At 39.4% G+C, this 72,089-nt stretch overlaps 2 pseudogenes across 2 annotated transcripts; one reads left to right on the forward strand and one right to left on the reverse strand.

Moving 5' to 3' along the window:
- Positions 1-14,070: 14,070 nt before the first annotated feature.
- LOC308413684 (NACHT, LRR and PYD domains-containing protein 4A-like) lies at positions 14,071-45,831 on the forward strand (annotated as a pseudogene). Its single transcript has 7 exons — positions 14,071-14,116; positions 22,319-22,576; positions 26,643-27,331; positions 27,612-28,505; positions 40,657-40,827; positions 42,827-42,997; positions 45,708-45,831. The product of its transcript is annotated as an NACHT, LRR and PYD domains-containing protein 4A-like (transcript).
- An 8,926-nt stretch (positions 45,832-54,757) lies between these two features.
- LOC308413346 (vomeronasal type-1 receptor 4-like) lies at positions 54,758-55,676 on the reverse strand (annotated as a pseudogene). Its single transcript has one exon. The product of its transcript is annotated as a vomeronasal type-1 receptor 4-like (transcript).
- Between the last annotated feature and the right edge of the window lie 16,413 nt (positions 55,677-72,089).

The following is a 72,089-nucleotide window of genomic DNA, read 5'->3' on the forward strand; positions in this document are numbered from 1 at the left end:
AACAGCCAACAGATTGGGAAAAATTCTTTTCTAACTCCACATCAAATAGAGGCCTAATGTCCAAGGTATACAAAGAACTCAAGAAGCTAGACACCAGAGAATCAAACAACCCTATTAAAAAATGGGGTACAGAGCTAAACAAAAAGTTCTCAATTAAGGAATATTGAATGCCTGAGAAGCATCTAAGGAAGTGCTCCACATCATTAGCCATCAGGTAAATGCAAATCAAAACAACCCTGAGTTTCCACCTCACCAGTCAGAATGGCTAAGATCAAAAATTCAGATGACAGCAGATGCTGGTGAGGATGTGGAGAAAGAGGAACACTTCTCCATTGTTCGTGGGGTTGTAAACTGATACAACCACTCTGGAAATCAGTCTGGCGAATCCTCAGAAAATTGGACATAGTACTACCTGAAGACCCAGTTATTCCACTTCTGGGCATATAACCCAGAGAAGCTCCAACATACAACAAAGACACATGCACCACAATGTTCATAGCCACCTTATTTATAATAGCCAGAACCTGGAAAGAACCCAGATGTTCTTCAGTGGATGAATGAATACAAAAATTGTGGTACATTTACACAATGGAGTACTATTCAGCTATCAGAAACAATGACTCTGTGAAACTCTTATGAAAATGAATGCAGCTAGTGAATATCATTCTGAGTGAGATAACTCAGTCACAAAAGAACAGACATAATATGCAGTCACTGATATTAGATACTAACCCCAGAAAGCTCAGAACACCCCAGAAACAACTCACAGACTATATGAAGTTCAAGAAAAAACAACGGCCAAAAAAAAAGTAAAGAATATGAAAAACTATTATGCTTAATCTTTACACACCAAGAAAGCTTTGACTAATTCCAGGTTACATTTTGGTTTACATGTACTTTATGCTCATTGTTACTAGTAAGATCTTAATGTATACTATCAAACCTTTAAAAAAACCAAGTACTGACAAAAATGTATCAGTATACTTTTATTTGGAGAGGGGGTGATCAGGGATAGGAAACAGGGCTTCCAGGACAGGAAATGGGTCACAGTACTTAAACTATGTGTGCTCTGGCCGACAAATCTGCAGCAGTATGTTGAGTGACAGCAGAAGTGTCTGCAGTGCCTCTTCCCTGCCTGCCCTCCACCAGCACTGCTCCTACCAGCATCACCACCCTTCCTGTGGGATGGGGATCTCACATCCTGTTCCCTGTGACCTCACTTCCTGTTTTCAGATGATCTTACTCCTAGCTCCTGTCCTCATTTTCTTTCCCCACAATGACCTCACTTCCTGGTTTCCTTCCTACTTCTTATTCCCTGATGGCCTCATTTCCTGTTTCCAGAATGACCTAAATTCCTGTTCACTGATGACATCACTTTCTGGTTTTAAAATTACCTCTTTCTAGTCCCTGATGACCTCACTTCTTGCTCACACAATGAACTCACTTTCGGGACCCTGATGACCTCAGTTCCTGATTTCCTCCTCACCTCCTTCCATGAACCCCATGAGACTTCCCCATGACCGCAGTCACCTCACCTGAAACATCCTGGCCGCTGGCCCTGACAAAGTGACCCTTGTAATTCCTGAATGACTCTCCTTGACCTCTGTGACCTTGAACCTGACCCTACAGTGGCCTCTGGTGACTTTGTGACCCCACCTGGACTTTTTGCTTCCCCAGTCAACACTCCATGACCCTGAGATCCCGCAGGAATCAATATGAACTCCACCTGCGCTCCACCCGACTTCCCATGTCCCTGTGACCTCACTTCCTGTTCCTAGGATGACTTCATTTCCTGATTTTCTTCTTACTTCCTGTTTCCCCAATGACCTCACTTTCTGCTCCTGCTGTCACTTCCTCTTCCCAGATGACTTGACTTTCTGTTTCCACAATGACCTTACTTCCTGTTCTCCTTGTGATCTCACATACTGGTCCCACTGTCACTTCCTGTTTCCCTGATGTCCTGACTTTCTGGTCTTGCTCTTGCTTCCTTTACCTCACAATGACCCCAGTTCCTGTCCCCACGATGATCTTACACTTTCTGTTCCCAGGATGACCTCACTTCCTGTTTACTGATGACCTTACTTTTTGTTTTTGTCTTTACTTCCTGCTCTGACACCCACTCCCGGTTGCCCCCGTGACCCCACGACCTGCGAGCTCACCTGGCAACCCCACCCTTACCTGAATCTTTGAATAGGAGCATACAGTTCCCAGACATAAATGAATGAATAAATAAATAAATAAATAAACAAACAAACACACACACACACACACACACACACATATATGTAAAACAACAGCAGTCACATAATAATGAAGCTCTACTCTGCTCTGCTGACAATTTGGGCCTGGTACAAGTTTCACTGGGGCTGTCCAACATAAAAAGCTGTGTCTGAGTCCTGTAGAATTCTCCAGGGTGGAAGGGGGTAAGGAACTCCTACCTTCTTTTCCGGTGGAGCCTTTGTGCTCTGTGGTGGGAAATGGCTGAGTTCAGACCCTTGGACTGCCTCTTACAAGCTGGAAACTCACAGTGAGTTGCACTGTGCCTCAGAAAGATGTACATTACAGCAGAGTTAAATAAGTCATAGCGGCCATCCAAAGGGTCATTGTGAGGCCCTAGTTGCCTAGTGTTTGTGTTTGGCGGGGAATACACCATGACTGATCAACCCATTGCCTCTGTCTGTTCAAAAACTGTAAAATGACCTTGAGCTTCTGATCCTACGGCCCCCACAGAAATTCTGGGAATATAGGCATGCGCAGCACAGCCACACCTAGTTTTAGGCTCTGGTACTAAGGGATCCATTACGTCGTGCATAAGTAAGCACTTCCAACTCAGCTAGGTTACCCCTCCAGTACTGCCTTGTGACATCACACAGGGCCCTATGTGATCTATGGTGAGATCTCTCTCACATACTGCACTGCTCCTATGTCAGGCTCTGCAGGGAGACCAAGGCTGCATGGCTAACATATCTCAGAGCTGTAGGAGAAAACATACAATTCCAGATTCTAGAAATTCTCAAGCTGGTCTTTAATAGCTCTCCATCCACTTCCTGCATTTCTGTTTCCATAGGACAAAGGAATTCCTGTTTGGATTGGTTTGGTCTTGTTTTTCCTGCAAACCTCACTTCAAGAATGGCCAGGATGCACAGGGGAACTACAATGTCTTCTGCATTTGGGTGGGCCGGTCTAGGGTCTCCTTCTGCCCTAGGGCTTTAAGAAGTGTGGAGCAGTCAGTTCCAGCCCAAACTCTAGCAAGGTTTCAGCAGGATAGACAAGGAGTTCATCGAGAGTACCACGTGTCTCAAGAAGGTGGAGAGACTTTCTCATGTCTTCTGAGCACAGAGGCTTCTTCAGCATGTTCTAGAGCTGTTTGGGTCTATCCTCATGTGCAGCCAAAAATCGAAGGAGGTGAGAAAGGGAGAGAGAGAGTCACTATCCATGGGAAACCCCAGCTTCCCCCTACAATGATCTGCAACCATCTCTGCTAAAAGGGATTGCCACAGGATCAGTCCCATTCCTAGACTTAGGCCACAACTTTCCAGAGAGCCCTTGGCACTGGAACTTGTGTGGAAGCCTCCAGGGCCTATCTCCTAGAGATTATAGGCTGATCTTAGTCAACCACACATTAACACACACAAGCACATATATAAACACATGCCTGCACATGCAGAGTCCCACTGCAGGGGTGAGCATACCTGTGGATTAGCCATGAGAAAAACACGGTTGTCTTTGTCTTTGTTGTCACTGATCTGGGTAGGTTTCTGTTTCTGTGTTTATCTGTCTGAACTGTGGGCCAGCTGCTGCCTCCTGAGGAGCTGGATGTGTGTGTAGAATATATCAGGCTTAGCTCCACATAGCCATGGTATCTCTCCCCATAAAAGGAACCAGCTGGGGTAAGGTTGGTCAGCAACTTTCCCCATGAATTTTCTCATACACCCCACACCAAAGCTGGTATGAACCCATTGTCAGCAAAGCCTGAAGATATCAGCTCCACCTAAACACCTAGATCACTTTCCTAGGGCAGGCTTTATTCCTGAGTCACAGGTCTAACCTCAAGGAGTGGGCCCTTGGGACACTTCCTTCTTGTCTCCACCCACAATCTTCCCCAAAAGAACATGGTTTTACAGGCTAATGTATTTTCAGCAATTTAGATTCATGTTGCATGAGAGCTCACTCCTCTGTGAACAAGCCAGGAGGGCCTAGGAGAGGGAGGTGAGCAGTGTGTCTCCAGAGAGGAGGCACCACAGGGTGACAGCTCTCCAGTGCATTTCAATGACCTGGGGTGCAATCCACATGGACATGGGACTAGAAGTTCCAGGACATCATGCTGGAAAATTAGGTGAAGAATTTCTTCAATCTCTGTCTGGGGCTAGGTGCAGGGAGGCGTTAAATGAGGGTGATGTTGAAGAGAGGAAAGGAATCATGGTAGACTGTCTTCTTTCTATAGTTAGGAGGAAGGAGCAGGTGCTGAGCTTCTTCATGTTAGAACCCATCCTGGGAGGTCTGAGTCTCCTTTCTCCCCAGATATTCTCAACCTTGTATCTTTTGCCCCTTAGGGGATAGCACCTTCCACCTAATTCCTACCTGGAGTTAGGAAGCTGGACTTAACTTTTTAGTTAATTTCAATTATAGTGAAGAGGTAAGAGGAAAAATTATCATGTGTGTTTTGGGTAACACACATGATAGAACCTCCCTTTATGATAATTCAGGGAAGAAACCTGAAAGCAGTCTTAAGGTCACTTTGAACCTAGAACCTTTCCCCTAAAGAAAAGGAAAGGAGAGGCTCCCATTCTGCCCAGACCTGAGGCATGCTATCAAGAGCAAACAATGTTACTGTTCCATATTTTGCTGCTAATGAGTGTCTGCTCAGAAAGGACTGGCATCTAGGATTGGTATTTACCAAACTCAGCCTGAAGAAACTCTATTCCATGACCTTTAACCAGACCCAGGCCACCACAGCCATTCGCTGAGGTTTCCTGAACTGTGAATGGCCACAGAGTGAACTCTATGCAAATGACAAGACAGAAGTATTGTTTTCTAGAAGAAAATTGTCTGTTTTCTGTGTGAGTGAGCATGTTGTGCTTGCAGGTTATGGTACATATATTTACACATACACACATTCTCACACATATACATACATATAGATGTATATGCACAGATACACACAACTACATATATATGTATGTGTATGTATATATGTATAAACATGTAAAGATATCCACATTCACATTCACACACATATATGTATGCATGTACGCCCACACATATATGTACACCTACACATACATGTACATATATACAGACACGTATACATACATGAATATTTATTGAAGCCAGAGGTCAAAGGCTGATATCTTTGATTTCCTTTTACTTCTTTCTTTCTTTCTTTCTTTCTTTCTTTCTTTCTTTCTTTCTTTCTTTCTTTCTTTTCTTTCTTTCTTTCTTTCTTCCTTTCCTCTCTCTCTCTCTCTCTCTCTCTCTCTTTCTCTCTCCCCCTCCATACCTCCCTCTCTCTTCTCTTTGTTTCTTCCTTCCTTCCTTCCTTCCTTCCTTCCTTCCTTTCTTCCTTTCTTTTCTTTCTTTCTTTTCTTTTGAGGTAGGGTCCTTGACTGAATCTAAAACTCACCCAATTCTCCCACAGAGGCTGAGGAGAGAATTTAAGGGATCCTTCAGTCATTAAGTCTCTAGCACTAAGTTGTCAGCTTGTATCACTGCACACAGCATTTTATAAGACTGCAAGAGACCTGAACTTAGGTCTTAATGTTTGAGCAGCAAGTGTTTTATCTACAGAGCCCTTTCACGTGACCTCAAGATTTGCATGAGACCCAAATGGCATCAGGGGCAAAGCCGGAGAGAAGAAATTACCTCTTTGCTTTCTGGAGCATTCAGATACAGAAACTAAACTAGACCCATTGAGAATCAAAGACTGAGACAGGTAAGAAAACCATAATGTAGAAAGAGCCAGAAACAGGGAACCCAGAGAGGAAAGTAGTGAGAATCTGTTGCACAGTAAGACAGGTTTTGGTGAGAGAAGAAGCCACACATTCATATTTTCACATGTGCACATACACACACTTGAACACACACACATACACTTGGACACACTCACTTGAACACATACACACACACTTAAACACATACACACACAAACTTGAACACACACACTTGAGCATACACATATTTGAACACACAAACACACACACACACACACACACACAGACACACATACACACACACACACACCTGTGCAGCTGAGGGCCCAGTATTGTGAGTGAAAAGATTTTATTTCTACCAATACTCAGGGTGGCTGCATGAGCATATGCCTGGTTTGTGTGTGTGTGTGTGTGTGTTGTGTGTGTGTGTGTGTGTGTGTGTGAGAGAGAGAGAGAGAGAGAGAGAGAGAGAGAGAGAGAGAGAGAGAGAGGTGATAGAGATAAACAGACAGACAGACAGAGAAACATATACACAGATATAGTATATAGATATAGACATACACGGATCCTCTAAGGGTTGGAGGCCTCACCAGGCAGAGGGACATTCCCAGATCTAAAGAGACTCTCCAGAACTCCAGGCGCTAGGATGCAGGTCAAGTCCCTCCCAGGCAGAAGCACAGAATTAGAAACCAGCTCACCTAGTGTTCTTAGGTCTTTGATGGCCAGGTGAGTCTGGGAAGACACCAGTTTTTCTCACCCATGTGTGTGAGGAGTTTGTCAGATAAGCTGTCAGGCCTCAGCCTCCTGGCCTTCATTTTGGATTTTTAATGTTTACTATTAGTGTGCATGGTGTTAGGCTGAGACAGAGTTTCCCCGAAGACCACCAGAGACCACCAGGAGTCCACAAGTATGCAAAGACAGTCTTTATTGAAGCTCCAGCTCAGACCCTCCAACCTCTCCAGCACTGGAAGGTGTGGAAGGTCAGGAGCTGGAACAAGCCTGGCGTAATTATCATCATAGTAGGTTACAGGACTTTACAACTTGAAAGTTACATGATTGGTTGACATTTGACTGGCTGCCTGCTATTGGCTTCTGATGATTTCAGTTTGGTATGAATAATGATTGCTAGTTTAATCCACATACTTTAAACATTTGGTGGCTATTTGGTCATGGGAATTATGACTGTCATTAGGGAGACATGGCTCTTGGAATGAGTTAGGGTTTTTTTCAATAGCTGAGTTTATTCAGAGAACAAGTTAATCCTAAAATGGAGTCTGAAAGCAAAATGTAGTTTGCAAGGTGAGTTTTTTATTATATAGAAACAAAATCAAGGATACCTAAAGCAATCCTGAATAATAAAGAACTCCTAAAAATATCTCACTCTCTCTAGTTTTAATTTGTACTATAGAGCTGTAGTAATTTTAAAGAAAGCATGGTACTGACAAAAAATTGGCATATTAATCACGAGAATCAAAATGAAAACCCTGTCATAAATGTACACATCTATGGACTCCCAGATTTTCATTAAAAATAAAACAAAACAGAAATTCACAATGGAAAAAAGGCCGCATCTTCAATAAATTGTACTAGTCATACTTAATGGTTACATGTAGAAGAAAAAAAATTAGATGCATATTTATCACCATGCACAAACTGCAACCCCAAATGGATGCAGGACCTTGATATAAAACCAGATATACTGAATACAGTAGAAGAGAAAGAGGAAGATAGCCTTGAAGGCTTACAGGGATTTTCTTAAAAAAAAAAAAAAAAAAAAAAAAACACACAGTGGCACAGGCACTAAGTTGATAAACAGGACCTCAAACTGAAAAGCTTCTGTACAACAAAAGCTGCTGTCATGGATAAAGCAGCAGCCCACAGACAGAAAAAGATTTGTACGTACTACACATCCATTATTGAACCAATATCCCAAATATATAAAGAATTAAAATATCAAAAAAACAAACAACACAGTTTTTTAAAAAAAAGGGGAGGGGGTATAGACCTAAACACTTTCATCAAAAAGGAATCTCAAATGGCTTAAAAACACTTAAAGTAATGTTCAACATCCTTAGCCATCGGGGAAAGGCAAATCAAAACTACTTTAATATTTCATCTTACACTTGTCAGAATGGCTAGGATTGATAAAATTAGTGACAGATCTTTCTGCCAAGGACGTGGGGAAAGGGAAACATTCACCTGTGCTGGACAGAATGCAAGCTTGTTTAGTCACCCTGGCAATCAGTGTGGCAGTTCCTTAGTAAGATGGAATAGATCTTTCTCAAGATCCAGCAACAGAACCCTTAGGCATATGTGCAAAGGATGCTTCATTCTACCACAGAGACACTTGCTAAACAATGTTCATTGGTGCTCTATTCATAACCTCCAGCAATTGGGAAAAAACTAGACATTTTTTTGACAAAAGAACGGATAAAGAAAACATGGTAAATTTACACAATAAAGTGTTACTTAGCCATTAAAAAAGTGACATCCTGAAAGATGTCCTTGGTCAATGTTGGCATGGACCTTGTGGGTGAGGCCAACCAAAGCTTGGTTTTATTTGAGGCACATACCTCAAGAAGGAGCCTTGAGTGCTTAAATAGCCAGATACTGGAGATTGAATTGCCAAAAATTCTATGATAGACCCAAACACAACAGGCACCAAAACATGGATGAAATGATTTCTAATTCTGTTCTCCTATGATCTTAGATCAGTGTTGTTGACTCATCATCAGAGAGGCTTCTTCAGGCAGCATGTAGATAAAAAAATTAATAAAAGTGTTATCATGAAACTCAGCAGTGAATGGATAGAAAACAAAATTATATGTGGATAACAGTTGCTAAGTCAATAGTTAGATAGTTATTGTTGAAGGAAGACTGGAATGGGAAGATCAGGTTGGGTCCAGGAGGGGAGAGAGCACTTACATTAGGGAGTTTTGAGGGGTAGCCCGGGAACCTGTATAATAGAAGAACTCAAAATATATACATATGTAAATATGATATAAATAAAATTGCCAAATAATGAAAGAGATTAAGACCCAATGGACATCTCTTGTCACCACATGTAGTTACCAGTTCAGGGATTTCGTTACTTTGAACAACTGACTTGTTCAAAGCAGTCCTGTGGGAGTCCCCTAAACCTATGCTGTTGTCAGGATTATAGCTCACTGATGGTAGAGACCATAAAAAAAAAAAAGAACTACACAACTCAGTTCAGTGGACATAAAATAGCCAAACTGGTGCCTATATAGCGCCCCTGAGCCTATATTCTATTGTTTGTCACCCGAGGTTTGATCTCAGCCATTGTGACTGAACTGAGGTGGAATCTCAGGGTTGTTTTCATTTGTATTTCCCTGATGACTAAGGATGACCAGAATGTGGATGCTTCAGTACATCTTAGAAGAGGGAACAAAATACTCATGGGACGAAATACAGGGAAAAAAAGTGGAGCAGAGATCATCCAGAGACTGCCCCACCTGCAGATCCATCTCATATGAAGCCACTAAATCCAGTCCCTTTTCTGATGCCAAGAAGTGCTTGCTGACAGGAGCCTGATATGAATATCTCCTGAGAGGCTTTGCCAGAGCCTTACTGATAGAGATGAGGATGCTTGCAGGTAACCATCTGACTGAGCACCGGGACCCCAGTGGAGGAGCTAGAGAAAGGATGGAAGGAGCTGAAGGGGTTTGCAACCCCATAGGAAAAACAACAATGCCAACCAACCAGGCCGCCCAGATTTCCCAGGGACTAAACCACCAACCAGTGAGTTCATGTGGAGGGACCCATGGCTCCAGCTGCTTATGTTGCAGAGGATGGCATTGTCTGGTGTCAGTAGGAAGAGAAGCCCTTAGTTCCCCCAGTGTAGGGGGAAAGCCAGTGGGAGGCAGGAGAGAGTGAGTGGGAGGGGGATCATCCTCATAGAGCTGCTTGGGGGGAACGTGAGAAGGGGAACTTGGAAAGGAGATAGCATTTGAAATGTAAGCACATAAAATATTCAATAAGAGTGAAGAAAAGACAGAAAGGATAAACAATATCCAACAGCAACAACAAAAAGGCAGCATGTGGCATGGAGAAGGTTGGCGGGAAGAACCTGTGGCAGGGAGGAGAGGAGGGTGGTGTGATGAAAACAGAAAAACAAAGTGTTATGGCAGATGTGTGCAAATTGTCATTGCAAATCCTATTATTCAAATGCTAACTACATTTTTACTTTGAAGGGCTGGAGTGAAGGCTTGGAAGACTCTTGCAGAGTAGTAGTAAAATTTAGCTCTCAAAATCTATCTCAGACCTCTCACAACCATCTGTAACAGAGGCTTCAGAGGATTAAATGCTGTCTCCTAGCCTCTGCAGACATCTCCACGAGAGTTTTTAAACACCCACCACACATACACATACATACATACATACATACATACATATATATACCTACATACATGCATACACATACATACACACATGCACATACATAATACATACATGCACATGCATACAGATATACACATACATATATATACACATACATACACATGCATATATGCACATACATACATACACATACACACATACACATACATACATACATACATATATATACCTACACACATACATACACATACATACACACATACACATGCATAATACATACATGCACATGCATACAGATATACACATACATATATATACACATACATACACATGCATATATGCACATACATACATACACATACACATATACACATACATAATACACATACATACATGCACATACATACATATATGCATACATACACACATATACATACACACATGCACATACATACACAAAATACACACATATGTACATACATACACATGCATAAATACATGCACATACATACAAACATACACATACGTATAAGCACATACATACATATATACATACATACACACACACAAACACACACATATATATATATACATACATACATACACACATACACATACATAATACACATACATACACACATACACATACATAATACACACACATACATGCACATACATATATATATATACATACATACACACATGCAGATACATATACACACACACATATATATATATACATACATACATACACTCAAAATTTTAAAACTTTGGGGACTTCAGTGAGGTAGAAAGATACATGTGTGTCTGTCCTCAAGAGTATTCTACAATGAGCTGTGAGTTGGAAATTGAAGAATGTGGATCCCAGCCATATCTAAATGATACTCCACCAATCAGGATGCTCTTGGGGCTGACCTCTGTGACTGACCTGGATTCCTTGGAGACCACAGTGAACTCAACTTTGATGAATGTGCCAGCCAGCCACATCTCCATGGAGAACTATGTGTGGATGGAGGAAACAGATACTGTTGTGACTGCAGGGCTAGTGGATACACAGGAACACACTGTGATGAGGCTTTGACACCTCATCATTGGTCAAAGCTGTGTCACAATGATACAACAGGGGAAGACACTGTTGAAAGCTAAATGTGTTGCTTCTGGCCTGGATACACAGTCTGCCCTGGATATATAGGGTGCAGAAGCAACCCCTGCCAACAGAGTGTGTGTGTGTGTGTGTGTGTGTGTGTGTGTGTGTGTGTGCACTTGCACATGTGCAGGCGTGCTTGAGTGCTGGGCTGTCTTTAGAGGATCTATAGAATACATTGCAAGCCTTCCTTCATACCTTGTAGCCTCAGGCTTTGCTTGTATCTTGCAGCCTGGAGTCACAGACAGGAGTCTAGCATAACTGTCCTGTGCAGAAGCTCCACCTTACAGCTGACAAAAATGTTGCAGAGACCCAAAGTCAAACATTACAGTGAGCTCAGGATGTCTTATGAAAGAGTTAGGGGAGGTTTGAAAAACCCTGAGTGGAGGGGATGCAAAGTCCACAGAAGAGTCAACTATCCTGTACCCTTAGGGGTTCCCAGAGACTGAACCACCAACCAGAGAGCACACAAGGGCTGGACCAACCCTCCTGCCTCTGCACATATACAGCAGATGTGCAGCCTGGTCTTCATGCAGGTCAACCAACAACTGGAGTGAAATTTACCTTGACTCTGATGCCTGCCTGTGGCTCCTGTTTCTCTAACTGACCGACCTTATCTGGCCTCAGTGTGAGAGGATGTGCCTAGTGCTACAGTGAGCTCAGGGGCCAGAGTGGACTTATATCTAGGAAGTTCCCTTTCTCAGAGGTGAAGGGAATGCTGTGGGAGGACTTGGAGAAGAGAGGGACACTGTGGGTGGGGGCTGTGATTGAGATGTAAAGTGAATAAGTTAATTAATGTAAAAAATAAAAACATCTGGGAGATATAGCTCAGTAATGAAGAACACTTGCTGTTGAAGCATCGAACCAGGATTGAATTCCTAGCTCCCACATGGCAGCTCACAACCATATTTTCCCCCAATCCCATGGGATCAATCAACATTTTCTGATCTCTGCAGTCCCTGCATGCATGTAGTACAGACCGGCAAAACACCCACTCACATAAAAACTTAAAACTCAAAATTTGTAAGAGACAATAAAAAGTTAGGGGAGAAGCAATAAAGGAGAGGGTTGGGCAGTATGGGAGAGAATATGTTTAATGTATTATATGCCTACATGTAATAGAGTAAGTAAAATAAAAAGTGAGACACTGGGGTACAGCGCAGTAGAGTGCTTGCCCAGTATACAAGAGGTCCTGAGTTCAAGTCCCAAGTATTGCATAAACCAGGTTCAGAGGTGAAAGTCATCTGCAGTCCCAGGGATGTTGTAGTTCACCTGCAATCCCAGCACTTAATGGCAGGCAGGGGAATTGATCAAAGTCATGTTCAGCTTTGCAGAGAGCTCAACATCAGCCTGAGCCCCATGAGAGACTTTCTTGAAACAAGGAAATGACATAGAAAATGAGCAAACATAAACCCAAATTATTTTAAAAGGTCAGAGTTATAAACCTAGCTAAACTGAAAAGAAGGGAAAATATCGAAATGGAAAGAAAAGAAATAAAGACAGACATTCCATGGACTCTGGGGCAGAAGCAAAGAGCATGGTTAGAAATTCTATATACATCAAAGAACTAGGGAGCTGGAGAGATGGGTCAGGAATGAAGAGCACTGGAGCTCTTCCAGAAGATCTCGGTTCAGTTCCCAGGACCCACAGGGCAGCTCACAAAGGTCTGTAGCTCCAGTTCTGAGGGAACCAATGCTCTCACAGACATTTATATATGATTAACACCAGTGCACATAAAAAGAACAAATACATCATTTTAAACATGAAAGAATTACGAAGTTAAGGAGTAGAGTTAAATATTCACTGAAGACATAGTGTCACTCTCTACAGCCATAATTTCTTTTGCCAATGTCGTTGGGGAATTTTACACTTTTACTTTCAATGTTTTACCCACTAAAACTAAAAGAAAACAACAAAATTACTTTATTCCTCAAAGTCAGTATCATCTATTTTAGGAACGCTGATCTTTTGTAAATGTCATGTCATTTTCCATATGATGTTCAGTATTTTCCTTTGCGTTTAAACTGTGTTAGCTTGTACAAGTGTTATTTTCATTTTTTTCCTACTCAGGGCTCCTAGTTTGATAATCGTTTGGATAGAATTTTCATATCAGAAAATTTCAGACTAATAGGTTTTCCTCTGTATTCCTTTTAAAATATTTAATTGTGTTTGCATGTGTGTGAGCGAGTGTGTTTCCATGATTTCAGGTGTGTATGTGTTTGTGTGTATGTCAGGTGTTCTACGTTCACAATGTTTTAATAGATCCCATTCACAGCCATCTCTAGATGCAAATGGTTTTCAGGACACAGGCTGAACAAACCTCCAAGGCCACAGTAACTCTTCAAAAACTATATAAGAAAACACTGTCACACCTGTGCATTTCTGAGCAAGACTGGGCAGTTCTGCTCTTTGCATTTCTCACAGCATTTCCTGATTGAAAACTGGTCCACACCTGCTGATAGTGTCAGAACCCTTGGGGCATCAGGCAAGAAACTCACAGCAAGAGATGTGGAGGGCACAGAAGACAAGGAACTTCTCCACACAAATCTCAATTTCATAAGCTAAAGATGTCATAAACTACTTTGGGAAATAAGCTATGTTATCACATGCCAAGGTTCCATGTAAATCTGAGAGATGTCACAAATGCTGGCGGAGGACCAGCGAGATGGCATATGGAAGGGTAAGGACCACTGGTCTAGACCTTTAACACAGGATTCAGCATTACAGAATCACCTGGGCATCTGTAACCATCACTGTGGGCCTGTTTTCACCTGCAGCTATCTGCTGAAATCAGCCAAGTGTTCTGTGTACCTTTGGTGACTGTGATGCACCAGAAATAAAAATGACAGTCCTGTCTCTGTAATTAAAGAAGGAAAACACAAAAGATGTAAATCTCGCTATAATACCAGGTCTTCATAAACTAGAAAAAAAAAAAACCCAAAATAGGTCTAAAACCAAAGAACAATAATTTCATGATGAAAGACTCTTTAATATATTACCTTTGTTTTTTTAAGGGTTCATGTGTTTGTGTGTGTGCATGTGTGTTTCCCCCATGTGTTTGTGTGTGTGTGTATGTGTGTGTGTGTGTTTGTGTGTGTGTGTGTGTGCATGTGTTTCCTCCATGTTTGTGTGTGTGTGTATGTGTGTGTGTGTGAGTGTGTGCGCAGAGGTGAAAGGTAACCTCAGGGGAGTCAGTTCTCTCTTACATAAAATGTGTCCCAAGATAAAACTCAGGTTCCCAGGTTTCAAACAGCTTTGGGGTATGGGGGGATTGGTAGAACAGTGACAACATGGGACCACACAGGACAGGGGACAGTGCAGCTCAAGTTGGGTGGCAGAGCACTTGTCTGATATGCTAAAAACCATGCTTCTGTTCCACAGCTAGCCATGATTACCAAAAAATAAAAAGATATGACAGGTTTGATGAATATAAAGTCAATAGAAAATCCTGACCATCTTCCTATCATATGTGCAAATATTATATATATAAAATGTACATACATACATTAATCACTTCTGTTCAAAGTTGCCCATTGTGTGCAGTGGATGTGGGAAACTAAAACAAGATGATCCCTGTACATTTTTTCATATAGTCACCTGCAGATGGTTATACATAAGGCACAACAAATTACTAATAACATGAACTTATAAGAAAATAAAATAACATGAATAATACTCACTAAAAGTCACTTAGTACTGTATTCTTTATTTCTGGGATCAACCACTTATCTTTCAAGATATTTACTGCATTTATTTATCCCTCTATAAATTGTGCATATGCGAGTAAATAGAGGGAATCTTGCAGAAGTAAATTTCTCCTTGCAGGTCTTACAGGCTTGATGTAAGTCAAGTACAACCAGCTGAGCCTTCTTACTGCTGGACCCTCCCCCACCCTATATTTTCAAACTGCAGTTAAGAATGGTCAGCCTAAGCCAGGAAAAGGAAGAGCCTTGATAATCATTATTAGAACTTGAAATTCAGCTAAAAATGTTGCGCACAACTATAGTACTGGCACTCAGACTGAGACAGGAAGAGCTGGAGTTGTTTCAGCCTGGCCCACACAGTGTGTATGTGGGGGGGGCAGAGACAGAAAGACTGCCTACCCTTATTTATAAGATCCTTTGAAATGCTAGATAGTGATGACGCATATACAATAATAACACACAAAGAAGGTGAAAGGATCTGAACAGCCTGGGGATCCCTTCTCTGGAATCCATCAGGAAGCCTATAACCAGATTCCATGCAATATCAGCAATCTGTAGAGTACCTGAACCTCAGGACTGAGAGTCACACATCCTACCCTCAACATCAATCACATCCTTTCTTTACCAACTTCCTCTCCTCTCCACCAATGAGAGGAGGGCTGCACTGGCCAATCACATGGCACCATGAACAGTTTATACCCAGGTCCTGCTGCCACATATTAAGGGCTGACCTGGAAGTCCTAGGGCATTGAGTCAGAAAATCCTGTCTTCAGCTTTTTTTTTTTTCTTTTGTATGTATTTATTTTCTTTGTTATTTGAGAAGGGGATGTGTACCCTTTATCTTCCCTCCCTGTTGAGGGCCGAAGGCTGCGCCTTACAAGATGGTGCTGGTTTCAGGTGCCATGAAACAGATAAGTGTGGTAAATAACCACTGGGCACATGTGCAAAGAGTGGTGCGAGCCAAGTCACCGCCCATCCCGGGGCGTCACGATCAGACCACTGGCGGGCAGCCAATCACACAGCGACACACCACCCTTGGGGGGTATAAATTAGGGTGCCTTTTCCTGCCCGGTGTCTTCCTCTTCAACATACAATAAAGGTTGTTCGAAGAAGAATCCTGTTGTTGCATGCCTTTTCCTGCCAGCGGGAAGTGGGGCGCGTGACAAGTGGTGCCAAAAGCCAGGAGCAAACACCTCCCTGTTCCCTCCCTCGTGTCTAGACCCACCAGAACCAGTTTGCATCCCGGCCATGGCCATGGTTATTCTTTAGAAAGGCAGCCACGAAAACTTGCTTTCCTTTAACTATTTAACTTTTTGTTTTAAAAGGGAAAATATTATTACTTGTTTGAATCCTCCAACGTTTGCTCCATCCGGATCCTCAGGCAATTCCTCTGACATTTTCTGCCTTTTCCTGACTTCACTGTAAGTAGACAGAACACAAGAGATTGTTAGCTGGGCTGGAGACCTAGGCCTCCTAGATACAAAGAGAAATTTAACAATGCATGTATCACCATGAGGGTTGGATACTTGAGAATGAAGAGGGAGTAGAGATATGCTTGTATATTTACAATTATAGTCATGGGTGTGAGGCCAAGAACCAGGAGAACCCACAGAGAAGCGGGCAGGTATAGACACACCAAGAATTTGGTCTAATCCCTTCACCTGAGTTCACCCTTTAAAGACTCACAGTAATTCCCCCCCCCCCCTACACGAGATATTAAGTAAATACATGTGCAAGTTTGCTTGCATAGCAATAAAATCTGATCTTTACTGTTGGAGAGTTGAGTTGTGGGTCCTGAGATAAATAAATATATCAAAGACCTGACCCCTTAATACCCCAAAAGAAGGTAAAAAGTGGTTGTAGATGTAATCAGTCTTTCTAAGGGTAACTATGTGGAGACCGAACACCAGGAAAATGTAATGTGATAATCAAGGCAGATACTGGAGTTAAGTAGCTGCAAGGAAAAGACAGCAAAGATTTTCAGTAAAGCAGAGGCTCAGAAGGGGCAGCCCAGGGCTTACCTGATGGAGGGAGTATGAAGCTGCTGACCCTTGCCTGGAAGAGTGGGGACAAAACAACTTTAGCGATTTTGATGTTATTGGATTTGGTTGGCTTTGGAGTCAGACTCTCAAGGATCATGGGCAAGCTGAGAAATTACTGAGTAGGAAAAGATGATGGTAAACATCTAATCCACCTGCTTTCACCTCCCAAGTTCTGCTACTGCAGCCACCACACCTGTCTGCTGTGTGGCTAGAGATGGAACTCAGGGTTCTGTCCATTCTAAGCAAGTGTGCTACTGTCAACCACATCCTTAACTGAAAGTTTTGTCATTTTAAACCACTTACTTTATAACAGTTTGTAACAGAGGCTCTCAAATTTACCTGGAATCTTTACCACATATAATTAAGAGATTGTGTTCTGAAAATAAAAATACTATTTTTCAGAACCATGATATAGCTAAGTCAGAAAATTTAGAGCATCAAAATTCATGTATATCCTGGTGGAATGGCTCATGCCCTAGATCCCAGCACCGAACTGAGAAAAAAGGATAAAATAGTAATGAGCAAATGAGAGAATCAGTAGATTCTGTGGTAAGCCCCATAAGGTGTAATTACAAACAAATATACACAGATGGAAACAATTACGAAGGATCCCAGCACTCAGGAGACAGGAGTGGGCTCCAGGACAGCCAGGGCAAGACAAACACAGCCTGTCTCAAACAAGACTCAATGATACAAAGAAAAAGAAGCCTAGGGGTTGTGCAACATGCATTTAAATCTTCGAATGGGAAGTAGGGGATGAGAGACTCTGAGTCTGAAGTCAGCCTGGTCCACAGAGCATGGTATGAACAGCCAAGGATATAGAGAAAATCCCTTTCTAAAAATAAAAATCCATTCAATGTATATAGAGTATTGTTTTTTTGTTTTTTTAGTTGAAGAATTTTATTTTAAAAAACAAAGTTAAATGTACAAATTTTAAGCATTTGTGCATAAAAGTATACGAATACATTTTAGTCATTGCTTGGCTTTTTTTTGGCATTGTGAATAATTTTTTTAAAACAACTTTATTTTACAAAACAAAGATAAATGTACAGATTTTAAACATTTTTTGCTTAAAATTATACATTTTTGTCAGTACATTTTTCAGATTTTAACATAATTTTTACATAAAACTATATGAATATATTTTTTAGTCAGTACTTGATTTTTTTCAAGGTTTGATAGTATGCCTTGAAAACTTAATAGTTACAATGAGCTAAAGTACATGTAAAACAAAATGTAACATAGAAATAGTTAAAGTTTTCTAGTTTTGTAAATATTTTTTTTGTTTTGTTTTGTTTTCTTTATTTCTTGGACTTCCTACAGTCTGTGAGTTGTTTCTGGGGGAGTGCAAGCCTCTGGGGTTAGCATCCCACTATCAGTGACTGCATATTATGTCTGTTCTTTTCTGACTGGGTTATCTCACTCAGGATGATATTCTCTAGATGCAGCCATTTTCTTAAGAGTGTGGTTAAGCTTTTGTTTCTGGTGGCTGAGTAGTATTCCATTGTGTATATATACCACAATTTTTGTATCCATTCATCTTCTGAAGGACATCTGGGTTCCTTCCAGCTTCTGGCTATTATAAATAGAGCCCCTATGAACATTGTGGTGCATATATCTTTGTTGTGTATTAAAGTGTCTCTGGGGTATATGCCCAGAAGTGGAATAGCTGGGTCTTCAGGTAGTACTATATCCAATTTTCTTAGGTATCGCCAGACAGATTTCCAGAGTGGTTGTATTAGCTTGCAACCCCACCAACAGTGGAGAAGTGTTCCTGTTTCTCTGCAGCCTCGCCAGTATCTGCTGTCATCTGAGTTTTGGATCTTGGCCAATCTGACTGGTGTTAGGTGGAATCTCAGGGTTGTTTTGATTTGCATTTCCCTGATGGCTAAGGATGTCCAGCACTTCCTCAGATGTTTCTCGGCCATTCGGTGTTCCTCAACTGAAAACGTTTTGTTTAGCTCTGTACCCCATTTTTTAATAGGGTTATTTGATTCTCTGGTGTCTAGCTTTTTGAGTTCCTTGTATACCTTGGATTTTAGGCCTCTATCTGATGTGGTGTTGGTAAAGATCTTTTCCCATTCTGTTGGTTGCCATTTTGTTTTCTTGACGATGTCCTTAGCCTTACAGAAACTTTGCAATCTCATTAAATCCCATTTGTTAATCTTTGACCTTAGAGCTTGAGCCATTGGTGTTTTGTTCAGGAAATTTTCTCCTGTGCCTATGTGTTCTAAGGTTTTCCCTAGTTTCTCATCTAATAATTTCAGTGTATCTGGTTTAATGTGGAGATCTTTGATCCACTTAGACTTGAGCTTTGTACAAGGAGATAAGAAAGGGTCTATTTTCATTCTTTTGCATGCTGAGTGTCAGTTGGACCAGCACCATTTGTTGAATAGGCTGTCCTTTTTCCATTGAATGTTTACTGCTCCTTTGTCAAAAATCAGGTGACAATATACATGAGGGCTCATTTCTGGATCTTCTATTTCATTCCATTGATCCACATGCCTATTTCTGTACCAGTACCATGCAGTTTTCAGCACAATTGCCTTGTAATATAGCTTGAGTTCAGGGATAGTGATTCCCGAAGATGTTTTTTGTTGTTGAGGATGGATTTCGCTATTCTAGGTCTTTTGTTATTCCATATGAAATTGCAATTCCATGAAGAACTGGGTTGGAATTTTGATGGGGATTGCATTGAATCTGTAGATTGCTTTTGGTAGGATGGCCATTTTTAAGATGTTGATTTTTTCCAATCCATGAGCATGGGAGATCTTTCCATTTGCTGATTTCCTCCTCAATTTCTTTCTTTAGAGGTTTGAAGTTCTTGTCATACAGGTCCTTCACTTGCTTAGAGTCACACCAAGGTATTTCATAGTTTTTGTGACGATTGTGAAGGGTACCTTTTCCCTAATTTCTTTCTCCACATGTTTGTCCTTTGAGTATAGGAAGGCTACTGATTTGTTTGAGTTAATTTTGTATCCAGCCACTTTGCTGAACTTGTTTATCAGCTGTAGGAGTTCTCTGGTGGAATTTTTGGGGTCACTCAAGTACATTATCATGTCATCGGCAAAGAGTGTTGTTTTTATCTCTTTTTTTCCCGATTTGTATCCCCTAGATCTCCTTTTGCTGTCTAATTTTTCCAGCCAGGACTTCCAGTACTATGTTGAATAGGTAGGGGGAGAGTGGGCAGCCTTGTCGAGTCCCTGATTTTATTGGGATTGCTTCAAGTTTCTCGCCATTGAGTTTGATGTTGGCTGTTGGTTTGCTGTATATTGCTTTTATTATGCTGAAGTATGGACCTTGGATTCCTGTTCTTTCCAGGACTTTTAACATGAATGGGTGTTGGATTTAGTCGAATGCTTTCTCAGCGTCTAGTGAGATGACCATGTGATTTTGATCTTTGATTTTGTTTATATGGTGGATTACGTTGTTGGATTTTTTATGTTAAACCATCCCTGCATCCCAGGGATGAAGCCTACTTAGTTATGATCAATGATCATTTTGATGTGTTCTTGGATTCGGTTTGCAAGGATTTTGTTGAATATTTTTGCATCAATGTTCATAAGTGAGATTGGTCTGAATTTCTCTTTCCTTGTAGGGTCTTTGTGTGGTTTAGGTACAAGGGTTATTGTAGCCTCAAAAAATGAGTTGGGTAATATTCCATCTGATTCTATCTTTTGGAATAGTTTGGAGAGTATTGGTGTTATATCCCCAATAAATGTCTGATAAAATTCTGCACTGAACCCGTCTGGACCTAGGGTTTTTTTTGGTTGGGAGACATTTGATGACTTCTTCTATTTCTTTAGGTGTTATAGCGTTATTTAGATGGTTTACTTGGTCCTGGTTTAACTTTGTGATCTTGTATGTGTCTAGGAATTCGTCCATTTCCTCCAGATTTTCCAATTTTGTGGATTATACGTTTTTGTAGTAGGATCTTATGATTTCTTGAATTTGCTCTGCTTAAGTTGTTATGTCGCCACTTTCCTTTCTGATTTTGTTAATTTGGATACTCTCTCTTTGCTCTCTAGTAAGTCTGGCTAGGAGTTTATCAATCTTGTTGATTTTTCTCAAAGAACCAACTCTTTGTTTTGTTGATTTTTTTCAATGGTCCTTTTTGTTTCTATTTGGTCTATTTCTGCCCTAATTTTGATTATTTCCTGCCTTCTACTCTTTTTGGGTATATCTGCTTCCTTTTGTTCTAGGGCTTATAGCGGTGCTGTCAGGTTGCTGATGTGAGCTCTCTCCAGTTTCTTTTTGGAAGCACTTAGGGCTATGAGTTTTCCTCTCAATACTGCTTTCATTCTATCCCATAGGTTTGGGTATGTTGTGTTTTCATTTTCGTTGAATTCTAGAAAATCCTTAATTTCTTTCTTTATTTCTTCTTTGACCCTGCTATCCTTTAACACAGAGCATTGTTTAGTTTCCATGTGTATATGGGCTTTTTTTTTTGTCTTTGTTGTTGTTAAAGACCAGCTGTAGACCATGGTGATCTGAGAAGATGCATGGCAGTATTTCAATCTTCTTATATTGATGGAGGCTCGTTCTGTGTCCAATTATGTGGTCAATTTTCGAGAAGGTGCCATGGGGTGGTGAGTAGGTGTATTCTTTTACTTTAGGATAATATGTTCTGTATATATCTATTAATTCTAGTTGGTTCAAAATCTCTGCTAGTTTTGCAGTGTCCTTGTTCAGTTTCTGTTTCCATGATCTGTCCATTGGTGAGAGTGGGTTATTAAAGTCTCCCACTATTATTGTGTGGGGTGAAATGTATTTTTTGAGCTTTAGTAAGGTTTCTTTTATGAATGTGGGTGCTTTTTTATTTGGAGCATATATGTTAAGGATTGAGAGTTCCTCCTGACAGTTTTCTCTGGTAATGAGTAAAAAGTGTCCTTCCTTATCTTTTTTGATAACTTTTGGTTGGAAATTTACTTTATTCGATATTAGAATAGCCACTCCAGCTTGCTTCTTGGAGCTGTTTGCTTGGACTTTTTTTCCACCCTTTTACTCTGAGATAGTGTCTGTCTTTGTTTCTGAGATTAGTTTCTTGTATGCAACAAGTGGCAGGGTTTTGTTTATGTATCCAGTCTGATAGCCTATGTCTTTTTATTGTGCAATAACGTCCAATTATGTTAACAGATATCAAGGAACAGTGGTACTTTGAAAAACTAAAGAAGAAGGAATTCATGAAGTTTAAGGAGTTCCTCAAAGAGGAGACTTTGCAACTGGGGCTGACACAGGTTTCTTGGACAGAATTAAAGAAGGCATCTCGGGAAGACCTTGCCAACTTACTGTTGAAACATTGTGAAGAATGGCAAGCCTGGGATGTGACCTTCAACATTTTCCAGAAGCTCAATAGAAAGGATCTCATAGAGAGGGCAAGAAGAGAGATTTGTGGTAAGTTGATAAAAGCTTTTTTACAGTGAATGTCATAGTTTTGATAATTGTTCTTCATGCTTACCATAGTGTCAGCAGGCATCATTTTCTTCTTGACAGAGACGTGAGGTCTATTCTGTGTGGTCAAATGTATGAGTTTTCCATGTTCTAACCTAGTTGGTTAAACTTCTCCCAAGGATGTTACTAATATTTCCTCTAATCTAAACTCGAGTCTTAACTCTACAGTGAAATGGTAGCACTACGGGTTTAGGTAAGCAGCAACAGAAAACACCTGCAATAGGTCATATTTGTGACCTCTAGAAAAGTAGCTGAGTCTGCAAGATATGTTTCGTATAAATGTGTTGATCTGACTTTCTATCTCAGCAACCACATAAAAGTCAGGCATGGTCACTCATTGGTCAGTCTACTTGGCACTGTCTAACCCAGCTAAAAAAAGTGGCTCAAGTGAGATGGAGGGCCTGGAGAGATGACTCAGTGGTTCAGAACACAAACTCTTAAGGGGACCTCAGCTCCATTTCCAGAAACTACAAGGTGCTTTAAATTTTCTGTAACTCCAAATTTCAGGGTTCTGATGCCATTTTCTCTCCTCTAATGGCACTGCATACCTTTGGTACACATACATGCATACAGACAAAAACACTTATTCATCCAAATTAAAAACAAATGAAATTTTTAAAGCAGAGATCAGTTGAGGAACACAGAAAATGTCAATCCCTTGCCTCCTATATTTATTGCATCCCCCTTCCATATACATATCCTATATGCATTTGAAATATATAGAAAGGCCATGTTTCATAAACACTGTAACCTTAAGAGTCATATTTGTTTTTATGCTAGTATAAGATATCAAAGATATTTTAAGGTTTAATTCCTTTCTTTGTCTTTGATGTTCCAGTGTCTTTCAATGATAAGCCTAGATGTATGTTTTGTTTTCCAAGCTCATTCTGCCTGAGGTTCATTGATAGTTTTAGATCTTTGGCTATAAAATATTCTTTATTCCAGCCTTTATTTGTTTAAAAGTCGTCTCTGTGCTGCTCTTCCTCCCCCTATTTTAAAAGTCACTTTAAATCCAAATATCATCACCCCTTTCTTCCCAATACCTCTTCGCATAAATCCACCCTCATTCTCCTCTCTCCCCTTTTTCTCAGAAGAGAGAGACCCCTGTGCATGACTACCCTCCATGTTGATACATCAAGTCACTGAGGCCAGACGAGGCAGACTCATTGGCAGACCTACAGGGAGGCCACAGATTCAGAGAGAGCCTTCATTCCAGTTGCTGGGGAATCTACATGAAGGCCAAGCTGCATATCTGCTACATATGCGCTGGGGGGAATGGAGCTATGTGTAGGACATGCTCTCTATTAGTTAGGTGGTTCAGTCTTTGGAACCCCCATGAGTCCAGATTAGTTGACACTTTTGGTTTCCCTGTGGAGTCCCTGCTGTCTTCAGGTACCAGAATCCTTCTCCCAACTCTTCCACAAGACCCTCCAAACTCCATTTAATGTTTGGTTGGGAGTATCTGGTTGGGAGTCCATTGGTTTCTGGGTGGAACCTCTCAGAGGACAGTCATGCTCAGCTCCCGGCTGAAAACATAACAGAATATCATTAATAGTGTCTCAGTTGATTCTTGCCCTTAGGATGAGTCTCAATCTGGGGCAGTCATTTTTTGGCCAGCCCCTCAGTCTGTGCTCTATCATTTTTCCAGAATATCTTCTAGGTAGTCAGGGCACACACTGGGTTGACAGTTTGTGGGTGGGTTGTTGTCTATATCCCTCCACTGGGAGTCCTTCCTAGCTACAGGAAGTAGACTCTTCAGGATCCATAGTCCCAAGTATAAGGAATCTCAGCTAGACTCACTCCCATGGACTCCCTGGGGTTTTTGCCCACCTGAGGGAGGTCTGTGGCATGTTTTAGAGATGCTCTCCACTGATTTTTGTTTTTTCTCCTCCACTCCTCTCATCTGATACCCCAATCCCATTCCCTCTCACCCGGTTTCCATGCTCCTCCATTTCTGAAATCTATTTTTATTTCTAAGAAATATTCAACCATCCTCCTTTGGGCCGTCCTTGTTGTAAGGCTTCTTTAGGTCTGTGGGTTGTACTTTGATAATCCTTTATGGTTAACATCCACTTATAAGTGAGTACATAGCATGCATGTTCTTTTTATTAAAAATGTTTAAAAATTGCCCCTGTGCTGTTCTTTTCTGCCTGCTTGAAATCAAGTTGCACATAAAAATCTTAATTTATGATTAAATCCATATGGTCAGTTAGAAACTATATCATGTGTATGTGAGAGTGACCACATGTTTGTATGTGCACTGTTTATGAACAGTGCCCTTGGAGGTCAGAAGTGCACATGAGATCTGGTTCTTCAGCACCTGGATGGTACCATGTGTATGTTTGTAACTAAGCCTAGGTCTTCTGGTTGATTTTATCCACTGAGCAGTTTCTTGAGCTCCACCTGTTAAATCTTCACACAATGTCTTATATCTTTTTATTTTTCCTCTGTGCTCTATGCTGGCTTTTGCTTCTAGCTATTCTCTGGCCCTTTGTTCCCTGTTTAGCTGTTTCTCACCAATTACAAAATCTACTTGTTGGTTTCTTTTGACTTTTGGTACATGTATTTGTGTGTGCACATAGGCACTTGCAAAGCATGGCAGAAAGATCAGAGACAACTTCTGAGAGTTAGTTCTGTTTCTGTCATTTGGGTCTCAGGAATCAAATTTTGATCCTCGGTCTTGATGATAAATGCCTCTAAGATGTCTCAACCACCCCTATTTATTGATTCTTAATTTTAGAAAACATCTTTTGTGCATACCTTACTTTTCCTCAGATTCCACTGATTGCCCAACCTGAATTGTATTTCCATTGAGCACCTCTTAAAAATTAAGTATACTTGGCATACAGAGTGTTTCAGTGTAAATGTGTGTATTACTGTGCATTGCTCAGATTTCTTTCTCACTATGACTCTTCCTTCTCTCTTTCCCATGAGTGCCCTCTATCCCCTGAAACTGTACCCTTTTTGCTTTCAAGCCATATATGGAGAGAGGGGGAGAGGGAGGGAGAGGAAGAGGGAGAGAGGGAGAGAGAAACAAAACATGAAATTGGGCCAATAGAAGTTGACTGGGGAAGCATCTTAGTGACATCTAACTGGAGTTCCCATTAAGAGCAGAGGATATCCTCTCAAATAATCTTTCTAATTGCAAAAACAAATAATTGTAGAAGGGGTACATTGCCAAATCAGGCTCTTATAACATCAAGCTGTGCTCTCACAACATGCAGCAGAAACCAGATTAAAAAGTTGGAGTGAGTTGGAGCTTCCAATGGACCTTTCTCTCCATGGCTGTTTCCCATTTCTAGGGCTGGAATCTTTTCCCACTGCAGGTACCTTTATATCATGGGGTAAACAGTCATAAAAACTTCAAGAAATGATTCACAATTTAGCCGATGTGAAGGTCATGATGCTTTTACTCTAGAGCTCTTTTATTTTCTTGCCTTTCTGTTCCAGAATTGTGGGTAAGCCAATTTGCAGTTAAGAACCCAAGAAGGCACTGTACTAAAACATGCTTGACTCTGAAATGGGGAAAAGGGACAACCACACTTCAACTGCCAGCTTCTAAAACAGCATGTGACAGTTCAACAGTATAGCATTCACAACCCACACAAAAATGTAAATGTGATCCAAGGCCAGTGAAAATCTTCTCACATTAACTAGACTTGTTCTGGGCCCATAGCTTACAAACTTGTAAAATTATACATCATAAGGTGGGTTAAGATATGATTCAGTGGCTAGGAGCTTGTTTTATTCCTGAAATGTACCTGACTTCAATTCCTAGCAACTATGTGGGGCTACTCATAAACAGCTATAAATCCAGCTAAGGTTGGAGGTGGGATTTAACACCTCTGACCTCTACAGAAACACACTAACACACACATTATTAAAAATAAATATATTAAATGATTCATTCTGATAATTAAAATGTTATAATCAGATTATGTATTGAAAGTTAAGTGAATGCTTAACTTTGGTATGTTGTGAATGTTTTTCCTTTTGCTCCCTGACACAGAATACCCAAAGGTATATCAAGCTCATTTGAAGATGAAGCTAGCCCATGACAGTTCCAGAACATTCAACATTAATACTCAGGATTTATTAAATGAGAAATTCACCAAGGATGACTGTGACTGTCTTGAAAACCTTTTCCCATCATGTAGAACTGAGATGCAGCCACACATAGTAATCTTAAAAGGTGTGGCTGGAATTGGCAAGACACTAATTTTGAAAAGGTTAATACTTACCTGGTTGAAAGGCCTAGTGTTTCAAAAAAATTCTCCTACATCTTCTACTTCTGCTGTCAAGATCTGAAGCAGATGAAGACAACTAGCCTGGCTGAACTGATCTGCAGAGAGTGGCCCAGTCCCTCAGCTCCCATAGAGGAGATAGTATCTGAACCTGAGAAAATCTTATTTATCATTGACAACATGGAAACGATGGAATGTGATTTGTCCAAACATGAATCTGAGCTGTGTGATAACTTCTTGGAGAAGCAGCCTGTGAATGTACTGATGAGCAGTTTGCTCAGGAGGACGATGCTCCCTGAATCCTCTATCCTTATCTCTGCTACCCCAGAGACATTTGAGAAAATGGCTGAGAGGATTGAGTACACAAATGTGACAACAATATCAGGATTCAATGAGAACCATATTAAGATACATTTTCACAGCTTGTTCCAAACAGGAGCCTTTTTCAATTCATGTAAAAGGCCAAAGATGATACAACTGATGTTTTATTTTCTGGAACAACTGGTGGCCAAAAAATTCTTCTAGTTTTTTTTTTTCCAATTCATGTAAAAGGTTGAAGATGAAACAGCCTAAAAAGATCCACCGTACTGAGACTTTCTTTAGAAATGTAAAGATGAGTGTACCTATACATTTGACATACTGACAAGGGTGGTCTTCATGGCTCCTTACCAGATAAAAGAATGCATCACAGAACACCTGGACAGATGGGTGGAGGAATATGTAAGAATTTTCAGAGCCCAGAGCCCAGGAGGCCTTCAGTTTGGTGAGAGAAAATGGGCAGCTTTTTGCTGTATGTCACGTCCCTCTGCTTTGTGGGATGGTGGCTACTTGTCTAAAAAATGAGATAGAGAAGGGAAGAGACCTGGTCTCCATCTGCCGACGTACCACCTCCGTGTATACCACACACATCCTCAATTTGTTCACTCCCCAAAATACCCAATATCCAAGTGTGAAAAGCCAAGAGCAACTGCAGGGCTTGTGTTCTCTGGCTGCTGAGGGCATGTGGACTGACACCTTTGTGTTTAGTGAGGAGGCTCTCAGGAGAAATGGGATCATGGACTCTGACATTACCACACTGCTGGACATTGGAATACTTGGAAAGATCAGCGAATCTGAAAATTCTTACATATTCCTCCACTTATCTGTCCAGGAGTTCTGTGCTGCCCTCTTTTATCTGGTAAGGAGCCATGAGGACCACCCTTGTCAGGATGTGAAATGTATAGGTACACTCACAAGTTTCTAAAGAAAGTCAAAGTATGGTGGATCTTTTTAGGCTGTTTCATCTTCGGCCTTTTACACAAATTGGAAAAAAAAAAAACTAGAAGCATTTTTTGGCCACCAGCTGTTCCAGGAAATAAAACATCAGTTGTATCAGTGCCTGGTCACCATACATGGCAATAAAGAGCTTCAAGAGCAGATGGCATGAAGCTGTTTTCCTGTCTGTTTGAGATGGAGGATGAAGCCTTCCTAGAAACAGCAGTAAACTGTGTGCAGCACGTTAACTTTGTGGCTACTGATTGTTCTGATATCATTGTTGCTGGCTACTGCTTAAAACGCTGTTCTACCCTGAAGAAACTATCCTTTTCAACCCAAAATGTTCTCAATGAAAAACGGGAATGCAAGTCTATGTGAGTCTATTTAATATCTTTCTTCTCTGTCCCATATTCAGAATCTGTCCCTGTGTGTTGATGATTTATATAGACAGAGTCAAAACTCAACCTTACTGGTTGTCCAATGGTCATTGTAGAAACCACATATATAACCACAAACAACAAAAACAGCATTAACAGTATGGCTGTGCATATATGTATATGTATGTATATATGTAAGTAGATATACACATGAATACATATGTTTATATATATGTATATATGTATACATATGTATCTGTATATATGTGTATATATGCACACAATCATGTATATACATGTATAGCTGTCAGCTTGAGAGTTGGTGGTACATAATACAGACAGGAGGGAGAAAGTGATGGTATAGAATTTCAATTAAATGGTTTAAAAGTATTTACAACATAGAGTTTATTTTAAGAAAAAGAGATTCACATGGTTTGACAAGAGCTTTTAATAAGATTCATTTTTCATTTATGTGTATGTGACTGCATGTTAGTATGCACATATGTGGAGATGTCCTCAGTGGCCAGAAGTCTGTGTCACATACTTTCTGGTCTTATGCTAAACCCCAGTTCTGGGTTCTGGGATACACATTCTTATTCTCTGAAGAAAAGTAAACACACTTAAATTAAACACTGAAATGTCCAACAGGCTCTGTTCTGAACCCAATGTGGACTCCTTAAAAGATAACATTATTTGATCTTATTAATATTTATTTTTGGTAATTGTTCTGAGACAGGATCTCACTGTGTTGCTGAGGCAGGCCTACAGGTAAGATGAAGTTTCTGTCTCCAGAGTACTGGAACTAAAGCTATGTGCTGATAGCTAATGCATGGCTGTTTTTGTTAATTATTAATTATGCATATTATTGGTTCACAGTGATACATCATTTCATATATACAAGCACCCAGGAAGTAGCTCAGTTCACAAAATATTGCCTGGTTAAATGTACAGGTCCTGGATTTGTTCTCCAAGTTCATATAAAACCAAGTGCACATGCCTGTAATCCAAGCACTAGGGCAGGCCTGTAATATATACAGTATATGTTAGGAATACAGCATATGAATAACACTTAGCCAGGTCTGAGGGTCTAATGCTTGTAACCACAACTCCCAGAAAACTGTGCCAAAACATTCGCTCAGCATTTTAAAGTATTCTGGCCAACATACAATATGGCTACAAAGTCAGTGTGATCTAAAGAAGGAAATTCTGTCTCAAAAAAAAATCAAGCAACAAAAGTACATGTGTAAAAATTTTGATTCTTTGACTCTTTTTTTCATCCTGAGAACAGAATCAAGGGCCTCATATACACTTGGATGGCACTTTACCAGGAACAGCAGTCCTGCCTCTTCTTTTTTTTTTTTTTTTTGTTTTGTTTTAAGACATGGTTTAGCCTTCTATTCATTCTGTAATCATGGCTGATCTTAAACTTCTGATCTTTTTGAAACAATAGAATAAGTTAACCTGACTGATTAGGATCCCTGGAGTTTATCCATGAGACTTTCCTCTTCCTAGTTATAGTGTCCTTGTTATCAGAGCAGCAATGATATTAACCCAATGGACTGTAAGGTTGGAGTGAGATGATCTGTGTCCTGTGTATTTTCTGCCCTTCTGAGATGTGAGCATCACACTTGACTCTCTCTTGGTCACCTGGCTGCAAGCTACTTTTTAAAAGTTAAGAGTTATGGGGGATATAGGGATGGTTCAATTTCTGCACAAGTATGAGAACTTAAGTTTTATCCCCTGGATTCACATTTTTAAATAAAAGGTTGTGCTTAGCAGCATGTATCTATAATCCCAGCTCTAATGATGCAGAGACAAGGCAAGCACATACATGTACACATATGCACATTTGCATGCACTCAAAAACGTGAAAAAAATCATGTACCAAACTGACCTACTTCATAGTATAGTACAGCAAAGGTGAGTTGCAAAGAGGGTCACAGTTAAAAGGTGCCTGCACTCATGTCTAATGACCTAACTCAGTCCTTTAGGCCACGTGGTAGGAAACTGATTCCTGCAAGTTGTCCTTTGACCTCAATACACATAATGCACCATGCCAGTGAGTGATGCCTACAAGCTCAGCACACACAGTCTCCCTCCCTCCCTCCCTCTCCCTCCCCCCTCTTTTTCTCCCTCTTCCCTCCTCTCTTTCCACACACACAGAAATGTTACAATGCAAATATGATTATCCTATTAGAGATAAGGAAAGTGGGCAGAGAAGTCACTTATTATGCCTGATACACACTGTGTCCAATCTAAAGTGTGAGTCAGGAAATTCTTGCTCTAGGTTTTGACTTGGGGGCTATGAAACTCTGCCTAAATTTTTCATTCTAATATTACCAAGGTTTTCTGTAAGGCAGGATTTCTTAACGTCGATACTGCCAAGCTATCTGGGCTATCTTATCTTGATGTAGGAGTGGGGAGGGTATGAGAAAGCTGCAGACAACCATGATATCCAATGTGTGGGATTCTCAGAATTCTGAGATTTTCCAGTAGACATTAACTGCATCTACACCTCAAGCTATAACAGCCAAAGTCCCACAGACCTTGCCACATGTCTAGCTAAGAACTGCACACTTGAAATGACCTCAGCTGTCTTTGATTACTCTGTTTGGGGAGTCAGTTTCGGTACATTTATGTACTGCAAATGGATTGACTTAGCGTTTTGTGAATGAGTAGAACTGAATGTGCTCGTAGGTTTTATCACATCTTTAATATTTTATGAGTATGGATGCTTTTGCCTACATGTGTGTATATATATGATGTCTACATAGTACCCATCATGGACAGAAATAGGGTGTCAGATAGTCCTGCAATTGGATTTATGGATAGTTGTGAGCCACCATTTTGGTGTTGGAAACTGCAGAGACAGCAGAAGGATCAGGCAGGATTCTCTTTCCCACGGGACAGAACAGGTCTTTCCTTAATAACAAAGCAGGCTTAGTCTTATTAAAAGAAACAAAGCTTTCTTCTTATGAACTTGACTTTTATTTACTTTTATTTAGTAAAAGGTTAGAAGTTTTTATTTTTCTCTATGCAATATTGATTAGAGCTCATGTTTTATCCAAAATGAGTGAGTTCTTTCTGCACTGGTGCTTGCACTTTTGCTCCAAATGCATATGTAAGTATAGGTGTGTGTGTGTGTGTGTGTGTGTGTGTGTGTGTGTGTGTGTAAGTATGTAATTATGAGAATGTATGCAAGATTGGCTCAATCTTGGTTTGAATGAATGTATAATATTCATGTGTGAATTTTGATATGGATTTGTGTGTTTATATTTGCTTATGTAAAATTTTTTCTTCTGTGAGCATTATTCTCTTTTTTTGGCTCAATAAAAATGTATTGATCCTAACTTCTCTATAGCCTGCAAACATGAGGCATCTGACAAAAGGGAAAATGCTCTAGCATTTTGTCCCGCGCAACCGTCTCGCCTGCAAGAACGACGCGGCACACAAAATAGAATCCTTCTGCAGTAAACTTTATTGCTCTCGAAAACCAGTACTTGCTTCACGTGACGAAAAGACAAAGAAGACGGAGAAAACCAAAAGACGAACAAGACAAACAAGACGGACGAGCCCACGAACCAGACCACGAACGGGAACACCGGGAGAGGGACCAATGAGAGGGGAAGAGGCTGAACTATCTAGCCCATCCCCTTATAAAGGGATCAGTCCTTGCCTTGGACGCGGAGCCCCCTGATTGGTTGAAACTCATCAAGCTTTATGATGCCACGGAAGAGGCGGAGCTCAAGAAGTGGAAAGTTACCCAGCATGTGTGCACATGGCTTGTTTACTGCTAACTCCAGCCGGATATCAGCGCCATCTTGTAATAGAGAATGTGTGGGAATGTGTGGGTGGCGCCCCACATCATTTAACCCTTTACTGTATTTGTTATGTTAAGATAAGGTGCAGTTTCTGGCCTCAGAGGAACACAGAAGGCAGGTAAGATACATTAGTGAAGTAACGTAGACTTAGATAAGTACTTTTATTTTATTTTATTTTATTTTATTTCATTTGCTACACAACAACCTGAAATCCCTCTTGAGACAAAAGTTTTAGCCTCAAGCAATGCTCTTCTGCCTCTGCTGCCTCAAGGAGAACTAAAAAGTAAATACCATGTTGGAGCTGGTCACCTGCAGATGTATCCCAGAGCTTCAGGATTAGACATGTTGGTGAGTTCCCATCTCAGAACATGACAGCAACCGAGGATGGAATTTGCATCGTCAACCTCCAAACACAGGAGCACACGTGCAGCGTACATACTCTTAGACTTCTGACAGGCAATATAGAGACATAAGAGACAGTCTAAAACATACTCCTTACTTGAATATTGTGAATGACAGACTATGTCCTGTGAGAAAGGGAATCTTGTGTAGCATGGCTGTGACTCTTTTTTTTCTTTTTTCATTTTTCTGGGATGTTCTCTGCATTTACATTTCAATAGTTATCCCCTTCCCACAATTTCATCTCCCCTTATCTCATTGGCACCATGAGATTGCTCACTCTCCCAACTACCGTCTTCCACCTCAGCATATGACATATTGGCGTTCCTCTACACTGGAAAAATAAGCCCTCCCTTGACCAAAGGCCTCTCTCCCATTGATGCCAGAGAATGTTATCCTCTGCTGCATATACACTTGGGGCAATGGGTCTCTTTGTGTGAACTATTGGCTGGTATTTTAGTCCCTAAAAGCTGTGGTGGGTTTAATTGGTAATTTTGTTCTTTTTATGGGGTTGGAGACCCTGTCAGCTCCTTCAGTCCTTTCTCTTGCTCCTTCGTTGGGGTCCTCATATTCAGTCTGGTGGTTATCTGCAAGCATCCTCCTCTGTATCAGTAGGGCTCTGTCAGGGACTTTGAGGAGGCATCCATATCATGTTCCTGCCAGTAAGCACTACTTGGCATCAGCAAACATGCTTGGCTTTAGTGGCTGCATATGGTATGGATCCCCTGGATGATCTTTTCTCCAATTCCTGCTCCTCTATGTGGCCCTTTATTTTCTCCATGAGTGTTTTGTTCTCTGTTCGAAAAACAACTGTGGCATCACCTTCTGGCATTCCTTCTCTTTGAGCTTCATAAGTTGTGTGAGTTTTTTCTTGGGTATTCATGCTTTTTGGTTTAGTATATTCTTATATGGATACATACCGTGAGTGTTCTTTTGTGACTGGATTAACTTACTCAGAACTATAGCTTCAAGTCTATCCATTTGACTACAAATTTCATGAAGTCATTGTTTTTAATATCTAAGTAGTACCACATTCTGTATATGTAGCACAATTTCTGTATCCATTCCTCTGTTGAATGACATCTGGGTTCTTTCCAGCTTCTGATAAATGAGGCTGTTATGAACATAGTGGAGCATTTGTCCTTGTTAGATGTTGGAGATTCTCTTGAGTATATGCCCAAGAGTGGTATAGCTGGGTCTTCAGGTAGTACTATGTCCAATTTTTTGAGGCAGTGCCAGGCTGATTTCTAGAGTGGTTGTACCAGTTTACAATCCTACCAGGAGTTGAGGAGTGTTCCTCTTTCTCCACATTCTTGACAGCATCTGCTGTCACCTGAGTTTTCATCTTAGCCATTCTGACTGGTGTGAGGTGAAATCTTAGGATGGTTTTGATTTGCATTTCCCTGATGATTAGGGATGTTGAGCATTTCTTTAGGTGATTCTCAGCCATTAGGTATTCTTCAGTTGAGAATTCTTTGTTTAGCTTTGTACACCATTTTTCAATAGGATTATTTGATTCTCTAGAGTTTAAGTTCTTGAATACTTTGGATGTCTTGAATATTAGCCAATGCATACAAAGATGCATATCTCAGATATTGAATTGGTAAGGATCTTTTCCCAGTCTCTTGGTTGCCAGTTTGTCATGTTGACAGTGTCCTTTGCCTTACAGAAGTGTTGCAATTTCATGAGGTGCCATTTGTTGATAACTGATCTTAGAGCATATGCCACTGATGTTCTGTTCAGGAAAATTTGCCCTGTGCCTATGTGTTCTATAATCTTCCCCATTTTTTGTTCCGTTACTTTCAGTGTACCTGGTTTGATGTGGAGGTCTTTGATCCAGTTGGACTAGATCTTTGTACAAGAAGTTAAAGTATCAATTTGCAATCTTCTGCATGGTGACTGCCACTTAAAACATCACCATTTGTTTAAGATGCTGTCCTTTTTCTATTGAAAGTTTTTAGCTACTTTGTCAAAGATCAAGTGACTATAGGTTTGTGGGTTCATTTCTAGGTCTTCTATTCTATTCAATTTGATCTACCCACCTGTGTCTGTACCAATACTGTTGTACTTAATAATCTGAGAGGAGCACTCTGCTCCTTTGGGGGAAGGTAGCCCCTTACTACAGGTCCCAGGGAAGGCTGCTTCTGGTGTGCTCTTCCTGGCTCACAGGAATTCAGGCTGGGAGGCATGGGAACAAATCCCAGCAGGGTGCTGCCAGGCCTGTGAACTCTGGCAGGCCAAGACTCAGGCCTGTGCTCAGATTATAGACCTGCTGGCCTGTGCCATAAACCCCTGGCTGCCTGTTAGAAAAGTGCAGAGCCTGCGATAAGGCTCTGGGATAAATAGTTCTTGGAGCATGAAGGAGTCAGGACCACAAAGGAACCAGGACTGAAGAGAAGGTTTCAATGTGTGTCTTTATATTCGCCTGCCTCTCTCCTTTGTTCTGTTCTTTTTTAAACAGCCCAGGATCCAACCACTAGATTCCCATACATTTGCCTCTAAGATTGGCTACAGTTGTTTTTCTAATGCTACATATGCACGCGCGTGTGTGTGTGTGTGTGTGTGTGTGTGTGTGCAGGGGATGGACTTAGGGAGTGGCTGATTTGGCTAGAGTCTAAGTCACTCTCTCCTGTGGAGGTGGGGTTTGGGATGTGCCTAGAGCCTTGTACATCTACCTCATTGTGGTGCATCCAGGCAAAGTGGATTTGCAATTGGGAGTTCAGAAGGCTCTTGCCGCTTGGCAGTTAACTGTTTTGGGGGCTTTGACTGAACTCAACCTCTCACAGTTCCACTTTGGCCCTTCAGTCCCACAATTCCCCTTTCTCTTTTTTATAGCAGAGAGGTGTCATCAAAACATTGGATTTCTAAGTTGAGGACACTTTGGTACTGGACTAAAACCAAATAGGTGGTGATTTTTGTGATGTTGCTCATTTGCTGTTTAGGAATTGGATGAGGCAGGGTGCTAGGAGGAGCAGGGCTCCTATAGCTAGTATGGGGCCAAGGATAAGAAGAACCCAAGCGACCAAGCGGTTAGAGTACGAAGGGGAAAGGGTTAGGAGGACAAAGGATCTTTGAACAAAGTGATTGTCCCATGGGTATACAAATCAACATCGATATTGAACAATATTTGACTAATCTGGTTAGACATCATGTCTTCCTTGCTATCCTATAATTTCCCCCACATTCAGCAGATGTTTGGCTTTGACAAGAAATGTTATGTACAGCGGGAAGGTCTCAAGTCTGTCTTCTGTGGGTCTCTGCAGTTGTCTGTAGATCTCAGCATGTTGTCTTGGGGGTCGTCAGTCAGATGGGGTGTCTGGAGCAAGGCAGCTTTGTTGTCCCAGGTGGGTCTGAGGAGATAGCATTCAGTCTTGGGTCAGTCTATGGGAGTAGTACTGTAGCAAACCTTTGGAGGTGATCACAGCAGAGGAGCAGAGCCCCAAAAGGGAGGGTTCTGCTTAGGGGGGTTAGCCTGTGATGGTTTGCTTGGGAGTACATCATGGTCTGTTGTTATGATCCTAGAAAAGCAAGAGTGTTAGAGATATTCTGTCTTGGAAGACATCCTTTAAGTCAGCTTTGGATGGCTGAGGAAGAGAATTTTCTGTTAATTATTTATCTGGGACAGGCAGTAACAGCTTGTCTATCAAAGGAAGCTTGTTGTTGTTTAGTAATTCAGTAATGGCTATCAGTATAGTTGGTTTGGCCTGTGGAAATAGATTAACAATGGACAACTTTTGGACATAAATCATGAATTCTAGAAAAAATGAACTTTTAAGTAAAGAGGCATGAGGATTTTTGGGCTGAGAAGCACGAACATTGCCTTGAGTGTTTCTGTTGAAGACAACAAGCAGAGAAACAAAGATTAACACTTTTTGGTCCTTAGGTGTGTTTTTCTACTGTCTTTGGCTGGTCTAGGTGCAGAGGTTGGAGAGGACATTCTCTACTTGTGTATTTTGGCAGACTGGTCTGGTTTCCCACTATTTTTCTTCTAAATTCTAAATATAGAATGTGAGGAGATGAAAGGACAACTTCTAATGAAAGCTCTAAGAGAAAATAGTCTTGGTCACAGTCAGGGATAGAGGGAGTAAAAAGCAGTCGTTGGAGTAGTGATGGGGGAGTCCCGCGTCCTAGTCCTGCCTTTCCAAGCAGAGGTGCTTGTGGAGGAGCAGATGCAAGATATTTTACTATGGCTGCTGGGTGGGCATGGGGCGAGAAGAAGCCGCGAGACCCCGCACAAAAGGTGGAGAAGCAAAGTCTGTGCTGTGGGAACAGGGGACCGGAGCTGTCAAGTTCTCAGGCTCCGGGACACCCAGGCGCCTCTGGATATTGCCAAAGAACTGAGAATGAAATGAGGACCCATGAGCAGGGCTGAGAAGGGGGAAAGGGGAACTCTGGAGAACCCAAGAGCAGAGCCAAGATGGTGAAAGGGGAACTCTGGCACCCATGACCTGTAGGCTCTTTGTTTAGCAGTAGCCCCGTCTAGGAATATAGAGAAGACTTCTTAGGTAAAAGCTTTCCTACAGGTCCTGGTAACAGGTCCAGATAAAGAGAAATGGTCTCTGAGTTTAAGATGTAAACTGTCAAGGCAGAAAGTGAATGAGTAAAACCTTATCCTGACTTTACAGGATGGGCCTGAGACTTACAAAAAAATCCTTTAGTAAGGAGGAGTGTCTGGGAACAATGTATAATTGGCTATGTTTTTAGGCCTTTAGAATTGGGGGTGACTTGGGGTAGGGTTTTGTAAATTTTCTTGGGTATTACATTCTTTCAGTTGGTTCCTTTCTGTTTGGCTGGTGAGGACTACCTTTGGAAGATATCTCTTCCTAGAAGATTAGTGGCTACCTGAGGCACTAAAGGGCATATGAGACCTGTGGTTCCATCTGGATCTTCCCACTTATCTGCCTGTTTAGTGATGAGAGCATTTGAGGTGCCCCCTATGCCGAGGAGCTGGGGTCCAGAGATCAGTTGCCAGCCATTTGAGATCTCTTGCTGTCTTAAAACTTTCCTGTCTGCTCCAGTGTCAATAGGCACTTGAATAGTTTGTTGTCTGTTTTAATGCTCAAATTAGGGTGAGAGCTTTCTGAGATGCTGGATACCCATAAGACTTCTAGGGGGTTATCTGTCCCTCTTTCTGTCAGGGCTCCAGTGGTGTAACATCCTTATCATATGTAAACATTGGTTCAGGGAGTGAAGAAGGACAAGTATCTCTCCAGTCTTGGCAGGTATTTAGGCTGCCAAATGGCTCTGCAGAAGACATTTTGTCCAGGGTGCATGAATGCCATCCTCTTTTAACTGCTTGCCTAAGTTCTTTTAAATCTGAAGCTTGTTGTGGATACCAATTTAGTGATTCAGCTTGATTTGTATTAATATTTATAGGGATTGATTGTTGTTTCCTGCTATTATTGTTAATGGAGATAGAATTGTTTGTGTTTCTCTTATTTGGAGTTTGTTGCAGGGAGATTAATTTCTTGCTCTTCCTAGGGTGAAGTTTCCCTCTTTATGGTAGAGGTTTCTATGTATTATCCTTTGTCAGGCTGGATTGGTGGATGGATATTGTGTAAATTTGCTTTTGTCCTCGAATATCTTGGTTTCTTTATCTATGGTAACTGAGAGTTTTGCTGGACATGGTAACCTGGGCTTGCATTTGTGTCCTCTTAAGGTCTGAAGGACATTAGTCCCAAATCTTTTAGTTTTCATTGTCTCTGTTGAAAAGTCTGGTGTAATTCTGATTGGTCTGCATTCATATGTTACCTACTTTTTTTTTTCTCCCTGCTTTTAGTATTATTTCTTTGTTTTGAATATTTATTGTTTTGACTATTGTGTGTTGGAAACAATTTCTTTTCTGGTCCAATTTATTTGGGGTTATGAAGGCCTCTTACATGTTCATGGTTATCTCTTTCTTTAACCTGGGGAAGTTTTCTTCTGTAATTTTGTTGAAGATATTTACTGGAACTTTTAGTTGGGAATCTGCTCTTTTCTACATCTATTATCCTTAGATTTTGTCTTCTCATTCTGTCCTAGATCTTCTGGATGTTTTGGTTTAGAATCTTTTTGATTTTTGTATTTTCTCTAACTGTTGTGTTAATCCTTTCTATGGTATCTTCTGCCCCTAAGATTTTCTCTTCAATCTCTTGTATTTTGTTCATGATGCTTGCATCTGTGACTCCTTATGTCTTTCCCAAGTTTTCCAACTTCAGGATTGCCTTTTATTGAGATTTCTTTATTGTTTCTATTTCTGTTTTCAGTTCCTCCAACAATTTGTTCATGCTTTCCTATATCTCTTTATGTGAATTTTTTCTTGTGTGTGTGTGTGTGTGTGTGTGTGTTTCTTCTGTAAGGGCTTCAACCCATTTGTGTGTATTCTCCTGGCTTTTCTTTACTTCTTTAAGTGTGTTATTTATGTGCTTCTTGAGGCTCTCAATCCTCATCATGAAGAATGATTTTAAGGGTATAAATCTTGTTTTTCTAGTCAGTTGGGATATCCACTATTTAGCTGTGGCAGGAGAACTGGGTTCTGATATTGCCAGGTTGCTTGGTTTCCATTAGATTCTTGCATTTGCTTCTTGCCATCTTATTATGGGTTCTGCTAGGTGATCTTGTTTTCTCTGACTGGAACTTGTCTGGACTGTGGGACCATGGCCTCTGGAGGGAGAGTGCTCCTGTGTGCTCCGCTCTTTGGGTAGGTGCTTGTTCCAATGGCAGTGCCGGGTCCTGATGCAAGTGAGCCAGGTTTGTTCTTGGACAGGAAGAATCTGTTCCCAGACAGCGCTGTTACCTGGGCACTGAGAGTTCTGGGTGGCCTCTCCCAGAATACTCAGTGAGGAGGGAGAGTAGATTTGCCCCTGAGTTCAGGAGTGAGAACCCACCTGCATCTCTTCCAGGTGCCCAGAAACCTGTGATCAAGCCTCCAGTCTGGATGAAACTGGGCCAGCTCTGGCCTTGGGGAGGAAGTGTCTGTTCCCAGGCAGCACTGCTACCTGGGTCCTGAGAGTCCCTGGTGGCCTCTCCTGGGATAGACAGTGAAGAGAAAGTACAGCCTCATCTCTGGGCTCAGGAGTGAGAGCCCTCCTGAGGCTCTTCAGGGTGCCCTGCAACCTCTGGGCAGGCTGCCAGTCCTGATGAAACTGGACCTTGGGCCAGAAGTGGCTGTGAATTTTGATAGGGATGATGTGGAGAGTATTATATGCATCCATAACAGGCTAGGACAGTTGCCCAGTCATTCCTTGAGAGAACCAATTGACAAAGCTATTCTGACTTTCCCATAGGTACTATGATGTACACCTGCAAGCATCATATATAAACATATACAAAAAATAAATTATATCATCTTTACCCAAAATTGATTTTTGTAAGAATAATTTTATCACAGCCTCATAATTGAAACTAAACCACATACACATTGTTTTTTAAGTATATTTTTTCATAGTTTTTTTTCTATTGGATATTTTATGTATTTACATTTCAGATGTTATCCCCTATTCCTGTTTCCCCTCTGAAACCCTCTTATCCCATCTGCTCACACCCTGTTTTTATGAGGGTGTTCCATCTCCCACCCATCCACTTCTGCCTCATTGTTCTAGCATTCCCCAACATTGAGGAATCCAGCCTTTCCAACATTGATATGCTTGTTTATATTACAATAATCATGTAGCTTTTAAAAACATCCTTAAAGACAATGATTGAGGCATTGTTAAAATAAAAGATGTAGGTTAGCTTTGGGTGGTAAGGTCTTCCAAATATTATCATTTTTAATGAATGCCTTAGTTTTAATGCTAGATCTGATGTGAATCAGAAGGAATGAAAGGAGATGTTTTTAGATAATCCAGAAGTTCCTCCACTCGCTTGAATATTTTATTACTGTTACTATGTGTAAAGTTGTGATACTCTTACATTTTTCTTTTCCATAAGCCTTTTCTTCTCTCCTAAAGGTTGGCCAACTGCTCCCTCAGTGAGAAATGTTGGGACTATCTGTCTGATGTTCTTCGGCGTAACAAAACACTGAGGTATTTAGACATCAGCTATAATGATCTGAATGATAATGGACTGAAGATTCTCTGTAAGGCTCTGACTCTCCCAGACTGTGTCCTGAAGTCACTACGGTAGGTTTCTTTGAGCTTGGTCTTGAAGGCCCTCTAAGACTATGTAATGTAAAGTCACTAATCTCTGGTTCTTGAAGATCCTTTGCTGTGGACAGATCTGTGCCTCAATCTTTGTCATGGTTTTGGTATGCCGTGGGCAGCTGCTCAGGATATAAACACAAGAACTAAATTAGAAAGCAGAGCATAGAAACAGAAACAGGGTCTAGGATATAACCGATCAGCCCACACAAAAATGGTCCACATTTTCTCCTTAGACAACAACATTCCAGAGATCCCACAATATCCCAAAACAGTGGCGCCATCTGTGGAATAATTCTTTAAATACAGGAGCCTGTAGAAAACATTTCATGTCTTCTACAAAGAAAGAGTAAGACATGGAAAAGGGATCCTGAAATACATGTGAATTGATTAGTGTGCCTGAAAATTCAAGTATCAGTAATCAAAAGAAAAATGACAAAATACTATATTTCAAATTGTAAAGTAAAGAGGTTTGGGGGAAATTTAATGTGGTTGTCGGTTTTATCCTGCCCAAGTGTATTAGTATTCCAGGATCTAATGGCCTTATATGACAAATTCAGATGTGTTCTATTTGGGAGAATACTGTTGCCTAATCTGTTGTGAAGTCTCATATTTAAAAAAAATTTTTGTCATGTCCTGAAAGGTGATAAGGGATAAAATGCAAACCCAATGTAGAATGTGTTTTCCTTCTAAAGATATCTTTCTAAAACCCACTGTGGTATCATATTAGATATATTATAAAAACAGTAAAACTATCTGTGGTTCCCAAGCGCTATAGAGAGCAAGGGAAAATATTTTAAAAGTATAAACCACTTGAAGTGTCTAAACATACTGACTATGTAATTTAAAATCCACTGGGAGAGCAAAAATCAGTTTTCTCTAATGGAATAAAACTTAGTTTAAAACACACATGTTAAGAAAGGGTCCATAATCAGGAATTGTCTTACTTAGTCTTTTACTGCTGTTTACAGACACCATGACCAAGGAAATTCTTATAAGGACATCATTTAATTGGGGCTTGCTTACAGGTTCAGAGTTTCAGACCATTATCATGAAGCCAAGAACATGTCAACATATAGGCAGGCATGGTGTAGGCAGAAATAAGGCCTCTACATTGTCATCTGAAGACTGCTAGTGGAACACTAACTTCCAGGCACCTGGAAAGTGGATCTGATAGCCCACACCCACAGTGACACACATACTCCAAGGAGGCCACACCTCCAAATAGTGTCACTCCCTGGTCTAGCATATACAAACCATAACAGAAATAGTTGGACAACACAAAATGGAGTCTGCTTTCTGTGCTTTACTCAGTTGGTGTTTTGTTTAACCAAACTAGGCTAGAATGAGATGCCATGTCCTCGTTCTTCCCTTAATGTAAAGTGTAACCTTGGAAGATCAACAGTAGATCCTCCTACACTGCTTCTGCACTTTTGGGTTTCCCATAGTGCCCCACTCCATTTTCATATGAGTTTCCTGTATTCATTTATTGCTGAACAATACTATTTCACATATTATTATTTTAACTTTTCCAAAGAGTGTTTTTACTTCAACTAATGTGTGTGTGTATGTGCGTGTGCACATATACTCATGCAATACTGAACCTTTTTGAATGCAAGTTCCTGTAGGAGACTCAAGAGTGAGCGCCTGGAACTGAAATTACAGGAGCTTACAAGCTGACTGTCATAGATTCTGACAACCAAACATGAGTCTTCTGCAAGAAAAATGGCTCTTAAACTCTCAGCCTCCTCTTCAACACCCTTTGTAAACTTTCATCGCTGTGTAGTGTAGCTGATCTTATACAGCATTTTAAATATCTAAGCATGCCTGATTTACTCAGATTTTGTTGTCTGTTGACCATGGAGAAAATGCTGTTTTCTGAATCTGAGTGTTGTCTTTAGTTTCAGGCATCATTGAGCCTTGGAGATGCTTCCTCTTCAGAACTGGGAGTAACTGCTGAACTGTGTTTTTTATCTTCCAGTATGACAGATTGTCGCATCACCTCTAATGGCTGCCAAGACCTGGCTGAAGTCCTGAAGAACAACCAAAACCTAAGTTATCTATTTCTTTCAAACAATAAGCTAGGAGACGCTGGTGTGAAGCTGCTATGTGATGGTCTAAAACATCCCAACTGTCGATTAATTAATCTTAAGTGGGTGTCAACAATGTTTTAGCTATGCTTTTGAGGGTGGCAAAAGGTGGTCGATTAATGTGCAGGAAAAAAAAAGAAATTAAAACTCTATAGGGGTGAGAGAGATGGCGTAGTATTTAAGAGCACCGGCTACTTTTCCAGAGGAACCAGGTTCAATTCCCAGCACTTATGTGGCAGTTCACACCCTTCTATGACTCCAGTTTCAGGGTACCCACTACCTTTATACATACATACATACATACATACATACATACATACATGCATACATACATGCATACATGCATACATACATACATGCATACATGCATGCATACATGCATACATGCATGCATGCATACATACATGCATACATACATACATACATGCATGCATACATGCATACATACATGCATACATACATACATGCATACATACATACATACATACATGCATGCATACATGCATACATACATACATAAATACATACATGCATGCATACATACATACATGCATGCATACATACATACATACATGCATGCATGCATGCATGCATACATACATACATAAATACATACATACATGCATGCATACATACATACATGCATGCATGCATGCATGCATACATACATACATACATGCATGCATGCATACATACGTACATACATTCATGCATGCATGCATACATACATACATACATGCATACATACATGCATACATACATGCATACATACATGCATACATGCATACATACATACATACATGCATACATACATACATACATACATACATGCATGCATACATACATACATACATACATGCATGCATACATACATACATGCATACATACATACATACATACATACATACATGCATACATACATACATACATGCATACATACATACATACATACATGCATGCATACATACATACATGCATGCATACATACATACATAAATACATACATACATGCATGCATACATACATACATGCATGCATACATACATACATACATGCATGCATGCATGCATACATACATACATACATGCATGCATGCATACATACGTACATACATTCATTCATGCATGCATGCATACATACATACATACATGCATACATACATACATACATACATGCATACATACATGCATACATGCATACATGCATGCATACATGCATACATGCATGCATACATGCATACATGCATGCATACATGCATACATGCATGCATACATGCATACATGCATGCATACATGCATACATGCATGCATACATGCATACATACATACATGCATGCATACATACATACATGCATACATACATACATACATACATACATACATGCATACATACATACATACATGCATACATACATACATACATACATACATGCATGCATACATACATACATTCATTCATTCATTCATGCATGCATGCATACATAGATACATGCATGCATACATAGATACATACATGTAGGCAAAATAGCAATGCTCATAAAGTAAAATAATTTAACTTCTATAAAGACAATATAGCAGTTAACAGTGTTTGAATTAATAAGCCACTTCACAGCTTCAAGCCCAAAAAGCTGTGCATTTTTATTATTGTCTGATTGCTAATCTCACCAGGCATGACATATCTGGACTGAATGGCTGAAGAAAAAGTAAATATACATATGGTTGGAAAGATGCATGGATACACAGGTGGATGCCAAGAAGGATGAATGAATGTATACATGGCAGGATAACTGATGGTTGCATGCAAGGAATAGATGTTTATTACATGGATGATGGATATTTGGTTGGATGAGTGCAGAGATGTTTGGATGGATGCATGGGTGGATGTGTGAGTGATTGATGGTTGCAAGAATAGATATATGGTTGTCATCATGGATGGAAGCCTGCATTGGATGGGAGTATATGTGGATACTGGAAGCATGCAGAGATGGTTGGATGGACACATGGATGGTTGGATGTCCACTGGAGATGACAGGAATGACTAGATCACAACTCTTTGACTTATTTCAGTGGACAAAGTGATGTGACAACTGCTTTGGCTGCCATGACAAAAATAGATTGAATGGGTCCTCTAATATGGATTTATTGATAAACACAATAGTAGATGGTAGAAGTGAGATTATGCTGTCATCAGGGATGGATCATTTAGAGGCCCAAGGCAAGGAGTATATTCCAGGCTTTTTTCATTGACATAAAGTTGGTTGTCTTCTCCCTGTGTCCTCACAGGTATACAAATTTGGATCCAAACCAGTTGTCCTCATTTTAACGCTTTCCTCTGAAAAGATTCTCTCTCAAAGTTCCATCTCATGGACCTGTGGATTAATCCCTCAACAGATGAATTGTGTAGCACATGGTTTAGCCAATAGCAAAATGATTGATTCTCAATGCTTCAAATCAAAATGTACCAAGGTGTTTGAGGTGTAGGCTCAGAACTCACCAACCCTGGTCCCTTGTTTCACTGTATTACAACTCGAGGTCCAATTTCATCCCAGGTTCTAGGGCCAGGGAAGCAGAGGATCAGTGCTATGTCACCATCAACCTGGATACTCAGAATGAGCAATTGTGGTCACATTTGCCAAGGAAAGTAAAAGTTTATGTTTCAAACCCTGGGTTTTCAAGAGACTGTCCTCAGAAGGCATAAAGTGTGCCTATAATAACTGATTAACTTCCTACAAATATTCTCACCCTGACATAGAGCTGTTCCTTTGTGTTGTAGGTTGATAAACTGCGAGATAACTGGTGCCAGTATTGAAGACCTTTCTTCTGTTTTTCTCCAGTCCACTACCCTACATAGCATTAACCTGTGTGGGAATGCCTGTGAAATGGGTGGACCTGGATAGGCTTTCTTTCTGAGGTTGTGAAACAGCATAATTGTCCCCTTCATGCACTAGGGTGATATGATAGGTACTTATGGACAAGAAGGGATTATTTAAGATCTAAAATCTGAAGCTAATAATATGTTCGTTGAAGATAGAAATACAAGCTGGGGAGAATATGTGTCAAAAAAGCATAAGGATCAGAGTTGCCAAGGAACTACTTAAAAAACCAAGGCATGGGTTCAAAATTGTAACCCAGTACTGGAGAGGCAAATACCAGAAGATATTAATGTTCACTGGGGAGTGAGTGTAGTCAAATTGGTGATTTCCAGAACAAATCAGTAACTCCATATGACAAATAGAATGATACCTGAGGTTGGTCTCTGGCCTCTTCCTGTTTAAACACATACAAATACCCCAAATGAAAGTATCTCAGTAATAAGGTGGTTGGTCTTGCCCACAATAATCCTGTAACTGCTGCACCAGTAAGCATACCTTCTCAAGAATCCCCACATCTCACTGAGGGACTATGGTCAGTTAATTGATGATTGAGGTGGTAGCAGTAAAAGATTTTTAAAATTTAAATTAAAAATAAAGTCAAATAGTATTTTCTCACTGGGTTGGAATGGTTGCAGAATGTTAGAATAAGTATAAAGTCCTTTATTGTCCTATGATTGGTGAGTGCCCAGGTACTGGTGATAGTACTATCATAAGGATAATAGATAAATAAAGTTGTAAATGTAACTTTGTTTATGCAGATAGTTCTGACGTAAGGTCATTTGGATCTATAATATGAAGACATACTACCCAGTAGTTCACTTTTTCTTACAATTCAGTGGCCATTAACTACATGAGATAACATTTTAACTTTTCAATTTTTAAATATAAAACAATCCTTGTATTCAGTGATTTGTTTTTTGCTCACCTAGAGCCTAATATGAGTGCTCAAAGAATATTTAAGGTATGCTGAGTCAGCTAGAGTGGTCTGTTAGTAGATGAAGTTTTATATTGTGCATTTGTCATATGAGCATGCGATCCAGAGTATTTTTATAAGCATAAGATATTTCATATGTATAATAAATAGTATATAACACTATTTTTAAAAATCTCCAGCATTTATCTCTGCAGGTTATCTTCCCCTCTAGGGTCTTGAAACCCATATGAGATCAAGGATTTTTCATGAAATTATGTGGGTTCAGATGCACATATGTGTATGGATTATGTACACAAGTGTGGAAACCAGAGAACAGCTGCTCATGGCCATATGTCATCAGCTGCCCTCCATCTCAGTTACTTTTGAGATGCGAACTCTCAGTGGAACCCAGGACTAATGAATTCTGTAAGGCTGGTTAGCCAGCAGGCGCTAGGAACCTGTCAGTCTCTGCTTCATTGGTCCTTGGAGTGCAGTCATATCCACTATTTCCAGGTTTTATGTGGCTGTTGAGAATTAGCCTCAGGTCCTCATGCTTGTTCACTTCACTGGGAGAGCCATCCTCCCTGGCCCTCAAGATCAGTGTCATTTTAGGTAGGTGCTCAGCTACTCATTCCTAGAAAAGGAAGGCCCTATAAGTGTGTCCAATATTTTGACATTACAAAGTGGCTCACACACACACACACACACACACACACACACACACACACACACACACAGTTCACACTAATAAACTGTGTTGTTGGTTTACAAAAATGTTATTGCTATGGGTAAACATACTTTTGTTCTAGATCCTTTTATATCTACAATCTTTTGTACGTGGCCCATGAGTCTCTGGTAAAAATCTCTATCCGATATTGGATTATAATATATATACCTCTAGTTGTCTCTTCTGGAAGAAGACACAAGCTCCTTAAGATTTACTCTTGCAAATTTCCCTGATCCCTGAAAAGGCTAAACACCTGCACAAGATTAATTTCTTACTTGGTGTTGGTTGGAGGCTGAGAGGGTACCAAGCTGGAGGGGATAAACAACAAAGTAGAAAGAGGTGAGTTGTCTGAGTCTGCTAGTTCTGTTTGTTTCCAATTCAGCCATGATTACTCTGTACCCTGGGGCAAGGTATTGATTCCTCAAATTTGATCTGCAAAGTAAGAATCATTATTTGACATGAGATATTATAATATATAGGTGTCAGATAATGTTTTTTGATCTTACAAAATGAGGTATGATCTTTTGTTTCTTCTTGTCCTCTTACACCACACTGGAAAATCTCAGACAGACAGACATAGACTATAAGTAATATATGACTTAGGAGCATTGTTCATTCCTATAGGACAATGCTCCTTAAAACATAAAACAACACATAATGGTTTGAATGAACATGTCTCTCACATACTCAGATGTTTGAGTAACTGAACTACACTTGATATTGCTATTTGGTATGTTTTGAAGGTGTGATCTTGCTATACAATTCTCAGTAATCTTGTCTGCTTCATGATTTGCTTCAAGCTGAGGCTCAGCTTTCTGCTCCTGCTGCCACTCTTACCTGTGTCCATGGTGATAAATTCTTATCAGCTGGATCCATAGATGGCTTTTTTATAGAAATATACCATTCCTACTATAAGTTGCCTTGGTGATAGTGTCCTAGTCAATAATAGGAAAGCAGTTAATACAGAGCAAAAATAGAAACAGGAACTCTCTCTCTCTCTCTCTCTCTCTCTCTCTCTCTCTCTCTCTCTCTCTGTGTGTGTGTGTGTGTGTGTGTGTGTGTGTGTGTGTATTTGAGTATGCACATGCATGAGAACAATTAGCAAAACTGGTAAGATTAGACTAAGATTTTGGAAAGAATTATTGTTTGGGGTTTGAACAAAATAACAAATAACATTACCAAGCCTTTTCCAAGTCTTCTATGGAAAACACTAAGGCTTAGTTGGAATCAGTGGTATCGTACCACCATTATGAATATTGACATGAAACTGAAATTGACCATAGGTTGAGTGTAAAATTTATAGCACAGAGGTAAAAGCAGAATCTGCAAAGTAGCTCAGTCAATATTTTTGCAGCAAAAGTAGGACATGGGTTCAGATCTTCAGCATCTACATAAAAATGTTGATTGTGGTGTCATATGTCTGTAACCTTAGGGTCAGGGAGAAGGGTGGGGCCAGGAGGCTGCCTTAAGGCCAACCAGTCTATGAATGGCAGGTTCATTATGAGACAGTGTCTCCAAAATATATGGTAGAAAACAGTTGACAACTCCTGATATTGATCTCTCATAGGCACACACATGCACACACAGAAAAACACACACACATGCACACACACAAACATATACACAATTACCAACAAATTATAATTGTGCCTTAATTTAAAATTTGTATGTGTATTTGGAAATTGCCTGCATGAATTTTCTGGCTTATATGCCAGAAGATAGTAAGAGATGCCCATCTAGAACAGAAGTTAAAGATTGAGTAAACTGAAGAATAGGGAACTAAACCTGGGTCCTCTACAAGTATAACCCATGCTCCTAATCACTGGGGATCTCTCCAGTCTGTGTTTTATGAAAGAGTCTGGAAGTTAAACAGGTGTCAGCATGTTATTTTATAGCACATATTTATATAGATATGTCATTGTGTTAGAGGAAACATCAGCATCTCCTGAACTTGGCCTTAGAAAAAATTCTGAAAGGAAAATGAGAATTTAGAAAGCACAGAAGGAAGGGTAAGGGTCTAGAAGGATGCTTCCTCAGTTAAGAGTATTTGCTTCTCTCACAGAGGATTCTGGGCAGTTCCCAGCACCCAGCATGGCAGCTTTAACTGCTGTAACACTGGTTTCAGGAGATCTGGTTACTGACTCCCACAGACCACCTGCACACCTGTGGTAAAAATAAACTCACATAGCCACACACTCATAAAAAGTAAAGACTTTAAATCATAAGCATGAATTCATTAATGCTGTTTATGTTTTCTTTTTACGTCTTTCTAGACTGTGAATTACTGATTTTGATAATGAATCCCAGGCCTTCCTTTCTGCTGAGAAAAGGAAAAGTCGCATCTTGTGCGTCAGAAGCAGTTTGTAACCAGAAGCAGAAAACAAGTGTGCACATCATAATGCAGAAACATAAACCATGGGTGTATCTGTCCTCAATTCTTCTGAAGGAAAGTGAGGAGGATCTTTATTGTGTCCCATTGTATAATAAATTATAGATCACTAACATTTCAATGAAATAGTATATTTTTTACCTCATTCAGATGTGTTTGGAAGATAGATGTGGCGTTTTGTTTGCACTACAGTTTCAGACAGTCCATTCAATGACAATTATGCTAAAATGACCTCTTATAATGACATTTCCCCCACACTGGGTTCTTAAGCACCCAAATAAAGTGTTAAATATTTTTAAGTAGTGCTTTAGAATCTCTAGCAGGAGTTTTGCCTTTTGTTAGATTAATGCATAATTAGAGTAGGCCTAGGCAATAATGTTACCCTGAAAGTTTGTTGGGGAAGTTTTAATTAACTTTGCATAAGACACCCTTATCAGAGGCCTGAGAAAAGACACCAAGATAATGAAAATTGGTGAAGTTTTGTGTTAAAGAGTAACTTAGGCATTATCCAAATCTACTGTATTTTCATTTCAAATATTAATGCCTCATAAGTGTGTGTGTGTGTGTGTGTGTGTGTGTGTGTGTGTGTGTGTGTGTGTGTGTGAGTCCATGAGCATAGGTAACGACAATGGCCACAAGTGGACCTCTGATACATGGGAGTTGGAGTTTCACGCAGTTATGTGGTGTCTGCCATAGTTATTTGGCAGTGAACTTATGTCCTGCAAGAACAGTCTATGAGCTTAAGTGCTGGGCCAATAGCCTATCTTGCCTTACAAAGAGAATGGTAATACTGAGATCCTGAGGAAGACTGATCTAACTTGATTCTTAGTCCTACTAGCAATCAAGTTAAGGGTTATTCTCTTCTGCTTCTTTATCTAGACATTTAAAAAGCACAGTTTATTATTTAAAAAAAAACACACTTTTATCATTCCTTTGAGAATTTCACAGCATGTACTTTGATCATATTTTCTCCCCGCCCCCCTGTACTTAACTCTTCCCAGATCCATCTTTCTCTTTCCACCCAACTTTGTGTCATCCCTTGCTTTAGCATCAATGTGTGTTATCCAAGAATACATGTGGAATTTTACCAGAGGATGGCCAAGGGCAATTCTTAAAGAAAATTGACCCATCCTCCCAGAAGCTGACAGTTACAGCTCAACAGATAGGAGTGGAATTTTCATGCCCATCTCAACTTTCCATGAGGGGAATTTGGTTTTACTTTAGGATTAAATAGGCCTTTTTCATGTAAAAAGCATGTTTTTATGGAAGTCACTCATTTCAAAGGTGATGGTAAACATTCAGCCTGCTCATTTTAAATCTCCCAGTATCCTGGGAAAAGAATAAAAAAAAAAAAAAAAAAAAAAAGGGACTGCTTGCATATCTAAAAGTGTGGCTTTACCCAGTTGTGGGTTCACAACCACCTTAATTATGAGCAGAGCAGACCAGCAAAAAAGGTCTCCAAAAGATAATTTTGAATTCAGATGCAGTTTTTCATTCTTGTCTCAAAAAAGATTAAGAAATACAATTTGATTGTCAGTTAAAACAAAACTGAGTCCCATTGTCAGCAGGAAGCAGTCATAATAATTACAGCCTTTTTCTCATTTATAATCAATCAACAGAAGGCTAGGACTGGTGTCGGGGGCACAAAAGCCCATATTTTACATCAAAGCAATGTTCTCTCAGAGTCCCTCAGTCCCTACCTGGCATACCCTGAGCCCAACCTTGACATGCCAGTCCAGAGGATGGGCTGCCCTTCCCCTAGAAATCTTACCTGTATATTCCAGACATTGTAGTCTCTAGCTCCCTTCTCCTTCTCTCCTCTCTCTGCTACTGTGTGCCCTTTTTCTTTTTCTATCTCCCCCTCTTCAGGTGGTAACTCCCCTGGCCTCAATTTCTGGGGCTAGTAAACTCACCACAGAGCAGTTTCCCAATGAACTTGTCTTTAATATAATCTCATCTGCCTTGAATAAGCTCATCTCACTAGAGGCAGAGAGCAATGCCCTTCTGGACTGCACATCTGAAATTTTAGAAGAAAATGGAAAAAAAAAAAAAAAAAAAAAAAACAGAAACCATACCCAAAAAATGTTGACAGCCAAAAGCAATCTCTGGGCTCAAAGCAATAAAATAGAAATAATGAGATTGTGGCTTTTTAAAGGCAAATGATGAATCAGAAAATAAACCTGTTATATAGTAACATATACCTGGATATGAATTTTAAATAAATAATGTCTAAGCTATAATCTACAGAAACAAAGGCTGAGAATAAAGGAAAATACTAAAGAAGACACATGTCCCTGGGAGAAGAAAATAGATTTAAAAGATGGACTGGAGCCAGGTGGAGAGAAAGAAAATGGTTAGGAGGTTCAGGTGAAAAGTAGGAGGGGAGATGGTTTGAGGGAGGGAATGAGAGGAGAGAATTTAAGGGATTTTGATGGCAATATGGCAATCTAGTTCAGTAGAAACGTGCTGTTTTATCAGAATGCAATCCTGCTGAAGTCTCCAAATAATGAAAAAGGAACCTCTACTGGCCATCTTATTCCCCAAACAAAATATCCAGTACTCAGACTGAGTTTCATCCCATTGAGTTGTTAGCCAAAAAGTCCCATGGAAATCCACAAACATACAAGGTTATTGTGAGAAAATAGAATACTCTCCACAAAGGGAAAAAAGGATCCCACTGATGTAGCCATCACACACACACAGAGGTTACTGAACAATGTGAGATCAAACTGGTGTATACGATACCAAATGTTATTCTGCAGTGTACCAAATGAGAAAAGTAAACATCAACCTATGCACAAAACCTGTGATCTATCTGTGGGGCTGCCCGAACTTTGTTTCTGCCACTGCTGTGAGATGCCAGGCTGGCCAAGCCAGCAGGGGACTGGCTAGGTGCCAAGGGGTTCAGGAAAGTTTCTGGTGACTGGCAGCAAATTCAAGAGAGCAGATCTTTTTCCAGCAGCAGTGTTACAGATCTTATGACAAAAGCTTTCAGACAATGGAATAATTCCTGCACACCTTTAATTTTGGACAGGTCGCATATACATAGTTTGGGGATGGTTCAGAGTCTGACAACAGGTACTTCCTATTGGCTTGGTCTGAAGGCTTGGGATACCTCATCTACATATTTGGGATTGTGGTTCTGCTTGTTTTGAGCCTACCTTAAGTGTAATCATGTCCTCACCTTAGGAGGAAGGTCCAGGGGCCTGACTGTTCTGTCCTGAGCCTACATCATGTCCTTACCTGCAGAGGAGTGACTTGTGGGGTGACTGATCTGGCTTGAGTCTATGTCACATCGTCTCCTGTGGAAGAGAGACTTGGGGTGTGACCTGTGCTACCTGACAGGGGACTATAGGGACTGGAGCTTCATGTTGGGGGGGGGGGTGACAGTAGGGCAATGAAGGCACAGACATTGCAGGGGTAAGCAGTCATTGTCTGATTTGAAGTCTAACACCATGATTTGGAATCCATACCTGATATTGCTTGGTAGAACAAAATCCAGTCTGCATAACCCAGGGACTTAAGATGTCCCTTCAAATCTCTCTGTTCAGAGGTCAGGGATCCATCAGAGGAGAATGCAGGAAGAAGTGGGGAGATGGAGGTGACAGAGGATATCAAGAGACAATGACCATCTATAAAAAGCTCATATGAACTCACTAAGGCTGAATCAGCAATCACAGGACTTACATAATCTGGTGGAGGTTCTCTGAATATACACTATCATTTTAGTTTCATACATTTATAGCACACCTGAATGTGAAAATATGGCTGTTGTATTCTTGTGCCTTCTTTTGAGGACCTTTTATTTCTCTGCTAGCTTGTCTTCTCTAACTTCCATATGCTAGCTTCTGTTTTACATTGTCATATATTGTGTTGTTATGCTTTGTGTATTTTCACAGAGACCTGTTGTTCTTTTCTAATGAGAGACAGAAAGGGAGTGGATAAAAATGACAGAAGAGGTAGAGAGAAACTGTAAGAGGTAGAGGAAAAAGAAGTTGTATTCATATCATGTTGTATGAGAAAAGAACATGTTTAATAACAGGGCAAAGAAAAAATACTGATAACCAATGCCAAGACAACTTAAACAAATCATTCATTTTCCATCAGTTTTGGTCCAAAATGAATAATATGAATAAAAGTTTTGCCCTCAGTGGCTAGGAATGAAGCCATCCTCCCAGCCTTTGTGGAGGACTGTTGCTACAAGGTTACAAACAACCAGCTACCATTGCTTCTGGCCAAAATGCAAACAAAGGCCTTGGAAATTATCACTTAAGCAGTTTTCTGGTGCTGGTGTAGACTATAACACCTATACTGGGGTGAGTACCACCTGAATTACAAGATTATTACCAGCCATGGTTTTGGTTTGCCTTGCAGTTAGAATGCAGTACCCACAAGATATTTGTCTGTTCAGCAGTTTGGCAGTCAAGAATCTTGGATAGGATGAAAGCAACAAGAAGGGCAGATTTATGGATAGTTGGTTTACTAGCTTCCTTGCACAATAAAAAACTGTAGTATCTGTAAGGTGAAGAATACAATGAGCTAAATCCAGTATAGAAAGAGTCAACTCAAGTCATCAGTCTCTATAATGGAACATTACCCAAAAGTTCATGTTCTTGTCATATATTTTGCTATTCATTTTGATAATTGTGCACACAAAGGAAATGAAATTAATCAACATGTTCAGGACTGAGAGGAAGAAAATCAAGCAATTAATGTTCTTGGCAGATTTGTCTTTATGATGCTTCCAAAGGATTTTGTGGTACTGATAGTCATTGTCTGGAAGACCTTTAAGAGGCAGGTGGTACAAACGAACACCCTGTGGTCATACTTGATGAATCTCAGAAATGCAAGGCACAACTCCACTCATGTCCTTTATTGACTCCTTAGGGTTAAGAGTGAATAAACAATTGAGCGGTAAGAGCTATGACAGATTCCTTTTTCTTAACCAGACCAAACTGAGTCTAGATACAATGGAGTAATGACTCATAAGAACAAATGGTGCAAAAGTGGGAAAACACAGAGAAGTGAGGTGATTGATGTTCATCAGCCACCAACTGTGTCCATGAAAAAGAGATACACAGCCTCTTAAGATGGAGGTAAGTGTACAAAAGGCTAGAAAAGTAGACACCACTGTGAGGATGTTCTGAGTATCTCTGGACTCTGGGGAATTTCAGCTGGAACTGTGAGTGCTACGAATGTGTTGAACCCTCTTCTTGTGTCTGTACAGAATGACAATCACAGAGACACTTGCCAAGGCAGTAATCACAGAAAAGAAGACTTCAGGGCACACCACCAAAGCTGTATAGAGTGAGTCACTGAAATCATCACTTCCTACAAGGGAACAATACCCAAAATCTCGTGTTCTTGTCACATTTGTGCTATTCCTTTTGATAAATGTGTACAGAAAACAAATTAAGTTAATCAGCACATGCAAGACCCAGAGGAGGGAAGTGAAACAGCCAATGTACTTGGAAGCTTTGACTTTATAATACATCCAAAACGATTTCTTGGGACTGATGGTTAGGGTTTGGAAAACACTCAAGAGGCAGATGGTACATATGGGCGTACCTCGAGCAAATCCTTGAAGGAACAAGAGGAGCTTACATTCTAATTGACTCAAGAACTCCTTCAATCCCCAAATTGCCATTGTCTGGGGCACACCTATAGAGAGAATAATCACCAAGTTGGCTGCCATTAGGTTCATCAAAATCAAATCTGTGGGCTTTAATGTACATTCTCTGTAGTAAAGGACTAGATAGTAGAAGGAAAACATTCCCCAGAATTCCAGTTGCAGTTTGTGATAGGAAAATAATTCTGATTGCCAGATTCCAGAAGACCATTCTGTGATTCAGGAGTTTTCTTTACAGCATAGCCACTATGTTTCTCTGGTCAAATAAATAATGGCTACTGGTTGTAGCCTGTGGTGAATGAGGACATCTTTAATCCATGGAATTACTAAAACGATATAAGATTCTCTATACTCACAAGTACAAGGCCAACCTAGAGCACATCAAAAACAAACAAACAAACAAAAAAATTCTCATCCCAAAAATTTTGAAATGAGTTATTACTTTCATGCTTGGTACTGTAGGATGACTTAGCACCTCAGAATGCACATATTGAAAATAGGAAATATGTCAAGTTTCCTAGAATGTGCAGCACTCAGGATAATATGATACTGGCCTATGAGAAAGGAGCCAACATAAACACACAGAATATAATACTTTTCAGAAAACACACACCAAACACACACACACACACACACACACACACACACACACACACACACACACACACCAACTCCAGGAACAACCACAAAACTTAAATAAAGCACTTCTTTTTCCAACAAAATACGTTTATTTCTTATTTGGGAGTTTTACAAATTCACCCTGATCACATTCACTTTTACTTCCCACATCCACCACACTCCACTTTGACTTCACCTGAACAAAAGAATGTTTTTCAAATTGTCTTATCTGTATACTCTTTGGAGCACGGTCAGTTTTCTTTAATAAAACAATACTTAATGTATACTACACCTGAAATCAAGTAATGACTAATGAGAAATGCCTAACACCACTTAGACTATATCCCTAGTATTGTGAATGGACAAAGCTTTCTCTGTCTTCTCTCTGGTTGTGTGCTCTTGGGTTTTATATGAATTTGATCCTCTCTTTTCTAAATCCTTCATGAACTGATGCACAGAAAAGAACCTACCTCTGTTCTGGACAGTGGGGGTCAAGATGCTAACTCTATGCTTTGGATTCTGTACTACTGCTTGGTTGGTTTGATTCCTTATGCTAAATTCCAGTCAAGATGTAGCTTTTTCCAGGATCTTTGCCTTTAAAACCTAGATGTAAATATATTCTAGGATACTCCGTAGGAAAAATGTTTTGCTCTAGACAGTCATGAAGCCTGCTAAATACAGACTCTGGATGTGAAGACTTGTTGAGCAAAGTGGTCTTTTTGCTGCCATGAACTTGTATTTATTTTTGATCACTAAAAATTATGAAAATTGTATAATATATTAGAACATTGGTTCAAGTAAAAACATAATTAAGATCTGACTGTTATGAAAAATTATACCACATAAACATGTTCACGTGCATGCGTGCCTGTGTGTACGCACAGGCACACACACCCACGCACATAAACACACACACACAAACACACACATGCATGTCAGGAGTCTCAGTGAGAAGGGGCTTCTGGTATGATGAAATTTCCCAGATTCGTACATTCCAATAATCAGACTGACTAAGAAAAAAATTCAACATCTACAATAGTTGTTGGTTTACAACTCCATTTGTAAAACCCACACACAAGTAAAACGTGGTCTAACCTTGAAAATGCTACCACTGAACCACTGTAAGCCCACACACAAGTAAAATGTGGTCTAACCTTGAAAATGGGTCCACTCCATGTGCAGCTTATTCCTTTCAGAAATGTAACAGAGATCTGTTTTTGTTAAAGTTGAAGGGAACTCTTGAGAACCTTATAGTATTTTTCCATTCTATATACTGTGTTCCACACTATGCCTTGCCTGTGAAAATGCCTTGAGAGAGTTATTACTTTTGTTTTATTAGTTCATGTTATGAACAAAGAAAGAAAAGGAAGAAATGACAAAAGAAAGGAATTTGAGGAGAGAGGAAGGGAGGGAAACAAGGAAAGATACATGAAGAAAAAAGTGGAAGAAAAAAGGAAGAAGAAGAAGAGAGAGGGTAATTTAGCTATGGTTCTGGTTGAATGGAGCTGGTCTGGTAAATGTACCTGAAAATTATTAAATCATAGTTTGATACCATGATCCAAACAAATTCCTTTGATACTTGTGAACACTTATTCATAGTGATGTGTGAGTATACTTAAACATTGTTATAACAGTATCATAAAGCTGTTCTTTATATGTATAATACTCCATCTGATCAACATACACATAGGAAATAGTTCGTTTAGGATATACACTTTCAAAGAGAAAGCATGTGAAAAACCGATATTATTGAAAGCTTTGTTTTAGTTATTGTTCTTGTTAAGATTTTGTTTGTTTGTTTTATGCATGGTCTCTCCATGTTTCCTGGAATGTGCTATGTAGTCCAAGTTGAACTCGATCTCACAGAGATTCTCCTGCCTCTTCCTTCTAAGCGTTAGGACTAAAAACACAACAGGCTACTAGAGAATATTTTAACTTTCTCTATATGATGAATATAGATATATGAAATGTGAGATCATTCAGGATACACATTTCTCAAGAGGACAAGTGAAAACCAACATCCCTGGTATAAATGTTAATTTCATACAAATGGAGGTTAGAAATTAATACTGTGGCAGGATTTCTTTATCCTAGCTAGTTCTCCAATAGCCATAGAGACACTAAGCTTTAACACAATACCTGGATAGTCACTTGATCTATTTTAACACACTAAACTAATCTGGTTACCTCCTACCCAAAATACACAGGATACTTGCATTTGGGTCTTTCCATGCTTCAACTGAACACTTATGAACTACTTATTCTTTGTGACTCAAACAGAATCTTCTCTCCTCTCACCTCTCCCCCCATCCACCCCCTTGTCATTTCTTTGGCTGGTAGAGACCCAGTTCTATTGTCTCTTCTACTCGGCATAATCAGCATGTATTTGACAAGGCAAAGAAAAAAATGCTCCAATATGTTCAGAGCAGCCATATTTACAATAGCCAGAATCTGGAAAGAACCCAGATGTCATTCAACAGAAGAATGGATACAGAAATTGTGGTACATTTACACAATGGTGTACTACTCAGCTATTAAAAACAATGACTTCATGAAATTCCTAGGCAAGTGGATGAAACTTGAAGCTATTATCCTCAGTGAGGTAACCCAGTCACAAAAGACCACACATGGTATGTACTCACTGATAAGCAGATACTAGGCCAAAAAGCTCGGAATACCCAAGAAACAACTCACACAACTTATGAAGCTCAAAGAGAAGGAAGGCCAGAAGGTAGATGCTTCAGTTCTTCTTAGAAGGGAGAACAAAACACTCATGGGAGGAAATAAAGGGACCAATAGAGGAGCAGGGATTGAAGCAAAGATCATCCAGAGACTGCCTAACTGAGTATCCACTCCATATGCAGCCACTAAACCCAAGCACTTTTGCTGATGCCAAGTAGTGCTTACTGGCAGAAACTTGATATAAATGCCTCCTCAGAGTCCCTGCCAGAGCCATACTGATACAGAGGAGGATGTTTGCAGCTAACCACCAGACTGAACTGCGGGACCATAATGAAGGAGCTAGAGAAAGGACTGTAGGAGCTGAAAGGTTCTGCAGCCCCATGGGAAGAACAAAAGGATCAACTAACCAAACCCACCACAGTTCCCAGAGATTAAAACACCAACCAATGAGTTTTTATGGAGAAACCCATGGCTCCAGGTGTATATGCAGCAGAGGATAGCATTTTCTGGTGTCAGTGGGAGGAGAGGCCTTTGGTCCAGCAAAGGCTCATTTTCACAGTGTAGGGAAACTCCAAGGTGCTGAGGTGGAGAGGATGTTTGGGAGAAGGAACACCTTCATGGAGGCAATGGGATGGGGAGAGGGGATGGAACTGGAGAAAAGGGATAAGATCTGAAATGTAAATTCAAAAATATCCAAAAAAAAAAAAAAAAAGAAATGAGACAGAATATTTGTCACATAAGCATTTCAATGCTATGTCCAAACTAAAACAAGTTCTGAGAACAGAGAAATCAGCATTCATATATCAGATGACATTTTCTAAGTGCATAAAGGCATTATGCCTACACCTTAAAGCTTTTTCAAGTCTTACCTACCTCAAGTTGTTCTTCCTGAGAGAACCTGTACATTTTCAGAGGGATGACTCCAGTGGAAGAGACCTGCAACACCTATGTAGCTCAAAATATTTACTCACAATTATTGACATCTTAAAAGCTGCTATGGCATTTGATACTCCTTAATTGATAAAGAACAAGAACTATGTGTAAAACATGATTGGAAATTGAGGATTTGTTTATCCACATGCATTCAATGTAGTGAAATAAAAATCAATGTGGTTGGAAGGAATCAGAGATCAGCACCCACCACAGTATATCACCACTCCTGTGTTCAGATTTATGAGGTCACCTTGTTCAATCTGGAAATTTCTTTTTATCTTCAAAGCCATAGGATTCTGAAATCAAAATCAGAGTGTGGTTATATCCACTGAAAGAAAATATCACTGGTAAATATTCCCTTTATTTTATTTTGTTTACAGTTAAATGTATAATGGTAAATCTATTTTTCAAATGATTTATTTTCACTGTACGTATATCAAATGTACCATTCAAATTCTACAGCCTTTCTTACCTGATAATAATGTGGATCTACAGGGAACCAAAGACATAGACTAGTATAGTAGTTCCTAACAGTGAACATAATTCTATGCCACTCAGAGACTGAGACATCAAAACCTACCTTTCATGTGTCTCAGTATTGCTGGGCCATCTTCTATTATCTTTCAGTCCCTTATGTTCATTTATATATCCACCAGAAAGAACATGTTTCTAGTAATGACTAAGAGCCAGTAAGTCAGGAACCTATTTATCCTCTCTCTCTCTCTCTCTCTCTCTCTCTCTCTCTCTCTCTCTCTCTCTCTCACACACACACACACACACACACACACACACACACACACACGCACACACACACAAACACACATCTCACATTTCTTATATTGGCTCCTGACAATGTGTTAATCTGCATGCCTCAATTTCATTGCTTCCAAATATCTCACACTGACAAGTTTAGATTAATTTTCAGTGATATCTTAAGCCATCTTATGAGAGACCATTTCTTTCTTTTCCTAAAGGCCCTCAAAGCAGGCAGTTCAGGTAGAGAGTTTTCTCTAATTTTCACAGTACCCTTAAATGGGCCATGATAAATGTCCTTTCCATACTCAATGTTAGAGTGCTCCCTTTCTACAGATAACAGGTTAGACATCATGGATGTTTTCTTCTGTACACTCTCCTCGTATATGCTGTAAGCTAATAGAAATAGCAGGTATAATTTTTGATTAATTAAGTGTATAAATGGACAGTAGTAGTAACAATTTATGAAGCACTTTTATCCTCTCAGTTTATACCTTCTTCAATACTGATAACTGTCTGATATAAGCAGTAGTTTTATTTCCACTGTCAAGGCCAGAACCTAGAAACACAAGGTATAAGTGTTAATGTAAATCCAAAGGCTCTTACTGTCAGAGTGGAGGCCAGAAGTTCTGAAAATGGCTAGTGTGGTGCAAACACAGTCTTCTTAGTCTATGAGCACAAAGCCGTGACAGGGTTTCTGAACCATACTCCAGTCTTTTATGCAAATTGCAATATTCCCTTGATATTTTTTTCACTTTGTTGGTATTTATTGTATGCTGTTGGTTGTGGAAAGTTTTCATTATGAAAGACAGGAGGCATCAGACATAGTAAATAAAACTTGCTGCTGTTGCAGAGGACCTGGGTTTGGTTTTCAGTACATATGTGTTGGTTCACTACTGCCTGTAAGTAAAGTTAGAGGACATTTCTGTATCATCTTCTGTCTTCTTTGGAGACTGCATTCTCATAGTGTCTCTATATACATGCAGACAAAACATTCTGAAGGTAAAATAAAAGTAGATAATAAATTAATCATTCACATGAGTTTAAATTTTGACACAACAGTTTATTTCATAGGCCGATGACAAATACTAATATAGCTTTTGAGATATCAACAAAATACAGAGCTCTAAATATGATCTGACTGAAAGGAAGCTGTCCCACATCCCAGTTCACCTGACAAGAGCTGGTATTTATGTCATCAGGAAAATGCACTTTTATCATTTTAGAGTAAAGACTCCAGTGTTAATTGCAGTTGAATTACTAACACCATTATTATGTAAAATGTGCAACATGAAATACTAAAGTGTGTTGAAATAGCTTTAGATCAAATTATGTTACTAAAATATTTAAAATTTTCGACAAAGTACTTCTAGTATTAATGAGCCTATCATAATAAAATTCACGATGCACTCAAATAGAGAAGATACATATGACATATTGAAACAAACCTTGAATAAATGTAAAAAGATAAACGTTTCCAAGCTGAAATAAAGAACTAAGTATGGAGACAAACATGCTGAGGGGTAAAGCCTTGACTCTTCATGAATATGGCCCAGTGTCCATTAGCGAGAAGAAATCTAGTAATGGAAACCGTACACCAGATTATGATCAACATTAGAGTGTGACCAAACTCAAGACATATTTGGTTTCATTGCTGTAATACTCTACTACTTCCCTTCCGTGATCTCTTCCCAACTTCAAGAGAAATGTTTCAAACCAGTCATTTCATCGGGAATAATGCAATGTTACGGCCTCTATAACTCATATAGGTGCTGACAAAAAAAAAATCACACAAAAATAGATTTCACTCCAGAACATGTTCTCATCCTGTATCTCTCCATGGTTGTCTGCTTCCTATATTTCCATTCTAATGTTTAATCTGTAAGTTCAGAACAATGCTATTATTTACACATCAGGTAAGGTGAGCTGAATTATCACATTGATGTATTACCCCAGTCCTTCAGCATATTCACAGACGGGCTGCATTACCCTGCTGTTCACCACAGTCACCCTCAATGGGGACTTATACTACAGTAAAAACAGAAAAGTACTGGCACAAGGTTAAAGACGTTTCTGTCTTTCTCACACACCTGTTAGCTGCTGAATTTTTCTTGTGTCTTATCTGTCTAGACAGTTCAAGCCAGAAATAAAGGTCTGTGACTCTCTGACTTTAACTCCCTCAAGATTGACAATTTTCATTTCATCTGCAGTGACAATGGCAGCAGTGGCTTAGGGAGACAATATCATTCTTGAACATTTCCCATTTGCTCATTTTAAAAGAGAGTTAAAAGTTTCTCATGAATGTCTCTTAAGGGACAATGTACTTTGAAATGGTGTTAACTTTTCATGATTCCTTGAGGATGACTGACTAGCTTTCTTTAGAAGGTTCTAGAGACTTTGAGGTCATATTAATGAAGAGTTTAGAAAAGTCTTTATGTTCCATTGAACTCGGGCTTCTCTGACTTCTTCCAAATAAAATCAATTTAATTCTTAAAAAATTTAGAACAATTAATACTTCAATATCTTTGAGTATTTCATTTATGTATAGGTGATTTAGACAAATTTACCCTTTATTAACCTGTAGAAATCTAAAATAAATAGAGGAAGAAGAAGAAGAGGAGGAAGAGGAAGAGGAGGAGGAGGAGGAGAAGGAGGAAGAGGAGGAGGATGAGGAAGAGGAAAATTATAACAATGACAAAGAGGAGGAGGAAGACTACAACTATGCCAAGAATGACAAAAAGATGAGGACAGGGTTGAAGAAGGGAAGAGTGTGTGAAAAGAGAGTCTGAAAGGTGAGATCAGGAAGTGGGGTAACATATGCGATATATTTTTTGAGTATTTTATTGAGTATTTTTGCATCAACTTTCATGAGGGAAATTGGTCTGAAGTTCTCTTTCTATGTAGAATCTTTGTGTGGTTTAGGAATGGGTGTAATCGTGGCATTGAAGAATGAGTTGGGTTAAGTTCCCTGTACTTCAATTTTGTGGAATAGTTTGGAGAGTATTCGTATTGACTCTTATATGAAGGCCTGATAGAATACTGCACTAAACCCATTGGGTCCTGGGATTTTCTTGGTTGGGAGCTATTTGATGGTTGCTTCTATTTTGTTAGGGGTTATGGGGCTATTTAGATGTTTTATGTGATCCTGATTTAACTTTAGTAACCGTTGTCAGTCTAGAAATTTGTTCATTTCCCCTAGATTTTCCAGCATTGTTGAGTATAGGCTTTTGTAATAGAATCTGATGATTTCTTGAATTTTCTCAGTTTCTGTGGTTATGTGTCCACTTTCATTTCTGATTTTGTTAATTTGGATACTCTCTCTGTGCCCTCTGGTTAGTCTGGTTAAGGGTTTATCAATCTTGTTGATTTTCTCAAGAACCTGCTCTTGGTTTTGTTGATTCTTTCTATAGTTCTTTTTTTCTGTATTTGGTTGATTTTAGCTCTGAGTTTGATTATTTCCTGCCATCTACTCCTCTTGAGTATCTGCTTCTTCTTTTTTTTTTTTTTCACAGAGCTTTTAGTAGTGCCATCAAGTTGTTAGTGTATGCTCTCTCTAGTTTTTTTTTTCTTTCTATTTTTTTTTTTTTTTTTTTTTTTGAGGTGCTCAGAGATATGAGGTTTCCCCTTAGCACTGCTTTCATTGTATCACATACATTTGGGTATATTGTGCCTTCATTTTGGTTAAATTGTAAAAAGACTTTGATTTCTTTTTATTTCTTCCTTGACCAAGCTGTCATTATTTAACTGAGCATTGCATAACTTCCATCTGAATGTAGGCTTTTTGTTGTTTTTGTTATTATTGAAGACCAGCCTTAATTCATGCCGATCTGATAGGATGCATGGAATTATTTTGATCTTCTTGTATCTGTTGAGGCCTGTTTTGTGACCAACTATATGGTCAGTTTTGAAGAAGTTTCCATATTGTGCTTAGAAGAAGGTATAGTTTCTTGTTTTAAGATGAAATATTCTATAGATGACTGTTAAATCCATTTTGTTCATAAAGTTTGTTAGTTTGCTGGATATAGTAACTTTGTCTGGAACTTGCTTTCCCTTAGGTTCTGTATGATGCCAGTCCAGGATCTTCTAGCTTTCATAGTCTCTGTTAAAAAGTCTGGTGTAATTCTAATCAGTCTGCCTTTAAATGTTACCTGTTCCTTTTCTCTTACTGCTTTATTATTCTTTCTTTGTTTTGAGCATTTGTTGTTTTGACTATTTTGTGTCGGGAACAATTTGTTTTCTGGTCTAGTTTATTTGGATTTCTGTAGGCTTCTTATAAATTTGTGATCATCTTTTTTTTTCTTCTATAATTTTGTTAAAGATATTTACTGCGCCTTTCAATTGCTATTCTTTGCTCTTTTCTATACCTATTATCTTTAGGTTTTGTCTTCTCATTGTGTCCTGGATTTCCTGAATGTTTTGGCTTAGAATCTTTTCAATTTTTTATTTTTTTTCTGACTGTTATTTCCATGATTTCTATGTTATCTTCTGCTCCTGAGATTCTTTTCTTCATTTCTTATATTCTGTTGGTGATCTATGACTCCCGATGTCTTTCCTAGGTTTTCCAATTTCAGGGTTGTCTCCTTTTGCTTTTTCTTCAAGTTTCTATTTCTATTTTCAGGTTCTTAACCTGGTTGTTTGTGTTTTTCTTTAGCTTTTTAAGTAATTTCTGTTTCCTCTTTAAGGGCTTCAATGTGTTTCCATGTATACTCCTGGTTTTCCTGTAGTTCTTTGAGTGTATTATTTATGCACATCTCAATGATCTTCATCATTGTGAAGTATGATTTTTAAGTCTAAATCTTGTTTTTCTGCTGAGGTGGGTATCCAGTATTTGTGGTGGTGGGAGAACTGGGTTCTGATGTTGCCAAGTTGTCTTGGTTTTTGATTCTTATAGTCTTGTCATCTTGTTATGGGTGATGCTAGGTGATTTTGTTGTCTCTTACTGGAGCTATTCTTGGTTGTGGGTTTGTGGGCCTGTGGTCTCCAGGGGAGACTGTTTCTGGGTGTTCCTCTCTCAAGGTAGGTTGTGAATTCTGATGGCAGAGCCAAGTCCTGATGTACGTGGGCTGGGTCTTGCCATGGGCTGGAAGTGTGCACTCCTGGACAGTACTGCTCTTTTTACAGTAAGCATTCTGGGTGGCCTCTCTTGGGGTAGAACAAAGGCAGAAACAGTTGACTCACCCTTCCACTTAGGATAGAAAGAGCTTCTGCAGCTCTTTTGAGCTCCCAGAGACCTCTAGAAGTGAGGTATTTAATTCTCGTGTTTAATACATTTCAAATAGCAAGCTAAGCTATTGAAATTTGACAAAAATATGACATAAAAGAGAAGAAAAAGATAGAAAAAAGTCAACAATCTGTATTAGTAGATACACGATCCTATTTAAAAGAAACCATATAATATACTGGAAAATCTTCAGACCTACTTAAAATTTCTGGTTACAAAATCAATACAAATAACAATAACCTCAATATATACCAAAATGTATTACCAGAGTAAAATATGAATATATAAATATATATGACATTTTAATAGATCCCATAAAAGAATACCTAACAATAAATATACCCAAAAATATTTTCAAAAACACCTATTTTTTAAAGTTTTAGTTGGTTATTTTATATATTTACATTTTAAATGTTATCTCCTTTCCTGGTTCCCTCCTCCCATTTTACCTTGCCCCTCTTCTATGAGGATGCTTCCACTTTCACCCACCCAGTAACACCTCAACATCTTGCATTTTTCCTACACTAGGGAAATGAATCTTTACAGGACCAAGGGCTTCTCTTCCTATTGATGCCAGACAATGCCATCCTCTGTTTCATATGCATCTGGAGCCATGGGTCAGTCCATGTCTCTTCTGTGGTTGCAGGTTTAGTCCCTGGAAACTCTGGGGTGTATTGTTGGTTGATATTGTTGTTCTTCCTATAGGGTTGCAACCCCCTTTAGCTCGTTTAGTCCTATCTCTGAGTACTTCATTGGAGACCCCATTCTCAGTACAATAGCTGGCTACAGGCATGTGTATCTGCATTCATCAGGCTCTAGCAGAGTCTCTTAAAATACATCTAGATCAGGCTCCTGTCAGAAAGCTCTTCTTGGCATCCACAGTTTTATGTGGGTTTGGTGACTGTACTTTGGATAAATCACCAGGTGGGGAAGTCTCTGGATGACCTTTACTTTAGTCTCTGCTCCACACTTTGTCTCCATATTTCCTCCTGTCTTTGGGTCCCCCTTCTAAGAATGACTGAAGAATTCACACTTTTGTCTTCCTCCTTATTGAGCTTCATGTGGTCAGTGGATTGTATTTTGGGTATTTCAGAGCTTTTGAGCTAATATTCACGTATCAGTGAGTACATGCCATGGGTGTTCTTTTGTGAATGAGTTATTTCACTCAGGAAGATATTTTATAGTTCTATCCTTTTGCCTAAGATATTCATGAAGTCACTTTTTTCAACAATTGAGTAGTACTTCATTGTGTAAATATCATATTTTCTGTATCCATTCCTCTGCTGTTCTTTTCAGATTCTGGCTGTTATAATTAAGGCTGCTATGAACATAGTGGAACATGTGTCCTTGTTCTGTCTTAGAGCATCTTTTGGGTATAGGCCTATGAGTTGTATAGCTGGATGCTCAGGTAGCACTATGTCCAATTTTCTGAGGAACCATCACACTGATCCTGAGATTGATTGTATCAGATTGCACTCCCAACAACAAAGGTAATGTTCTCCTTTTTCTACATCCTTGCCAGCATCTGTTGTCATCTGAGGTTTGATGATAGCCTTTATGACTAGTGTGATGTAGAATCACAGTGTTGTTCTGATTTGCATTTCCATGATAATTAAGAATGTTGAAATTTTTCTTTAGTTGCTTCTCAAACAATCAATATCCTTCAGTTAAGAATTCTTTGTTTCACTATGTACCCGATTTTTAGTGGGGTTATTTGATTGTCTGGATTCTTGAGTTCTTTGTATATATTAGATATTAGCCTTTTACCAGATGTAGGATTGGTAAAGATTGTTTTTCTAATCTGATGGTCGCTGTTCTGTCTTATTGGCAGTGTCCTTTGCCTTTCATTAGATGCTGAAAAAGCATTTGAGAAAATTCTACACCTCTTCATGATAAAAGACTTTGAGAGATCAGGAATTCATGGACCATACCTAAATATAGTAAAAAAAAAAATATGCAGAAAACATGTAGCCAGCATCAAACAATATGGAGAGAAACTTGAAGCAACTTAACTAAAATCACGGGCTAAATAAGTCTGCCCACTAATCCATTCCTATTCAATATAGTACTAGAATTCCTAGCCAGAGAAATTACACAACAAATGGAGGCCAAAGAGTTACAAATTAAACAGGAAGAAGTCAAACTTTCACTACTTGCAGATGATGTGATAGTATACTTATGTAAGCCCAAAAGTTCAACAAGAGAACTCCTAAACAACTTCAGCAAAAAGGCTGGATATAAAATTAACTCAAACAAACCAGTAGCCCTCCTCTACTGAAAGAATACACCGGCTGATAAAGAAATTATAAAAATGACATTCTTCAAAATAATCACACATAATATAAAATACCTTGGTGTGATTCTGGCCAAGCAAGTAAAAGATCTGCATGGCAAGAACTTCAAGTCTTTGCAGAAAAAAATAATCAAAGAAGATCTCAAGGTGGAAAGATCTCCCATGATCATGGATTGGCATGATTAATATGGCCACAACTTTGAAAGATCTTTTCTCCATTCTCTGCTCCTCTATTTGTCCCTTTATTTCCTCTCATGAGTGTTTTGTTCTCCCTTCTAAGGACTGAGGCATCCAACTTCTGCCATTCCTTCTCTTTAAGCTTTATAAGTTGTGTGAGTTGTTTCTTGAGTATTCATACCTTTTGCTTTAGTATGCCCTTATCAGTGAGTGTTCTTTTGTGACTATGTTGCCTCACTCAGGATAATAGCTTCAAGTTCCATCCATTTGCCAAAAAATTTCATATAGTCATTGTTTCTAATAGCTGAGTAGTACTCCATTGAATAATTGTACCACAATTTCTGTATCCATTCCTCTGCTGAAGAACATCTGGGTTCTTTCCAGCATCTGGCTATTATAAATAAATCTGCTATGAACATGGAAAAACATGTGTCCTTGCTATATATTGAAATATGTTTTGGGTATATGCCCAGGAGTGGTATTGCTGGGTCTTCAGGTAGTACTATGTTTAATTTTCTGAGGAATCCCCAGACTGATTACCACAGTGGTTGTACCAGCTTACAACCCCACCAAAGTAGAGGCATGTTCCTTTTTCTCCACATCCTCGCCAGCATCTGTGGTCACCTGAGTTTTTGATCTTGGCCATTCTGACTGGTATGAACTGAAATCTTAGGGTTGTAATGATTTGCATTTCCCTGGTGAGTATTGATGTTGAACATATTCTTAGGTGCTTCTCATCCATTCGATATTCTTCAGTTGAGAATTCTTTGTTTAGTTCTGTACCCCATTTTAATAGGATTATTTGATTCTCTAGAGTCTAACTTCTTGAGTTCTTTGTATTTATGGGATACTAGCTTTCTATCAGATGTAGGATTGGTAATGATCGTTTTCCAATCTTAGTTGCCTTGCTGTCCTTTTGACAGTGTCCTTTGACTTACAGAACCTTTGCATTTTCATGAGGTCCCATTAGTTAATTCTTTATCTTAGACCATAAGACTTTGGTGTTCTGTTCAGGAAATTTTTACTGTGCCCATGTGTTCTAAGATCTTTCCCACTTTCTGTTCTATTAGTTTCAGTGTACCTGGTTTTAGGTGCAGGTCTTTTATCCAGTTGGACTTGAGCTTTGTACAAAGATATAAGAAAGGATTGATTTGCATTTTTCTGCATGCTTGACTGCCAGTTGAACCAGCACAATTTGTTGAAGAGGCTGTCCTTTTTACACTGAACATTTTTAGTACCTTTCACAAAGACCAAGTGACCACAGGTGTGTGGGTTCATTTCTGGATCTTCAATTCTATTTCGTTGATCTACCTGCCTGTCTCTGTATCAATACAATACATTTCTGTTTTGGATCACAATTGATCTATAACACAGCTTGAGGTCAGATATTTTGATTCTCCCAGAAGTTTTTTTATGATACAGAATAGTTTTTGCTATCCTGGGTTTTTCATTATTCCAAATAAATTTGCAAATTGCTCTAACTCAGTGAAGAATTTAGTTGGAATTTTGATGGGGATCACATTGAACCTGTAGATTGCTTTTGGCAAGATGGTCATTTTTCCTATGTTGATCCTTCCAATCTATGAGCATGAAAAATCTTTCCATCTTCTGAGGTCTTCTTCACTTGCTTGGTTAAGGTCACACCAAAGTATTTTAAATTGTGACTATTGTGAAGGGTGTTGATTCTCTAATTCTTTTCTTAGCCTGGTTATCCTTTGAGTAGAGGAAGGCTACTGATTTGTTCGAGTTAATTTTATATCCAGCCATTTTGCTGAAGTTGTTTATCAGCTTTATAAGTTTTCTGATGGATTTCTTTGGGGTCACTTAAGCATACTATCATGTCATCTGCAAATAGTTGTATTTTGACTTCTTCCTTTCCAATTTGTATCCCCTTGACCTCTTTTTGCTGATTGACCTCTGATTGCTTTAGCTTGTAATTTCAGCACTATATTGAATTGGTAGAGAGAGAGTGGGCAGCCTTGTCCATTCCCTGATGTTTGTAGAATTTCTTCAAGTTTCTCACTTTTTAGTGTGATGTTGGCTACTAGTTTGCTGTATATTGCTTTTACTATATTTAAGTATGGGCCTTGAATTTCTGATCTTTCCCAATCTTTTAACATGAAGGGGTGTTCAATTTTGTCAAATGCTTTCTGAACATCCAAAGTAGATCATGTGGGATTTTTTTTTTGTTTTTGTTTTGTTTTGTTTTTTTTTTTTGGTTTGAGTTTGTTTACATAGTTTTTGTAGATTTTGTAGTTTTGATAGATTTCCATATATTGAACCATCCTTGTATCCCTGGAATGATGCCTACTTGATCATTGCGAATGATCGTTCTGATGTGTTGTTGGATTCGGTTTGCAAAAATTTTATTGAGTAATTTTGCATTAATGTTCATGAGACTAATTGGTATGAAGTTCTTTTTCTTTGTAGGGTCTTTGTGTGGTTTACAAATGAGCATAATTGTAGCATCTAAGAATGAGTTGGATAGGATTCCCTCTGTTTTTATTTTCTGGAACAGTTTGGAAAGTATTGGTATTAGGTTTTCCAAGAAGGTCTGATGTAAATCAGCACTAAACCCATCTGGTCCTGGGCTTTTTTGTTTGGGAGGCTTTTGATGAGTGCTTCTATTTCTTTAGGGGTTATGGGGATGTTTAGATAATTTATCTGATCCTGATTAAATGTTGGTACCTGTTATCTGTCAAGAAATTTATCCATTACCTCTAGATTTTCTAGTTTTTGGGAGTATAGGCTTTTGTAATAGGATCTGATAACATCTTGAATTTCTTCAGTCTGTTGTTATATCTCCTCTTTCATTTCTGATTTTGTTAATTTGGGTACTCTCTATGTTCCCTCTAGTTAGTTTTGCTAAGGGTTTTTCAATCTTGTTGATTTTCTCAAAGAACCAGCTTCTGGTTTTGTTGATTCTTTGTATAGTCCTTTTTATTTCTATTTGACTTCAGCTCTGAGTTTGAATATTTCCTCTGTCTACTACTCTTGAGTGTATCTGCATCTGTTTGTTCTAGAGCTTTTAGGTGTATTGTCAAGCTGTTAGTGTATTTTCTCTCCAGTTTCTTTTTGGAGACACACAGAACTATGAAATTTTTTCTTAGCACTATTTTCATTGTGTCCCACAAGTTTGGGTATGTTGAATATTCATTTTTGTAAAATTCTGAAAAGGATTTAATTTCTTTCTTAATTTATTCCTTGACCTAGGTATCTTTGAGTAGAGCATTGTTCATCTTCTATATGTATGTGGGGTTTTTGTTATTGTTGTTGTTGTTAGCAAAGACATTAGTTCATGGTGATCTTATAGAATGCATGGGATTATTTTGATCTTCTTGTATCTGTTGAGGCCTGTTTTTTGACCAACTATATGGTCAGTTTTGGAGAAGGTACCATGAGGTCCTGAGAAGAAGGTATATATATATATATATATATATATATATATATATAGAGAGAGAGAGAGAGAGAGAGAGAGAGAGAGTTTTAAAATGAAATATCCTATAGATGTCTGTTAAATCCATTTGGTTCATAACTTCTGTTAGTTTCAGTGTGTTCCTTTTTAGTTTCTTCTTCCATGATCTGACCATTGATGAGAGTGGGGTGATGAAATCTCCCACTATTATTGTGTGTGGTGTAATATATGCTTTGAGCTTTAGTGGAGTTTATTTAATCATGTGGGTGTCCTTGTATTTGGAGCATAAATGTTCAAGATTAAGAATTCATCTTGATAGATTTTACCTTTGATGAATAAGGAGTATTTGTTCTTCTTTAATCTTTTTGATGACACTTGCTTGAAAATCTAGTTTATTCAATACTAGAATGGCTATTCCAGCTTTTTTCTTGGGATCATTTGCTTGGAAATTTCTATCCCAACCTTTTACTATGAGGTAGTATCTGTCTTTGTTGCTGAGATGAGTTTCCTGTATGCAGCAAAATGCTGGATC

Source organism: Micromys minutus (genome assembly GCF_963924665.1).
Source record: "Micromys minutus genome assembly, chromosome: 32".
Classification (NCBI taxonomy): Eukaryota; Metazoa; Chordata; class Mammalia; order Rodentia; family Muridae; genus Micromys; species Micromys minutus.